General features: G+C 50.8%; 2 protein-coding genes across 2 annotated transcripts; both read right to left on the bottom strand.

Moving 5' to 3' along the window:
• Positions 1 to 14138: 14138 nt before the first annotated feature.
• On the bottom strand, positions 14139 to 19634 carry Srxn1 (sulfiredoxin 1). The gene is made up of 2 exons (XM_052183893.1): positions 19191 to 19634; positions 14139 to 16491 (listed from the first exon to the last, which is right to left on the bottom strand). Exons 1-2 carry the CDS (start codon positions 19452 to 19454, stop codon positions 16288 to 16290), a joined length of 468 nt encoding a protein of 155 aa, XP_052039853.1. The 5' UTR covers positions 19455 to 19634; the 3' UTR covers positions 14139 to 16287.
• Positions 19635 to 31582: 11948 nt separating this feature from the next.
• Scrt2 (scratch family transcriptional repressor 2) lies at positions 31583 to 43147 on the bottom strand. Its single transcript, XM_052181521.1, has 2 exons — positions 43015 to 43147; positions 31583 to 32367 (listed from the first exon to the last, which is right to left on the bottom strand). The coding sequence occupies exons 1-2, from the start codon at positions 43145 to 43147 to the stop codon at positions 31583 to 31585; spliced, it is 918 nt and encodes a 305-aa protein (XP_052037481.1).
• Between the last annotated feature and the right edge of the window lie 28152 nt (positions 43148 to 71299).

Genomic DNA, 71299 nt, shown 5'->3' with positions numbered 1-71299 from the left:
AGCTTACTAATTACTAAGGTGGTAAGCTCTCCTGACGTGTTGACAAAGAGGTAAGATAATGAAGAAGAAGAGAAGAAGATGCACAGGAGTCCTCAGAACAAGGGCATACGTTTATGACAGTTGTGTCGTTAAAAGGGTATCCACAAAGCTCTAGAGCAAATGTTCTCTTCCTGAGAGAACATGACTGAATGGTGCCCGGGGAAAGCCACAACTCCCAGAACTATGCTCAAACTGTCAGTGATGGCTGTTTCCTCCGGCAGGCCAGAGGTGAGTTCAGAAAAGGACAATAGTCTGTCTGCAGATCCTCGATGCTGACTCTGCCCTCCCCTACACCATCATCCTTGGTCAACAAAACCTAGACTGGCTTGGGGACTGCCTACCTTCTCCCCTCCAAGCCCCTGCCTTCACTCTGTTCTCTTCACACACACACACACACACACACACACACACACACACACACACACACACACCATTCCTGTAGTGTTTTTAAACACGCTGATACAGAGAATAGTGCAATACAACCTTATATACTCAGCCCTTGGTTTTGGACGTATACTCTGCACGTACTGCTGAGGGGTGGTGGGGTTGTAATGTTCGTGCAAAGTGAATTCTCCCACTTAGCCAGAGGCTGAGCTCAGCTCCTCCCACGTAGAGAAGAGATACTCAAGGGAAGACCCAGAAAGGGTGTGGCAGCTACCTTTGTCTGTTCGTCAGTCAGTTGTTCATCTTGGAAATGCGGCCACAACAGTGTGATAAAAACATGGGACCCAGGGATAGGCTGTTGGGTAGAGGGAATAAGACCTGTCCCGGGGGAGGGACTCTCCACTCTGTCCACAGTCAGGACCAAAAGCACCATGTATATGAACCTCTGGAAAGGGATGTTGTGGGCACAGTCCCATTATCGTGAAGGTGAGAGCCACCTCCTGAGGGCCAGAACCTCTTAGCTGGACCACTGACTCTGGTTCTTGGAAACTTGGGAGCCAGAATGAACAGCTGTTTTTTTCCCAGCCTCCTGCTAAGGGCTGGCGCTATGTAGGAGTGCTGCAGCCAAGGCAGTCCTAGCTTCCTCCAGGAACTGCCCCTCTCTCCCTCTAAGGACCTCTGTCTCCAGGCTTCTGCCCTGAGTTCTTGCCTGGTTTCCCTTGGTGATCAACTGTGCTCAGAAGATGTAAGCCAAATAAACCCTTTCCTCCCTCAACTTGCATTTGGTCATGGTGTTCACCTCAGTAATAGAAACCCTAAGACAGGGGCCACCACGAAAGGGAAGGCCAGACCAATTCCAGAATCTCAGACTTCATCACCACTGCCACCACCATTGTCACCTTTCCTACCCCTGGGTGGATGGTGCACAGGTGGCTTCCCACAATGCCTCAGGACAGAGGAAGAGAGTGGAGACTGACAGAAAGGAAAGGATTGATGGACAATGAAAGCAGGTGTGTGGCGAGATGAGAGGTGACTTGGAACAGAAGGCAGCTCTCTGCTGCTGAAGCAGGGTGAGGTGGAAGCGACACAGGAGAGGGGTGACCATAGCTGGGTTCTCTTGAACCAGCACGATGAAGCTTGTCCCTTAGTCCTTTGCCTCTGTGCTCTCTCCTGCTTCTCAAGTTCCTTAAGATCCAACACAGGGTTTTCACTCTATAGCTCAGTCTGACCTTGAACTTGTGGCTACCCTCGGATCCTCACTCTCCAGAGTTCTGGAGAGATCTCACATCCTGCCCAATCTCCTGTCCTAATGCTGCCCAGAAACCCACTGGCTCTGCCTTTGAGCCTTTGCCGTCCATCAAAGAGCTTTTTCCTCTTCTCATCATTTTAGGGACGCCGACACATTCGTCAAAACGCAGCCTAGAGCCTCCTTCCTCGGTGAGATGTTCTCCAGGCGGCCACTGCTTTGGATTTCCTTTCTGGTTTAGCTCACTCCTGAGGTCTGGAACGGCCGACTGGGTCTAGCTCAGCAGTTTTCAACCTGTGGCTTGCAACCCTTTCACAGGAGTCACTTATCAGATATCCTGCATATCGGATATTTATATTACAATTCATAACATTATACAAATTACAGTTAAAGCAGCAACTGAGTAACTTTATGGTTGGGGTCACCACACCATGCAGAACTGCATTAAAGGGTTGCAGCATTAGGAAGGCTGAGAACCACTGGCCTAGCATGTCTCTTTAATCCCCATGTGAGCGCAGACCTGACATATGGTAGGCACTCCATTAGGGCAAGGATTCTGCTCTTTTTGCTCACCTTTTCTTATGCAGGTAACATTTTGTTTGTCTGTTTGTTATTTTTTTTCCAAGGCATGGTTTCTCTGTATAGCCCTGGATATTCTGGAACTCATTCTATAGACCAGGCTGGCCTCAAACATACAGAGATCCACTTGCCTTCTGCCTCCTGAATGCCAGGACTTAAGGCGTGTGCCACCATGACCCGGTTCTGCAGATAAATTGAATTTTTAGTTAGCATAGAAATGAGAAGGCAGTCACAAAACAGAGAAATAATTCCATTCAAGACCCATTTACTGAAGCAATGAATTGGGGTTGGGGTACAGGGATGGTTACTTTCCACCAAGGTGACTCTGGAAGGTGTGTCACAGAAAGACCCACAATGCATTGGTGATAACTGCCAAAAGCTGCAGCTATCTCCACTGCCACCACCGTCATCGTTATCTGTGGGCGTCACTTCTCCCTGTTGTGTGACTTTCAGCCTCTCTATATCACCACACCTTCAGGGGTGGCTGTGAAGGTGGGGGCAGTCACACGTGCCAAGAGCTCAGTATGTCGCCTGTGCATCCACCAACCAAACACATCCACACTTGATTTTTACTTTGCAATGTCACAAATACAGAAAGACTAGAAAACCGCTCTGAGGATCAATCGCCCGATTCCCTGGCCTCGGACGCCTTACATGGTCCACTTTGCAGTGCTTGGGACATGTTTTTCACGTGCCCACACAGTTCCTCCTATCCCTAAGTTAATTCATGCATCCTTTTTTTTTCTGGAAAGCTAAAGTGCTCTCTTGTAAAATCTCAGAACAGATGCAGACCCCAGGGCACTGATACACTGATGTGACCCTTGACCAGCGTGTCCACCCATGTCTGCACAGCAAACCAGTGAAATGTCATCTCATCCAGTATCCAGCGGCAGTGAGGATTCGTGTAATTTTATTTTTCATTTAGTTTTTGCCATCTCTTTGTCTTCTTTCTCTGGAAGAATCTCTTAACTATTCTTTGACCTTTACAACCTTTACTTCTTCATTTGTTTCTGAAGCAGCCCCCTTGATGTGTTGTCCAGGCTAGCCCTCCAGTCTCTGCCTCCTCAGGGCTGGGGTTTCAGACACACTCCACTAGGTGATTTTCTTTCTTTCTTCTGTGTGTGTGTGTGTGTGTGTGTGTGTGTGTGTGTCTGTGTATGTGGGGGGAAGGGGGCTGAGAGAGAGAGAGTCTTAGAGTCTTACTGTGTAGACCTGACTGGCTCTATATGAACCAGGTTGACTTCGAACTCAGAGATCAACCTGCCTCTGCCTCCCAAGTGCTGGAATTAGGTTCAGATCAGGTACTGAGAGCAGGTAGCCCACAGGGAGGGGCTGACGGGTCGACTTGTCCTGTTCCTGATCTATTCAGTTTGGTCGGTGATGAAGGCAGCTCTCATAATGATATCAGATGTCGTTGTGATCTGAGCAGAGAGAGCGTATGAGCAGGGAGTAAGATTTTAGTGCAGAGCTGGGCAGGCCTCCCTCCCCTGCCCGGCAGGCCCCTTCTGACACCTTCTACCCGTCATGTCATTTCCCACCCTGTCTCTGCTTGCTGTGCTTTAGATATATAGATGATCTAAAATATCAATAGGTCTGTGTGTAGGGATCAGCCGAATGCAGCATAGTTCTGTACCTTGCTTTATTTTGCTCACATTTTGGAGACTTTTTTTGGATCTAAAAAGAGACCTCTTGTTGGCATATGCCTTCAGGATCCTCTGCAATACCATACCAACTAGTGCAACCTCTGCTCTGGCCCTTCTTACTGAGGATGAATGAAGTCCTCACACATCAAACCAATACTCTTCGCTAAGTTAGAGCCACAGCCCTTTATCCAGCTAGGCACAAGAGAACAGCGAGGCTAGGGCTGAGCCCTCTTGTGCCTAGCTATGCCCGCCAGGTCCCCTTTTTGGCTTTCATTAGGGACTCCCCTCCAGCGCCCTGCTGTGCTGGCCTTGGGAGTCCTATTGATCCTCTGACAGTCCAAGACAGATTGGCCCGCCTGTGTACTCAGGTGCAGCAAGAACACATGGAAGCCAGATGAGGAGGCACTGCGGGGGCCGGGGGCCACTGGGGTCGGAGATGGAGCACCGAGGAGGGTACCAGAGCACCCCGGACACCTGCCTGCTCTCCCCACAAGCCCTATTCTCCCTGAGGCTCCTGGTTCTCCCTCTCACCAGGCCCGGACAGTGCAGGACCCGAAGTGGACTCACTCTATACTGCCCTGGAAGGCCTGAGTCTATGGCTGAAAGTTGAGATGTGGGGTAAACCTGGGTTCAAAACCAGTGTAGATTTTCTGCAAGACTCTGGTAGTTGAAAGTTCCTCCTAAGCCTCAGTTTCCCCAGGGCAATAAGGAGGAAAATAGCCTCTACAGGGCCCATCAGGCAGAGGGGTGTGGCCAACAAATGTCCCCTTCCCCCTTCTGTGGCCTCTTAAGACTCCTCTTGCAGTTTCCTGTGCAGCTGTGGAAGTCCCCCGGCCACAGGGAACCCATCTGAAGTTCTCCCCCATTTCGCAGACGTTTGCTTCCATGGCTTCAATAGGGCAGCGTGGACCCCAGAATGAGGGTCTGCCCAGATGTCCCATTGACTCTCCAAGAAGACTTTTGAGGGCACCATGGGACCTGTGAATCCAGAGGGGACACTGAGGTGGGGGGTGCCTGAAGATAGGGACCTCGGTGAGGGAGGAAGGCTCAAGCAGACCATGCAAGCAGGAGAGGGGGCACAGGCTTCAATGAAACAGGCAGGACTCCTGCAGGCTCCAATAAGGACCGTGTAACAGGCCAGGACAGCAGGAGTAACTGGTGGAGGCACGCACTCCCAGAAAGCGCAGTGGGGACAGAGAGGACTAGAGTCACAGTAGGGGAAGACTCAGTCCACGAAAAGACCAAGGGAAGGTCCCTTTGGGTAGGGATTAGCCATATAGTTCAGGAGGAGGAAGGCTGTACCTACGTAGAGAGCTGGAGCGGGTGACCTGGGGCAGCCTGAGCTTTCTTCCCAGATAGACCTTCAGTGCACTGGTGTTAGTGAGCTGCAGGGCCCAGCTTCCTGAAGTTTGCATTTGATGCCACTACGACAGGCAGCAGTGCCAGCCTTCCAAGGTGCCCTCAGGGAACAGAGATGAAACTGCTGTTTCATGTGGCTGTGCCTTCCCTGCAGATGAGAGGTGGATGGGAGGACAGTCTTGGCCTCAGGCAGGGTACCAGCATCACTCACTCACACAAGGCCGGGGCCTGCGGTGAGAGTCCTGGAGAGGGCTCAGGGGCTCTGTCTTGGTGGACCCTCAATGACGTGCAAGCTGCGTCTGCAGAGATGAAAGCGAGCACAGCGCTACAGAACTGGGCAACAGTCTTGTTGACCGTGGTCATACTGGGCTCTGTCCACCATGCTATGCTGGCTCTGCCCTTCTAAGGCCACAGGCTGACCTCCAGCATGAAATAAGGGACAGCAGCTACAGGGCAGGGACACCGGAGCCAGAACATGAGCCGGTCCTGTCTGATCCAGTAGGGTTTGACAGTCCCTGTCCCCTTAGCCCCTCTCTGCAGGGATACTGGTATGTTTGGTGCCCCCAGCAGGGTTGGAGGGTGAGACTTAAGTATAAATAAATAAACAGGGAACAGATGGTGCCGGGGAGCCGCAGGCCAGGGCCTCCTGCTTCTCCCTGGGAAAACACTGATGGCCTGGGAAATGGATTCCAGACTCTGGCTGCGAGTCTCTCCCCAGGCCCCCTCTTGCCTGCTGCTCTAGGACCCACGTGGCCCTTGGAAGAAATGGTGGGTTTGGGTCCTGAGTCCTGGGTTCTGTTCAGCCCCTTGTTTCTCTCTTCCTCCTGTGTGACCTTGAACAAGTTTCATTACCTCTCTGTGCTTCTGTTTCTCTGTCCGTCCAGTAAGTAGAAGAACGCACACCATCAAATCCCTGTTCACCGGCCCCCTCCTCTGGAAGGCCTTCCTTGGTTAATACAAGCAAATTGTTAAAGCAACAGCTCATGATCTTGAGGTTTTTACGTTGTGCATATGTGTGTGTGTGTGTGTGTGTGTGTCAATGTATGTTTGTACGTAAGTGTGTCAGTGGGCATCATCATACGCATGTGTGCATGTTCTTGTGGAAGTCAGAGGTAAATCTAGGGTGTTATTCCTTAGGAACCATCAACCTTGGTTTTTGGAGACGGTTTCTCAGTGCCTTGGGGCTTGCCAGTTTGGCAGCCAGCAAGCTCCAGGAGTCTGTTTGTCCCTTCCTTCTCAGCACTGGGATTACAAGTGTGTGCCACCAGCCTTTTCAAGTGGACTCCAGGGGCTCAAACTCAGGTCCTCATGTGTATACGGTGTGCACGTCACCTGTTTGGCTATCCCTCCACGCTTCTGTTTTCCTTTTGACTCCATTCAGTAGAGCAGTGTTGGGGGCTGCTGTGTCCCTGTCATCAGGACCCTCAGGTCATCAGGCTCCTGCAGCAGATGACCCAGTGGTCATCTCTCTTCCCCCACCCCACCCCGTGTTGTTTGTCTAAGGTTTGTGGTCCTGAGGCTCTTCTGTTTTCTCATCTCATCTCTCATGTGGGTGCATCTTGCTCCCACTTTGTTCCTGTGTTGCTATATTTTGGATGAAAAACGTGATGAAGATTCTGGCTTCCCCTTCCATCGGCAAAGCTTTTCAGCCGACCTCCGACTCTGGAACTTTTTTGCTGTAGTAGTGCTGGGCACTGAACCCTGAACCTCGCACGTGCTAGGCAAATACTCTACCACCGAGCTACATCCTTCCTCACACTCTGTGGAAGGGCTTCAGAGGTCTTCAGTTTAGACTTATGGAGGAACCTCTGTGCTGTGCATCTGACCGCAGGCGCGCTTCTATGGCTGTGTAAATCTGTCAAAATGTTTGGAGCTAGAGAAATAGCTCAGCAGTTAAGAGTACTGGCTGCTTTTTCCAGAGGACACAGATTCAATTCCCAGCATCCACATGGTAACTAACAGTCATCTTTAACTCCAGTTCCAAGGCATCTGTCACCTTCTGACCTCCCTCGGGCACCAGGCATGCATACATGTATGCCAGGCATGCTGTGTGCATGAACTAACTAAATAAATTACTACATAATTTTTTTTCTAATACTTAAAATGGGCAATTTTGTTACATGTAACTTGTACTTCAAAAGTGATTTTAGCTGGGTGGTGGTGGTGCATACCTTTAATTCCAGCACCGGGGAGGCAGAGCCAGGTGGATCTATGCAAGTTCAAGGCCAGCCTGGTCTGCAGAATGGTTCCAGGATAGTTAGGGCTACTCAGCAGTATAGTCTGATGGTATAAGCAAAGTCCCAAAGCATGTGTACTGTACAGGGAAGTTTGGAGTTAATGAGTAAGTAAATAGACAGAAAATAAAGTATTTAAAACAAGATTAAGGCACAGAAAACCTGTTATTTAGATGGATGTAATAACAGAAACACAAATTTGTCCCATGCCTACATAGAGAAGGAAAGCTTCATCTGAACAGTGTGTGGTTGGTTTTTGTTTGATTGATTGGTTGGTTTGGTTGTTGGTTTTTCGAGACAGGATTTCTCTGTGTAGCCCTAGCTGTCTTGGAACTTGCTCTGTAGACTGCAGTAGCCTGGAACTCAGAGATCCGCCTGCGTCTGCCTCCTGAGTGCTGAGAGTTAATGGTGTGTGCCACCACTGCCCTGCCTGTGTGCGGGTGTTCTAAAATGTTTGGTTTTAAAATTGCATTTATCTACTTTGTGTCTGTGTGTGTGTATGTGTATAATAACCGCCAGGAATGACTGCCTGTGACAGCTCGCTCATGGATATGCTTTGGCACATATGTGGAGGTCAGAAAACAGTCTGTGGGAGTCGGTTTTCCCCTCCACCATGCCCGAGATCTAACTTAGGCTTGGTGGCAGGCACCTTCACCTGCCCTTGGGCATTTGCTGTAGCTTGCTTTCTGTTTGTATGTTAAGCACCATGACCAAAAGCAACTTAGGGAAGAAAACGTTTATTTTGCCTTCAGGTTACAATCCTCCAGAGAAGCCAAGCCAAGGCTTGTAGCAGAAACCCTAGAGAGCACCGCCCACATGCTTGGCCTGGCTCATTGCTGCTGCCTTTGTTATATAGGTCAGGCCTGCCTACCTGCCTGCGGATGGAACCGCCCACCATGGGCAGGGCCATTCTACCAACAATCAGAGAACTCCTCACAGATGTGTTCACAGGCTAGTCTCAAGGAGGCAATTCCTAGCCGGGCAGTGGTGGTGCACGCCTGTAATCACAGCACTCGGGAGGCAGAGGCCGGTGGATTTCTGAGTTTGAGGCCAGCCTGGTCTACAGAGTGAGTTCCAGGACAGCCAGGGCTACATAGAGAAACCCTGTCTCAAAAAAACAAAAAACAAAAAACAAACAAAAAAAAAAAAAAGGAAAAAAAGAAGGCAAGTCCTCAACTGAGTTAGTTACCTCTTCTAGGGTGTCATGTCGACACCAAAATTAGAGTACTTAGCTACTCTGCCCACCAGCTCTGACTGAACAGAGCTTACATCCTGGAAGGACAGCAAGAAAGAACAAAGACAGAAGCTTAGGGATAAAATAGCTACCTAAGAATAGGAAGGAAAAGACTGGTGAAGGAAAAGATTGGTGGGGGTAAGAGAAACCTCTCCAGGGAAGAGACACTTCAGCTGAGAACTAAAAGATGCAGGTAAGATGGGCTACTCCAAGGGCATTCTGAGGAGAGGAGAGGGGAGGAGAGGACAGGAGAGGAGAGAGGCGAGGGGGAGAGGAGAGGAGAGGGGAGAAGAGAGGAGAGGGAACTTGCAGAGGCTGTGCGGTCTGGAAGCCTATGGGGCAACCAGCTTGTCTGGAATGGAAGAACCGGAAGGGCTGTCATTTAGAGCCTTGGTTGTGAGGAGCCTGGAATGATTTTCTAAATATGATCTTTAAACACTTTCAGCCTAGAGATCATTCGCAATTATTAAAATTTTAGTAGATACTTCATGCATACTGAATTAAATGGAAGGCCCCTCTACTTTCAAATTGTTGGACATGAGACCTTCAAGAGACACAAGCCTGTGGTTGAATCAGGTCAGCTTCAAGGGGCTTCTTCCAGGATAGACTCTTGTACATTACCTGGATGAGCCTTGAGTTTTCATCTGCAAGGTTGAGGTGGCCATTGCACCTGTCTTATGGTGTCCTTGTGTGGTTGCATTTGGAGAGCAAACTGAGTTGAAGTACAGAAAAACATGAAAAGACACAGTAGCAATATGGGACAAAGGAATCCCTTTGCAACCCTGCTGTCCTGCGAGAAAGATTGCCAGGGGTCGGGAGAGATACTTAGTAGCAAAAGGAGAGCAGTCTATCACAGCTGGATCTGAAGGGAGTGGCCACAGAAATACCCACCCACAGCCCAAGATGGCTCCGAGCCATACATTCCTCTTGCTGGTTTATTTCCTGTACCTTTTATCCAAGAAAATGCAAACTTTCAGGGATTCGAGAGCCGTGATCCACAAAGGCACCAGCAAGCCCTCCAAATAAATCCCTGTGACTTTATCATGAAGGTAGTACTTGATGCTTATTGTTTGTGGGGCTGCTTGCTTGGTTGGTTGGTTCGTTGGCTGGGTTTTTTAGATAGGGTGTTACTATATAGCCTATGCTGGCCTCTTGATCTCAGCCTCCTTAGTGCTGCAATTACAGGCATGGACTACCACACCCATTTCCCCTTGGGTTTTTAGAACTTTATTCTTTCTTTTCCCATTTTTTGGGCTCCTGGGAACTGGGCCCCACTGTGTGTCCCATGCTTAGTGGAGTGTTGCAGGGTACTAGGTTCATGTCGTATCCCCTAGATCTCATCCCAGCCATGGGAAAAACCCTAGATTCGGTCCCAGCCTTGGGAAAAACCCTGCTTCCACCTAGATCCTGATCACACTTCTTCATCTGCTGGCGTCACCTGGGTGGTCACGATGGCCCTTCCTCCTCGGGGTTAAGCCTTGGCCTCTCTTCCTGTTCCTCTCAGGGACCTCAGGCAGGCCACGCCCTTCCACTGCTTAGAGCCACAAAAAGGCTGTACACTCGTGACTTAAGGGAGGCCTTTGGGTCAGAGCAGAACCTCTGGATTTTCTATATGCCCCAACGGCTACTGCATCTTCCACTAAGAGTCCTAAATTATCAGGGTTTCTGGGTAGACCGGGCACCTGCTTCCAGCTGTTTCTCCACAGTGAAGGACTGCTTGTGGACGGGGAGCATCCTCTCCTACAGCCTGCCTTTATCCACCAAGAAACTGAGACTCCGGCAGCTGGAAATTGGGTTTTCATCTGTTAAATGAGGGTAAAGACTACACCCGCGAAGGTGACTCTGACATTTGAAGGTGCCTTAGCACCCCACACGGACACTGACACAGAGTAGGCACTCAGTCGGTGGTTCTTACTGTTCTGAATGGGATGGGGCTCACAAGAGCTGGTGCTTAGTTCGTGGCACAGACATCAGAACCTAGGACTATCGATCTAAAGTAACTAGCCAGAAAGCACACAGCGGCCATAGCGACACCACCAACTATTTCAGTGTTTCCCACCCCAAGGTGGTGCACTGAGCTGTCAGGGGCCACACCTGCCTGGTATCCAGGGCCAGCATTCAGCATAGGCTTAGGGACAGGGAGGCCGCCGGGAGGCGGCCCCGCGGCGGCTGTGTGCAGAGCCAGCGCCTGGAAGACATTACACGGCTGTCGGCCGGGGGGCGTCGCCGGGAGTTCCGGAGGGGGTCCCGGAGGCAGCAGCGCCGGGCTAGGGGACAGCCGGCCACAAAGCCTGCTTTGTTCTTCCCTCCCCCCGGAGCTGGAACCAATGGATTGGCGGCAGCTGAGGTCATCTGTCAGGCAGAGCTGGGGGTCAGGCTCAGGATGGGGCCCCAGGGCGGGAGCCTCCGTGGGCCCCCCCCCCTTATGGGGCGGATCCAGCTGGGAGCACCCAGGCTGCTTATTTTAGGACTCAGTTTCCTGATCTGTACAACAGGGAAGATCATGTCTGTCCTGTTTATATCTAGGGCTGTCGGTCTGGGGATGAAGGCAGTATCCTTTACTCTTCGGAAGGGCCAACCAGGAAGCAGGTGTGGTTGGTTATGCCCACCACGAAGTTTGGAAGTCTTTCAGGCTCCTTCCGGGCCAGGGTAGTCATACCTTCCCCTAGGGTCCCCTCGGACCCAGACTCCAGGCCCAGCCTTCTGTCTCCATCACTGGCACCTGAGTCCAAGGCCCAGTTGAAGCCTGGTGTCCTGGGACCCAGGGTAGCAGTGCAGGGACCACCCAGAGAGGCTAGTCCAACTGCAGGCTGGTCGGGCTCTGAGCATCCTCACCGACTGAGCCGTTGGCAGCCAGAGTCCATTCAGTTCCCCACCCTACGTCTGCGCAGGCCCTCCCTCAGAGACATGCTGTCACGCTGGCTACAGAGTTCTTGGAAGTTGGGTCAAGCTTAGGGAGCCACAGAACGTGGCCAAAATTTGTGTATCTTTCTTTTAAAAAAAAAAGTACTTTATTTTTAGTTTTATGTATGCTTGTATTTGAGTATGTGCACAGGTATGTATAGGTGACCAAGGAGGCCAGAAGAGGACATTACAGGTTGTCGTAAGCTGCCTCGCTAGGGGAAAGGGCTTATAGCTTTCTTTTGTTCTTAACCATGACCGTGGTCCAAAAGAAGGGCTGGGATTTGGAAGAGGAGTCCCCAAGCTCTGTCTGGGCAGCATTGGGAAAAGCCCTTCTGGAGAGGTCACCAACAAGGACAAACTGGGCAGGGCTGCTAGAATGTTCCATTTCTAGGTGGTTAGCCGACAGAACACAATGTGGGATGCGGGGCTCACTCACTGCACGAACAGCAATGGACTCCCAGGTGTCCACTAACGGGGAACGGCTGATACATGGTTAGTCAGACCGGGAACACCAGGCAGCAATAAAGAAGAATGGGCTCCCTCGCATGGGATGGGCTCCCTCGCATGGGATGGATTTGCTCAACAGCTATCTGATGAGCACCTACTATGTGCTGGGCACTCCTTTCAGTGCAGGGCTTACTGTGATAAGCAGGAAAGACCTGCCGGGATTTACATTGTGGTGGGCAAGGCAGACATCAGTAGAGACTGAAGAAAACCATAGAGATGGGTGAAGAACATAAAACAGAAAGGGGACGACAGATGGCAATGGGGGAAGGCTTTAGAGAAAGAGGCCATGGAGTAGACAGCAGCCTGTGCGTGCTGGCAAAGAGCGTAGCTGACACCTCGAAAACAGGGTTTTAAAAACGGGTGAGGTGCTGGAGAGATGGCTCAGTGGTTAAGAGCACGTGCTGTTCTTCCCAGAGGAAGTTCAATCCCCTGCATCCACACCAGGATTACCATCGCCGACACTCCTCGAGCTCTGCAGCACCCGCACTCATGTGCATGTATGGATACACATACTTTTTAAATAATAGTAAACTTTAAAAAAGGCTGGAGAGTGACAGAGGAAGATACTTGATGTAGCAGTGCAGCACACACACACACACACACACACACACACACACACAAAATGTTCTAGACATGCAAGAATGCATACTCACATGATTTCTCAGGCAGACTTCTGGAAGAGCATGTGCCAAAATTCATGGCCTTGAAAAGACCAAAGAGGCAGCCAGGTCTATGACCCCACCATGGACTGCTCCTAGTGTTTTAACTGAAAATATTTATTTAAGACTTTAATATCTTTTAGGGTTTTTTAAGGGGGGTGGATTAGGGGAAGACAGTCTGGCAATGTAGCCCAGGCTTACCTTAAACTTGTAAGCCTCTGAGGTGCTAGGATCATAGGCATGTATCCATTAACTACTGACTAATCTTAATAAACTGAGAAATTAAAATCTAAATCTATCGTGGAGGGGTTGGTTTCCCTCACAGAACCTCTGGGACCCGCTATACACTGCCTTTCTTGAGGACAGAAGGGACACATATGCGAGCCCACAAAACATTTTGGAGGCGCTTCTTGTAGAGAAACCCAGCACTCTAAGGTACTAATATAGGGCAGGCAGGATGAGCAGTACCTAAGGGCCTGGCTCCAGTCTCCTGAGACCTGAACCACAATCCCTCCCTCAACCATGCCCCCTACAGCTCAGAGCCTTCCTCAAGCCGCAGCTCTGCTCTTGGAGCGGGAAAGCAGCGCCACTTGCTGGTGCAAGAAGGAAATGCAGCTCAGTCCAATTTGACAACCACACCACTCCCCTTTCTCTTTGTCCCGCCTTCCTCTTTCTGAGGATTGAACACAATATACCAGCCAAATAATGCTCTACCACCAAACTACATTCCCTGCCTCTTCCTATTTTTATGTGGAGGCAGGATTGTACTAAGTTTTCCAGGACAGCCTGGAACTTGCTACGCTACTCATGAAGATCTTGACCCTGAATGTGTCATCTGGCCTCAGCCTCTCCAGGGCTGGGATTACAGACAGGTACGGGCCATGCTTTGCTCCCAGTGGCCTTTCTTAAAAGACCTCCACTGCGTCTTCTTGAGGACTGCTGGTTGGGTTTTTCCAAGTGGAGTCATCCTTCTGGGTGGGAGGCATGCCTGCGGTTACCTTGGCCCAGCACTTTGTGAGGACATCCTCTGCTCTCCTGACCCTGGTCACAAAGTTAGGGCTGTAAAGCCCATCTGACTGTGTGGAGAAGCGTGATTGACCCCCTCCACTCTCCTGCCAGAGCCGTACAGAGCTCAAGTACCCTGGACAAGTCCAAGGGCCCAGCACACAAAGCAAGCTGTGTTATCTCACTAGAGTCCTGGTTGTTTTCTCCAAGCAGTAATTGCTCTAAAAACCTGTTTCTGAGAACTTTCTAGAAATGCATGTTCCTGGGCCCCAGACATGAAGCTCCAAGGGTCCATCAAACACAACCAAAAATGTTGGGCTAAAGCTATTGCATTGAGCGTGCATCTTCATTACATAAACTTTTATTTTAGAATGACTTTAGATTCACAGAAAAGTTGCAGACTAAAGAGTTTCCATACATTCTTCATCCAGCCCACCACAGAGATGTGATTACCCAAACTGTAATTGAAACCCAGACTGGATGAGTCCTGGTTGACCTGTTAAAGTGTCTTCTCTCCCTAGTCTCTTTTTGGTCCTAAGAATCAATGCAGCACCACAGTGCATTTTATCCCTTTCAAGTTCATGTTCTGGGACACTCAGTGGGTAGGAAAGCTGGTGTCCTCACCACTGAGCTGGGAAAGCACAGGCTTGAAAATGACAAGTGACTAAGGTCTCTGTGTGGCGTAGCAAGCGCCACCTCACTCTGGTGCTTCCAGTGCCTCCTGGACTCCTGGTTTGTAGAAGCCCCTCCGAATGCCCTGTCACCCACCTCATTCTGCTGTGAGTTGTCCTTAAGGGCTGGGGTACCCAGCTCGTGAAGACACCATTCCATGACTTCTAGGTTTTGGGAACATATCCTAAAGGCTGACTTGGGAAGGCTCTTTGTGTGCTTATGTGTGAGAGTGAGGAATTCTGTCTCTTGCCCACCAAGACTCATCTGTGATGAACGATAGCCCCATGTTCTTTCTAGTTCCTCCCGCTGAGAGCTGAGTCTGTTTATACCCCTTGAATCTAAGGAATGAACTGAGCAGCAAAGACACAGTCCTGGCACCAGGGCTGAAGAAACTGTGTCACCTAAAAATGTACCTGGGCTACAGTAGTGTACGCCTTCTTTCATATCAGTACTCAGGAGGCAGATCTCTGTGAGTTCAAGGCTAGCCTGCTACTGCAGAGTGTGTTCCAGGACAGCCAGAGTCACACAGAAAAACCCTGTGTCTCAAAAAAAAAAAAATTGGGTGCTTTGTTCTCGTGTGTTTGTCTGTACCCACAGAGGCTAGAAGAGGGTATCGGGTCATCTGGAACAGGATGACAGTGTTGTGATTCACCATGTAGGTGCTCTTAACAGCTGAGCCACTGCTCTGAGCCACTGCTCCAGGCCAAGCTTCGTCAGGACTACTCTCTCTCTCTCTCTCTCTCTCTCTCTCTCTCTCGGAACCCTGAGGCCACCTTGAGAATAAGCCAGAGCTGACCTGATAGCGGCGCAACGAGGATAACCAAGCCAATGCAGCCAATACTTGCCACAATGACTAAAGTGATCCTGGCCCAACCAGCCCCAACTGAGGTGATAGCTGACTATGGGCTCATGAGCAGGACCAGGCCAGGCCAGAAGAGCTGCTCCAAGGAGCTTAGTTAACCTATAGAATCATGGGTAAATGAATACTTGAGTTTGGGGATAGCCTGTTTCATAGCAAGGCCAATGTCTCCCTCTCCTACTAACGGGGTCCCAATTGTACTGCAGGATACCTAGTGCCAGTGGATGAACAAGGCAGTCACACTCAGCTGTGACAGCGCCTCCTAATGTCTGCTTTCTTTGCAGCAGTGGGTGACAATGGTGGCCAGCTCAGACCAAGGCGACTGTGTGCAACTGTGCAAAGAACAGGTTCCTGAACCTCTGAACAAGGTTTTCCTTTCTGACAGAAGTTGGTCCAGTGGGTTTCTTCCTTGAGCACAGACATGATTCCTAGAAACAGAGCAACCATCTTGTGACTACGAAGTAAGAAGCAATGAGGACAAGGCCAGAGGATTCCTGAGAGGAAGCCCTGCCTTCACTGAGATGTTGACACAATACTGGGTTAGAGACAACACTGTGTTAGCCACCTGTCCCAGGATTCAGGCTATGGGGATAACAAGTATCTCTCACTTAAGTCATGGTGACCTAGGTTTCCTTACTTCCTAGTACATAGTCCATGTAGCGATATCATAAAGATTAAAACAAGAGTCATCGTCTCCAAGTCCATCTCCTTTCTCACTTCCTCCTCTTGGTATTCCTTCAGGGTCAAGGCCATGATATTTTTTCATAGACAGAAGAACTGAACCCCCTCATTCCTGGGAGCTAGTCCCTGGGGGCTAGTGCAGAGGCACCAAAAGGCAGACCTCCCTCCTTAAGTATAACATATATATCCCTTCTACAGCTTCTGCCCGTTGGGGGCTGCATGTATCTTCTGTGCGCTGGGTAGTGGTGCTGATGTGGAGGGGGTGGGGTTGTCAGGAGGTTGCTACTGCAAGTCTGGTGTGGATGCCCCGAGGTACATCCTCAGGTCGGAAAGGGTGGACCTCACGAGCTTGGCAGGAATGGTCTCTCTCTGTAGCTGCTGGTAGGCTGCGTAGCGGTGGCAGCCCCCAAAGGAGTAGTAGTAGTCGCCACCCTGGGCCCCTTTGATCCAGAGGACGTCGATGGGGGGCACTCTGTCAGGGTCCTCCTAGAGAAAAGAGTCACAGGGTGAGAGCCTGGCACTGTACCTAAGACCTGGCAAAATGTTAGAGGGTTCATGCTAGCAGGAGCTAGGCCCTCAGCCCCTAGGCGGTACCCTGGCAGTTTGAAAATGAGCCCCCAAGAGTATTTCTAACAGAAATGGCAGAGAGTGGAAATGGCAGTGAGGGCTTCCCCCAAAGAACACTTGTGGAGCGCTGATCTATAACCATGTGAAAGATATACATCCTGTGCCCACTTGTCCACACCTGGGGGAGCACAGCATAGCTAGGAGGCAAGGACAGTCTCCTCCTGACAAGGTTTCAGTCCCAGGAGCAGACTGAAGGAAGAAACGACAATGCTGTGAAGACAGTCTCACAGGGGACAAGCCACGAAGGAGGCCGTCTGTCTCTCTGCAGTGACGAGGGACACAGAGTCACTTGGGAGGCTACAGATACAGACTAGTTTAGATTAAAAGCCCAAATGCCTGAACTGTGGCTCCTCTGCAGAGCCGTGAGGGAGCTGTGTTGTGCAGATGGCCTCCCGTGTTCATCCTGCAGGTGATGGTGGAAGTCAGGGAGGTGATGCGTGGGAGGCATGGCCCTGGGCAGCTGCACCTGGCAGGCCTTGGGCAGAACGATGGCAGTGGGTGGGTTCAAGGATGGTTTCACAGGATGCCTACTTCCTAGGTGGCCACTTGTGAAGGCCACCTTACATGGTGGAAGTCTGCTGACAGAAGTGAGTTTTAAGGCTCCCCAAATTGCCAGGCAGTGGTGGCGCACGCCTTTAATCCCAGCACTTGGGAGGCAGAGGCAAGTGGATTTCTGAGTTCGAGGCCAGCCTGGTCTACAGAGTGAGTTACAGGACAGCCAGGGCTACACAGAGAAACCCTATCTCAAAAAACCAAAAATAAAAAAAATTAAAAAATTAAAAAAGGAAAAGAGAAGAAAAAAAAGCTCCCCAAGGCAAATTGAATGTAATCACCAGGTGCCCTGAAAGCAGAAGGCTGTGACAAAAGAGGTCACAGTGACCTGAGGTGGGAAGGGTTCCACCAGCTGCTGCTGCTTTGAAGATGAGAGGGAGGCCCTCAGCTAAGGGGCTCAATTGTCAACTTGATGAAATCCAGAATGGCTTTGTAAGTGGGCTTCTCTGGGCACGCCTATGGGGGATTGTCTTGGTCAAATGAGTTGAGCTGGGAAGATCTGCCCACCGTGGGTGGCGTCATTCCTTAGGCTAGAATCCCGACCAGTAGAAAGGGAAGAAAGTGAGCCTTGCCCAAGTGGTCTTTCGTCGTTCTGACTGGGGACACTTTTCCTTTTGTGTGAGATGTTTGGTCACACAAAAGGAAAAGTAACCTAAGACTTGGGAAAGTGCATTTTCCCTTCTAGAGAACATGCCATAAAACAGACTTTGAGCTGGGCCTGGTGGGCCACCTGTAATCCCAGCACTCTTGGGGGACTGAAACAGAAGGATGAGTCTCAAGGCAGCCTCGGCTATATATAGAGAAACACAGCCTGTCTTAAAAACCACAAGACAACATAGCTTTGGACTTGTGTCTTGTTTCAAGCAGCCCTGTTTGTGGCAACATGTTCAGGTGGCCTAGGAAGATGGGTCCTTGTCCCCAGAGCCTGTGGCTGTATAGCAGAGGTGTCTAAAACTGCTCATTAAAACCCATCAGGACCCCTGCTGTGCTAGGAGGCACCCAGGGGCCTGTGAGGTCACAGATGGCCTAACCCAATAGGGTGGGCAGGGGAGGCGCTGACATCAAGACAGAATGATTAAGGAATTAGAAGCAACAAAAGAATAAAAAAGTCAGAGATGCAGTGCAATGGTGGCCTTCCTGCTGAACACGCCAAAGCATGCATGCAGGGCTGTGCAATTCCTAGCATCACGTGCACACAAAAGCTAAAATGATGACCAAAAAGGAGGGGCAGGATGGAGAGTGTCTGCCCCAAGACTCACTGGTGCTGAGAGCACTTTCCGGGCTAAATCCCCCTCCCAGTAAGCCTGAAGGCAACCACCAAGATGTCAAACTCCCACTGTCATGAAGTTCACGCCGGAAGATGGGACAAATTTTAGGACTAACACATCCTGCAGACTTAGGTGTCATCCGGCCCATGAATCTCAAGATTCTGGAAGGGATAGGAAGGAAGCCATGTTGGCCTAACTTGACACAAAGTCAAACCCCTAGTTACGGAGGGGTCCCTCCTTCCACGATAGACTGACCTTGTCCTTTCCTACTTCCTGACTGGACAAGATCCAAGAGACATGACACACCCAGACCATTGCCAAGACTGTCAAGGCCGGAACAGACTTCAGGATATGCAGGTTGCCTGGGTGTAAAGTCTCACAGTACCATCTTGTAAGCACGTGACATTGGGCAAGTTGCTTAAAAAAAATCCAAACTTCCTGTGCCTCAGTTTCTCCTCTATACAGAAGGAACAGTAACTACTTCACAGAGTTGCTCCGAGAGGCAAAAATCAACTCTGGGGTGACCGCAGCACTTTTGAGTACGTGTGTCACGGATCATTGGTTTATGGCCAAGTCTAAGTGAAGAACCCGCCCCCCTTCCCCACCCCCCCCCCGCCGGGGGGGGAGACTCAGCCAGTCCGTCAAGGTCACACAGGCGAAGCTGAGCTCCTCCAGATCAAGGACCCCAACCTGCGCGCCCTCTCTCGTCGCGCGGACCCATAGGCTCCGCGGGCTCACCAGGATCGTGTCCACCAGGCTCTGCACTTTGGCCGGGTCCAACACGGACGGCAGTGGCCGGATGAGCACGGCGATTGGCACGTTGTGCACCGTGGCGATGCAGCCCGAGTGGATGCTGCCTCCCTGGGCGCCACCGGGCCCCTGTCCCTCGGGCGCCCCGGGTCCGACACCCGCCCTCTGGAGCGCTCCACCCGCGCGCAGCCCCATACCTCTTCCTTGATGGCCAGGGCCGCCCGGCCTCTTTACCCGGCCGGGCTGTACCATCGCGCGGCCGCGGGGGGCGACGGCTCTGCGCTTACCCCGACCGAATGGCTCGGCCCACGCTGTGATCCTACCGGCCCCCCGTGCCGCTCGACCGGAGCCCAGTGTCCCACGCTGACCTCGCTGCCCACTGCCCGCTGCGGCGCTCTGCCGCCCCCTCGCGATGCGCTCAATGGACGAGCCCGGCCGCTGACTCAGGGTGAATTTGCAGGTCTCGGAGCAGAGGTGACGCACAGCGTGGTGACTCAGGCCCTCCGAGACGAGGACGCGGGCGGTCAGACCTGCCCAGCGAGGATGAGTAGGCTCTCAGTAGGAGCTGGGAACAGTGGCCTCCACGCAGTAAAGCAAGGGTGGTGACCCACTCACATTTCAGAGCGACCGTGCTAGCTGAGCACGATGACAATTCCATTTTACAGTGAAGGAAACTGAGGCACAGAAAAGTTATGACCCTTCCAAGACACACACACACACACACACACACACACACACACACACACACACACACACACACACGGTATGAGCTGAGGCCCAAATCCGGCCAACACTACTCCATAGATCTCTCTGGATCCCAGCGCGGGCACATCTAGGCTCAGGGGACAGGAATTCACCATAGTAGCTTGAGTTGTGTTGATTCTTTACGGTTCTGCTCCGAAGTTTAATGTGTCGCAAATCCTCAAAATAGATCCAGGAAGTAGAAATAGGTGTGGTTCCTGAAGGTCGTCCCCAAAGTAGGTCCACTCCAGGGAAAGAAAACAAAGCAAAACAATAAAAAAGCCACTGAAAGTCAGATCACCGGACTACACAGCACGTATCCAGCATAAACAGCTGTACAACCCTTCTCCTGTGACTTGCGCTTCCTCCTAGTACGGCTCATGGTTTGTAACAATGAGTGTCCCTAGAGAGGCTGGGCCACTTCGAAGTCCTATACAGCATCGTCTCTGTAACAGTCCATTTGAGAAGCTGAAGTTGAAAGGACAGTATAAACCCCATTTGTCTCCATTTGAAGGACCGGGACTGATTTATTTATGTATTTATTATTCGTTCTTTTTTTTGATTTGTTTATTTATTATATGTAATTACACACTGTGGCTGTCTTCAGACACCCCAGAAGAGGGCATCAGATCGCATTACAAATGACTGTGAGCCACCGTGTGGTTACTGGGATTTGAACTCAGGACCTTCAGAAGAGCAGTCAGTGCTCTTAACTGCTGAGCCATCTCTCCAACGTTCAGGCCTGATTTCAAAAAGAGGCTGTAAGGCTCCAGCTTCAGGGATAGACCATAAGTCTCAGACACTAGGTCATAAGACAGCAGCTCTAGGAACAGACCACAAAATCCAGAACAAAATCTTAAAAGCCCCTCCCTAAGAACAGACTGGAATAACCACAAAAGTGGGGAGACACCTTGTCTCAGAATGGGCCATCTGAGCTGGGCAGCCCTACCTCATCACATTGTTGAATGCTCCTGACATGGGAATGCAGATCACTGACTGCCTATGACTCCCCCCCTCCCCCCTCCCCCGCCCCTTTAGCACCTACTAGTGAAATTTTAGATTACCTAATCCTTCTGGAGACTTCCCTTGGTTCCCTATAAGAAGGCCTGTGTGTCTTTGTCTGGGGTCACCATTTTAGAGAATGGTTGAGCCCCACATACTGGCTGTTTCTTCAGAATAAACGCTTTGTCTTTGCATACCATCTGAGTCTAGGGTCTTCCTTCAGTGAAAAAAATTTTTTTTTTGGACTTCCCAAGCCCAAGGGAAGTGGACAGTAAGGTTCTAAAAGAGCCTGGGGCTTGGGACATATTGTAAACTCAGGAGACAGAGCGGAGGTGACCCCAGCAGGTGCTAGGGAAAGAAGAAGCCCATGAGGAATATCAGGCAAACTCTGGTACCAGAGCATGTTCCTGCTGAGGACTCACAATAGACATCCTGCATCCCTTTGGGCGTAGAGACCCAGGCCCCGCCCTTTCCTGGGCAAGGGTGACTGTAGGTGCTGGACCTAACTTTTCCTGGTTATTCTGCTCTTGAATGGAACAGGCATTTTAAGGGCCCAGAAGCATACACCTGTCTGCCTTGGGTGACTTGAGAGGTGACCAAAGGACCACAAAGCAGGACACCAATACTCTCCTGTCCTGGCTGGCTGGATAGAGTAGGAGGTAGGACATAAAGTTCCCAGAAATAAGCTGGTTTACATCAAGCATTTTAGGCTAGTCCACTGATCAAAACTTATTCATTGTGGAGAGCTGGAATATTGCAGGCCCAGAGCCCAAATCCTACACTATTCTTAATGGCTACCATTACTGCCCCCACCCCTCTGTGTGACCAAACTTCCTGCGACTATGATGTGAAACCTTTTATGATGTATTGTTAGACAATTAGCTTCTACAAACCCACAAGCTCAGGCTGTCACAGACAGCTTCAGAGATCCCTGGCTTTGCTGTTATAACTCACTTACCTGGCATTCCATGGGTGTACATTTTTTAAGCCATTGGCTAGCTTTAAAAAAAAAAAACTTGTGTATTTAGTTTATTTGGATGCCTGTGTGGTTCATGCATGACTGCTGTCTGCGAAGTCCGGAAGAAGGCATCAGCCGGACGTGGTGGCCACGCCTTTAATCCCAGCACTTGGGAGGCAGAGACAAGCAGATTTCTGAGTTTGAGGCCAGCCTGGTCTACAGAGTGAGTTCCAGGACAGCCAGGGCTACACAGAGAAACCCTATCTCGGGGGGGGGGGGGAAGCAAAAACAAAAACAACAACAAAAAAGAGGGTATCAGATCTTTAGGAACTGGAGACTGGAGTTACAGAGAGTTATGAGCCTCTTGTGGGCACCAGGAATTGAACCCCGGACCTCTGGAAGAGCAGCCAGTGCTCTCAACTGCTGAGCCATCTCGCTAGTCCCTTGATGAATGTATTTTAAATGTGTTGATTTATGTACTTTTTTTGTTCTGTTACAGTTAATTCTTCATAAAACTGTTACTGTGTTGGAACATGGAATTTGGGGTGATCTAAGTGCTCCAGAATAAACTCTTATCCCCTTGGGGGTGAGCTGTGGGTTTATTAGGTTGCCAGCCGCTTGCACTAGAGACTGTAGTTCCCTGACTCCTTCTGCTCCCCCCTCAGCTGACAGATGGTGATACGCACAGAGGATGTGATTTGTGAAGCATTTGGATGTGCAGGTGGCTTCCCCTAAGTACTTGGAAGGTCAGCTTGAAGTCCCTCCCGAACTTGCTTGGCTGTTTCTGTTTCCCCAGCTTGGCTGGCAGGGTTCTCTGTGTCTCTTGCCTCCTCTCTGTCCTGCCAGCTTCTTGGTTCCTGTTTTATTATACACAGAAGGGTAACTCATTCTTTGGTGCCTGTAGAGCATTCTGTGGGGCACAGAGGCAATATTACACTCAGTCTGCTTCTCGCAGTCTCAAGATAGCTGCCAGTACGAACTGAGACTCCACCTTTGTTCACATCCAAGAGAGAAAGAGACTCCACCCCAGCAACGGTGACATAAACCGCTCTCTCTAATCAGTCTGATCAGGCTAGCTTGAGTCACACAGGATGACTGGCGTTCTCCAGGGACATGCCGTGTAATGAGCTGTTTGGGGATGGCTGTGGTGAATTTAGAGGGGACAATCAGCCACCTCCTAGGGTACAGCCGCCTCTGAGTCACCTGTATGTGGGTTAAGCAGGTGGGTGGATGCTCCCTGAGTATGAGGCTTGTGGGTGAGGGAATGATATTGACAAGAGGAAGATGCAGCAGGGGACTGGATGTCGGTGCCCTATCCCTCTGATTTTAGCTGCAACTGTGCCAGAATGTGCTGCAGCCGCTGACTCACTGCCAGCTCTGAACCCAGGTGCCCTGAGCTCCCACGTCAGTCTCTGCCCACACAGCAGACACAGCGGTGTCGTGTTTACCGTGGGAACAGAACATGCCAATCTTCCACCAGCACAGGTTGGCGATGCTACAGATCGCTTGGACCTTTCCGGACTGCTCTCAGGGATCAGTGGTAACTGGCCTGTTGCTCTGGCAGGGGCTTCACAGATACACACCCCTGACAGATTCTTCCCTCTGTGTTTGCTCTGCTCCCTGGGCCTGCAAGGAGCCTGGAGCCTCAGCCTTTGCCAGTGCGAAAGCAGAACTTCAGTTAAGAGGACTGTGACACTGCCATAACCTATCATGTATACCCCACCTGGCTTACAGTTACACAATATGAGATACTTAGTCTGGAGGCAGCCACCATCTGTGCCTCAGTTTCCTAATCTGAAAAATGGACATAGTAGCGTCAACCCATGGGATTACCAGGAGTTAGGTAATATTGCTAGACATCCTCCAACATCTTGCAAGTGCTCAGTAAATATTGGCTGTTTGCATTTTAGATTAATAACTTGTCTTGATGGTCTGACAAGTTCTGCATTTCCATACTTGTCTCCTTGTAACCATGCGTCAGCCCAGACTCTCTATTTGGTTCTAAAAACAGGGTCTCACTATTAGGTCTCATTAGTGAGAACCTCCTGCCTCAGCTTCCTGAGTGGAGAGATTACAGGTATGCACTGTCACACAGGTTTAGTCTGAACTCTCATTAGTAACTGACAGAAAGTCATTGTGGATCAGTATTATGAACCACCCAGGGCTATGTGGTCACTCCCTGGACCGTGAGAGAGGCTAAACCTCTCTTCACTTGGTGGAGGGATTAACTCTCTGTGGCAAGAACATGGCTGCCAGCACCGATGATGTTTGGCTTCTTATAAAAGAGACCTAATGGAAGCCAGTGTCTTCTCTAATAGAAGAAGAAGAGAAGGAAGGAGAAAGGATAAGAAAGGAGTTGAGCCCGATGGGGGTGGCACACGCCTTTAATCCCAGCACTTGGGAGGCAGAGGCAGGTGGATTTCTGAGTTCGAGACCAGCCTGGTCTACAGAGTGAGTTCCAGGACAGCCAGGGCTATACAGAGAAACCCTGTCTCGGGAAAAAGAAAAAGAAAAAAGAAAAAAAAAGAAGAAAGGAGGTGTTGTCATCGTCTGGAAGTCGGAAGTCCGGGGCTGGCATGGCTGCTCCTTGGTCACTAAGTGGGCACAGGCCTATCTTTCTGCTCTACTATTTTGTTTTGTTATTTGTTTTTAAAATAAGGTCTAACTATGTGGTCCTAGCTCATCTAGAATGTGCTGGGTGGCCAGGCTGGCCTTGAGCTTGTATGACATCCTGTCTCCACTGGGATTCTAAGCGTGTTTCACTGTATGCATCCCTGCTTCACTGTTTTAAAGCAAAGTTTTTATTTGTCTTTGCTGCCAAAGTGCCAGCCGTCTCCGTGAGTTTGAGCCTGGGAGGAGGTGGGAATTGTTAAAGTAAAGGATGTTAGGCCTCTGATGTGGACACTGTTTCAGAAGTTCCACACAATACCTCCCCTTGGGTGTCCATGACTTGGCCGGTCACCCTGACTGCCAGGGCGGCTGGGATACTAGTTTATTCATCATGGCAAATGGCTGAACTTCAGCCCGAGTTCTCTGTAACTGCTAAGCAAAGAGTGAATAGATAGCAGTAAGTAGCTGGCAGCCTGAGTTACAGCTTCTAAGTTGCAAAGCTCATTGCATAGAGAGGGAGTGAAGGGGCGTTTGCAAGGTTCTACTCAGACGCTTACATCTGGGGGAAACAAAGAGCAGCTACGTTTAGAAGCAGGAGCCATGGCATTAATCGTGAATGCCTTAAACGTGTGGAGTTCATCCAAAAACAACTGCTGGTTGCTATTGTCTAGGCATTGTGCTCGACCCGAAGGGTTTAATGATGTGCAAAAAGATGCTGTGGGTCCTGGTATGGAGCTCTGACTGAGTAGGGAATGACAGTGGGTGACTGAAAGGTGCTGATGGGTAGCTCGACAGTGGCCCTCAGCTCCCGATCTGCTTGGCAGTGAGCCAAGCACACCATCCATCGCGGCTCAGCCGTCAACCTCTGTTTTAGAAGCTTTAGGCCGAGAGCAGGATACCTTTGCATCACCACCCCTCCAGGTGGCTCTGCTGGCCCTCACTGGCTGTGATAAAGTCTTAGCCCTTGATGGGTGCAAGCATCCATCAGGAAGGAAGATTGGGATTTCAAGGCCAACCTTGACTGCCTCTAGAGTTTGAGGCTAGCCTGGGCTACATAAGAAACTCTCTTAAAAACCCAAACCAACCAACCAAGCAAGTAAACAACTCCCCCCAAAACAACCAAACAAAAATCTAAATCCTGGCCCTCCAAACAATGGACTCAGGAGATGAGCCTTGGGGAGGTGAGTGGGCCACGAGGGCTGAGAAACCTGACTAACATACCATAAGAGAGACTTTGGGGTGTTCCTTCACTCCTTCCACTGTGGGAGGAGACAGCAAAAACCTGCTGTCTATAAACAGTCATTTGGCCCCAAGATGGCTCCTCCATTTAGCACTTCCCATCTTCTGAAACTTTGAAAAAGAAAAACCAACAACTTTCAGCCATTTGTAAGCAGTCCACTGTAGTCAGAGGAAAGAGAGGGAATACTAAAATATCTAAAAATATGGAAGTGGCTCTGGACCTAGTAACAGGAGAGGCAAGGACTTGGAGATACCCCTATGGTCAATTTTGATGAGGACTCAGAGAGAGGAGGTTGTTGAGGACTCCTCAGAGGATACTTGGGGAGCCCTGGACATAAATGCTGGTAAGAGCGTAGGCATCAGAAGGCATTCAGATTGGTCCACATGGGAAGGAATGGAAGGCTTTAGCATCCCAGGACAATGCCCTGGGGCGGGGACCACGAGCTCATCTTCAAGACAAGGGAAGAATGACCCAGAAGGCAAGCAAGGCCAAGTTCATCATGGATGCATCTTTGCTAAGAAATAGAGAACACTTCCTTGTCCGTAGAGGACGAGAATGCCTAATGCCCCGGTGGAAACAGGGCTGCCTCCCTGTGTGTTCATAGGGTGGGACTGAAAGGCTGCCCCTCTAGATCTGGAGAGCCCGAAAAAGGAATATTCCTGAGTTTTCTGGCCTTAAAGTTTGCCTTGTCCCTCATATCACAAGGGACTCAACCTTCCCTTATCCCCTAGTCTCCCTTTGGGAATGGAGAGATCCCGCCTGTGTCTTGCCCACATGTGACTTGCTGGCTCTTACAGGCTCACAGCTGGAGGAGCTGTCCGTGGATGAATTGCTTCTGGAGTTTTGCCAGCATCTGGGGACGATGATGCGAAGGAAGGTGAGACTTGGATTGTGAAGGCGCTGCTACTGTTGGGTTAGAAGTCACGTGTGAGGCTGTAGCAGCCTGGTGCTGCAGCACATGCCTGTAATCCCAGCACAGGGGAGGCTGAGGCAGGAGGACCAGGTGCTCCACAGCAGCCTGGGCTCTCCATAGTGAGAAGGATGGCGACTGGGAGGCAGGATGCTGTCCCCAGAGGATCATTGCTTGCCCCTCCCATATTCATTTGCTGGAAGCCTAACCCCAGACACACGGTTTTAGGAGGTGATACTTTTAGGAGAGGATTAGACCATGAGAACAGAGCCCTCATCAGTGGGATTGGTGTCCTGGAAACTCCTGCCTTACCTGCACCACGCAGCAATGGCTGAGCTTGGCCATCTGCGCAGCAGGAAGCAGAGCTGCACTAGGCATGGAATTTTCTGGAACTTCAATCTAGGACTTTTAGATCTCCAAAACTGTATGTGAGCAGTTGGGGCTTCCCCTGAACGCATGCATGGAGGCCGGAGGCCAGCTTTGGTTTTTTGTTTTGTTTTGTTTTGGTTTTGGTTTTGATTTTCTCCAGAACAAGGTTTCCCTGTATAGCCCTGGCTGTCCTGGAACTCATTCTGTAGACCAGGCTGGGGGATTACAGGCATACGCCACCGCCGCCCGGCTTGGAGTATCACCTTTTACTCTTCTCCATCTTTGCTGTGAGACTGAGTGTCACTGAATCTGCAGCCATTTTAGCTAGGTGGGCTGAGAAGTGAGCCCCTGAGACCCACCTGTCTCACCTCCTCCACACACAGCAGCGCTGGGCTTACAGGCATGCCCTGGCATCCCCTTACTCTACAGCTTGACCTGGCCTGGTTCAGGCTGGCCTTGAACTCCAGGCAGTCCTGCCTTAGCCTCCCAACTGTTGGTATTACTAGCAGCAGCTACCATGCCCGTCTTGAGAAACACATAGCTGCCTAGTTCATTTGCCCACACAAAGACAGGCAGATAGAACACCTGTGCCTTGGGAAAGATTTCCATGGTTGCTGAGTTGAGGAAGGGGGCAGTTAAGGAGGCACAGTGGCTCTCAGGAGACCCCCTGAGAGGTTGGTCACAGGGCCCCAGGAGGAGATGATGCTAGTTATGAACTAAAGCAGAGACTGAAAAGATGGAGAGGAAAGAGGCCCAGGAGCTAGTGATGGACAGGGCAGTAGGGTAGGGGGAGCCATGGGTAAATCACCTTCTGAACTTTGTGTCTGCAGCTGGGTGGGTGGGGCAGCTGCTTGTGGAGGCAGCAAACTATGGAGGAGAACTGAGCTCTCCATTCGGGCTCGTCTCTGGTGCTTTGACTATCAGGCAGAGGAATCCTGTTCATATGGACTTGCAGTTCAGAGAGGAGCTGAGTACTAGAACAGTAAGTCGGGGGCCATCTGTGTGCGGATGGAAATGAAGCCATGGCTGAAGGACCAGGGCCTGGACTCCTTCATTGGCTGTTAGGTGTGTCAGCAAAAGTATGGGTAGGCAGCCAGATGATTGAGAAGCATTGACGTCAGCCCTGAAGGCCTCTGGGGGCGTGGCGGCAAGCAGACTATGCCCATATGCTTGCTGGTCAGGGGGCCCTAGCCTGCGGGGAAAGAGACTTATTTAACCAAAGCGCTATACCAACCATGAAATTTCAGAGTGGCCTTTTTTGTCAATTTCCAGGGCCCTCAAGGACAGGGGGTTTGGTATGAGCTTCATGCAAATGCTGGTTCCCTTCATGATCATGCATGATTTTCTGCTCCTGTGGGCTATTTCTCTTAAGATGGGGGAGGCAGTGAAGTATCCTACAAGCTTCCAGTGCCTTCTCATTAAATCTCACCGGGCAAAAACAGTTTGTGTATCCATTTCTTTTTTCTTTTCTTTTCTTTCTTCTTTTTCTTTTTCTTTCTTTCTTTTTTTTTTTTTTTTTTTTTTTTTTTTTTGGTTTTTCTGGATTTGTTTTTTTTCAAGACAGGGTTTCTCTGTATAGCCCTGGATGCCCTGGCTGCCCTGGCACTCACTCTGTAGACCAGGCTGGCCTTGAACTCAGAAATCCGCCTGCCTCTGCCTCCCGAGTGCTGGGATTACTGGCGTGCGCCACCACTGCCCAGCTGTGTATCCATCTCTTAACCTCCCAGGTGATGAGACTACTTTCAACCAAGATATCCCTTAAGCTGCTAATTAAGGAGGAAAGGGCAGGCTACGCATGGGTGGGGCACCGGCATCCAGCCCCACCTCCCTTAGGTGTTTGCTCTAGTGTGGGGCCAAGAAGTCAAAATCACTACTCTCAGACTTCCTGGAAGCAAGAATGCTGACCATAAGTTAAATTCTACCAGTGGGACAAACTTGCCATGGATCTGGATGACTCTTGTTGCTGTCAGGATGACCCGGAGGGGCTGAGCTCTGTAGCAGCATTGCAGTTGCCAGCATAGTAGAGATGGAGCTACCAGTCAAGGTGGTGGCCATGGCCTCCTGCCTCCTAGACATACCTGTGTTGCTGCATTTGTTTTGTTTTTTGACAAAATCTCATTATGTAGCACTAGGTTACCTTGAACTTACTGTGTAGACCAGGCTAGACTGGCTTGAACTCACAAGAGATTTGCCTCCTTGACCTCAGTGTGCATTCCTGACCACCGTTGCCTCTTACTGGAAGAAACAGCCGAGGACTCCCTCCATCTTTTCCCACAGATCGTTCCAGCAGCCAATAACTTGCATTAACTGCCTTCTGCTTCATAGAAATGAAGCAGAGTATAAGCCCCCGATCTAGCTAGCATGGAGGTTGTTCTGATCCGGACACCACAGCAGTCCGGAGTCTGGGAGGCTGCAGGGGGCGGGGGGGGGGGAAGCTAAGGAATGCTGTGGCTGCCTGTGCTCCTCAGACCCCACTGGAGACTGTGCGTTGCAGAAGGCTTGTTTCATAAATGCTGCCATTGTTGGAGGGCTGGCACACGTCCCAGGTGTGTGGAGGGCACACCTATAGGACTAGGGGGCGGGTCTAAACACGGTCCCGTCAAAGGTCTGGAGGCACTGGTGAGTGGCCAAAGTCCCTTTAATATCCCTGAATTGCGTTACAAGTAATACTGCTGAAGGTGGGGGAAGGAATAGGGGTGTGGGGTGAGTTGGGGGTACGGCAAGGGAGGGTCCAAAAGATTTAGCATGCACGGGAAATTATTGCTGTCAGAAGTTCCTATTTACAGGGTCAGCACCCTCCATAATTGCTTCTGGTGACCCCTCTCTCTCCCACCATCTCTGCAGACTCCCTCCGGGAGCCTGGGGCCTAATGAAGCTCCACCCCTCCGAAACCCTAGAGAGCAACCTGGAGCGGTCTGCAGTCTCCACCCTCTTTTGTGGCTAGGGGGACGGAAAGGAGGTCTGTGTGTCCAGGACTCTTGCCCACAAAGGGAATTCAGAGGGTCGTGGGAAGAGGCGTGTGCTTAAAGCAGAGGGGGGCCGGGCCGGTGATCGCGGAGGTGTGTGCTTCGGTCCTCGCCCGGGCATGCAAAAGCGCGGTGGAGGAGGTAGTGGTGGCCAATAGGCGCCTGGCTGGCAGTCCCGGCCCCTCTGCCCGGGAGAGTTGCATAGTCGTGGCCGGGAGAGAGCACTCCTCCCGGGAGCAGGCCAGAGGCCCCAGCGGGGTCCGGGGCTCAGTCGGTCCCTGGAACCTGGGGTCCCTCTGAAAGAGGAATAAATAAGAAACAAAGGGAGAGGCTCCAGAAGGGCTTCCTGGGACAGGAGTGGAAGGCTCAGAAGGCTGGGGACCTGCCCCATATAGAACCTTCTGATGGCCCCTCCCCGCCCAGCTGAGGATAGGCAGGCTCCGCCCCTCCCCATTTCTCCAGGCCTCTTCCTAAGAAGTTCAGGCTCTGAGAAGGGTGGGCTTCTCTCTAGACCCAAAGGGGGAGGAGCAGCGAGTGACGGCCTTGCTGACTCTGCCCTTTGACTCCCCAGTCCAGCTGGGGAAGCCAGACAGTCCCTGGATGAAGCCAAGAGATTAAATAGAATAATAAATAGATAAATAAATAATAAATAAATAAATACACAGATAAATAGCAGAAGGGTCCCTGCCGGAGGTGGGGATATGTCCTTGGGTGAGGCGCTCCAGGCAGCCCTCTAGCAAAGGCAGAGGCGAACCTGTAGTCCTGGGATGAGGGAAAGTGCTCAGATAATCTGGAAAATCACAGCTCTAGGCCTGAGGCCTAGATAGGAACTGCCCTGGGGCAAGAGGGGTCACCTGAGAGGGCAGAACCCTAGGCTGCCTCCCAAGTCTGCTCTCTGCTAGGAAAACTGAGGACTGGGGAGCTACTAGAGGAACTATGGAGCTGGAGAGAGCAGGATGCCTGATGAGATCCAGGAAGACTGGGAATGTCAGGTGGAATTGTATGTGTGAGTGGCTGGACCTAAGGACCCAGCGTGGAGGGCTCAGGGTTGGACAGGCAAAGAATTCCGAGAGGGGTGAAGATTAGATTCCCGGATGGACACACACACACACACACACAGAAATTCAGCAGAGACCCAAGGGATGGACTGTGTGGACAGGGAAACTGAGGCAGATAGAAAATCAAGGGTACATTTGGGTTTAGATTGAGGGTTCCAATAGAGGAATGGCCAATGACTCAACTGAGAAATGAAAAGAAAGATCTAGTTAAGGAGCACAGCCTAGAGTCGGGGCCGGAGAAACTTCCAGCGCCGGGACCTGGAAGAGGTACGGACCTGGTGCCTGAGTTGGGAGCCTTGAAGGCCAGACATGGGGTCAAGGTCCGAGTGGTGGCCAGAATGAACAAAGTGGGTGGGTGCGAAGGGAGATCCGATGCAGGAAATGAGCGTGGTGGGTTTAGTCGGGGCTGAAAAGAAAGTTCTAGGCCAGGATGGGGCTCACCCCCCACCCCACCGAGGGCGCAGGCAGGGGAGACGTGGACTGAGGGATGGGAGAAGCCTCTGCGGGCATCCCGCCTGGCAGAGGCTCAGCTGGCCGGGCCGGCGGGAGGCGGCGGCTCGGCGGCCTTCACGCACGCGGCCTCGCAGTGCTTGTGGAGGTAGGACTTGAGCGCGAAGCTCTTGTCGCACTGGCGGCAGCGGTAGTGCTTGAAGGCCGAGTGCGTCTGCATGTGCGCGCGCAGGTTGGAGCGGTCGGCGAAGGCCTTGCCGCAGTGCGCGCAACCGAAGGGCTTCTCGCCGGTGTGCGAGCGCATGTGGCCCTGGAGCAGCCAGGGCCGGGAGAAGGCCTTGCCACACACGCCGCACTTGTGGCGCAGGTTGTGCGTGAGCACGTGCATGGCGAGCGCGGGCATGGACACGTAGGCCTTGCCGCACGTCGGGCACTTGCGCGCCAGCTGGCTGTCCAGGCTGCGGTGCGTCTGCTTGTGGCGGCTCAGGTTCGACGACGTGGCGTACGTCTTGCCGCACTCTGCGCATGCGTGCCGGTGCCCGCCTCCCGCCGTCGCCCCCGAGCGCCCTGCGCGCTCCCCGCCGCCGCCCGCGTCCCCGGCGCCCGCCGCGTCCCCGCCAGCCCCGGCCCGGCGCCGCCGCGAACGCCCGTCAGAGATGAAGAAGGCGTCCATGGAGTAGCTGTCGGTCACGGCCGCCTCCCCGCGGAAGTAGCGCGCCGACAGGCTGGACTGTGGGCTCTCGGGGTCGCTGTACTCTTCGGACGCCGCGGCCGGGTAGGCGGGCTCGGCGGGCGCCAGCTCCAGCCCAGGCTTCTGCTCGCCATCGTAACCGCTGGGGGGCAGGCAGTGCGCCACATAACCTGCGGGTGACAAAGAGGAGCATGAGACCGGGGGTTGTTTCCCCGCAGGCCGCCCTATGCCAGTGCAAGCCTAGCTAACCTGGCAGGAAACCGGCGCCCATGCAGCCTGCCCACTGGGATCTAGAATCTCCCTGGGTGGACCTCTGTTGGTGCAGAGGTTGGCTCGGTTCTGTCCATTTGCCCTTCACTGTCACTAATATGCACAGCAGCGGGGGGGTGGTAGCTTTACACTCAGTACAAGAGAGACTGAGGTGCAGAGGGACAGGCAAGCAGTCTAAACGTGGTGCAGCCTCTGCGCTCCAAAGATGCCCTCCCACACGCCAAGTACGTTCTGCCTTTCCACCTCTGTAACATGTGCCAATCTCTGCCTTTTTTTTTTTTAATTCTTTTGTTGGGAGAGTGTGTAGCTCTGGCTATCCTGGGACTTGTTGTGTAGTTAATCGAGCTGGTCTGGAATTCACAGAGATCCTCCTGTCTCTGCCTCTCGGATGCTGGAATTAAAGGCATAGATACTACAGCAGCCTTTGACTTTATTGCATTTCTTATCTGTGAAATGGAGCTTGTAGGTGGTGCATGTGTTACCTCAGGCACTCGGGAGCGAGAGGGCTGAGGCAGGAGGATCATTTGAGGTCAAGAATTTGAGACCAGTCTGAGCAATCCAGTGAGACTTTGTCTTTAAAAATGCTTGCTTTGAACGGAGCTTGCAGTTAATCGGACACCCAATAATTGCGATGGGTGATAAACATGTAAGTATTAAGTACTTACTGTATACCAGCCTAGACTTCATGCTTTACAAAGTTTAACTCAATGGTCATAGGAAATAGTGTAATTATAGTTCCTATTTCACAGGTAAAGAAATTGAGAGGGTGCACATTAATGTTATATAAATGTTAGCATAATAATTAGACTTCTTTCTTTTTTGCTTAAAAGTGGCTTCGATGAAGATTATTTGCCTTCCTCTCCCCTACACTTTGAATTCTCTAGGACTGGGTCTGTACACTTGGCCCTGCCTGGCACACAGTAGGTGTGCGATAAGTGGATGTTGCATAAAGGAATCAAGAGTCCAGCTAGACCTACATGCCCGTTCCGGAGGACTTAAGAGTCAAGAGTGTGGCACGACATATTAACTACACCAGGATAGAAGTCTTCCTGAGCTGTGTGTGTGTGTGTGTGTGTGTGTGTGATACAGACAGACACACAGACACAGATGCTCTCTCCACCTGTTCTACTGGAGTTTAGGCCAGAAATCCTGTCATGTATTTGAGTGACTGCTGTATGGGCAGGCTGAGGCTCTCTCAGGGGACTCTGTAGGGGCTTCTGGAGAGCAGGGTCCACCCCATTTGTCTCTGACTCCCACGGCCTCTACTGATCTTAGTCCTTTCCCTGGGGACCCTGGGGGGCTGGGCTCCTCCGAGTGTTCCTGGCAGACACTGAGCAAACCTATCATCCAGCACTTAATTACCAAGTGTTCCCATTGTCCTTTGATTCCGGAGAACAATGGAGGTTAGGCCCTTTCTACAGCTTTCACAGCTGAGGAGGGGCAGTCCCATTTGGCCCTCTGTATCTGACCTCAGGGACCTGTAACGCCCCTCTGCCCATGGCTTCCCCCATGAAGGAGCAGCTGGGTTTGGAAGCGCCATTCCAGTTATGTCTGGCAGGCTGGGCACTTTGGCCAGCTTCTTTCCCTTAAAGGACCTGGCTCACCATCCTTCAGGCCTCTGCCTTTTTTTTTTTGGCATTTGGGATGGACACAAGTTGAAATCTGGACACACCACACTTCAGTACCGCCAGCCTGTGTCCATTTTTCTCGGTCTTATCTGTGGCCTGCACAGGACCCTCTGCACCCAGAACTGACAGGGAATCAGGTGGATGACTCAGCAGGAAGGTCAGAGGCAAGAGGACAGTGGTGGTGAGTGTTTTTTAATTCAAGAGGTAGGGTGACGACTGTCCCAGAAGCACTTATCCCCTCTCCCATCTGGTTGTGGTCTGGAAGGCCCACTCCAGGAGCCAATCTGACACTTGTCACGGGCTGGGTTATTTATTTCGTGGGTTTTCTCAGACCCTCTCCTTCACCCCCTCCAAGTGGAGTTGGGAGCAGTTTACTGAGCACTTGCTGGATGCCAGGCCCTGGACTAAGAGTTCCACTGTCACTTTGAGTCCAGAAATCTCTGACAGAAAAGGAAACTGAGGCATGGGGTGATGGGACTTTGCTCATGGGATGGAATACAGAGTGGAACCCACTGCACCATTGTGTGTTCCTTGTACCTTAGGAGACACCCAAGGACAGGGGAGTGGCTGGGCCCCTCCTGGCTCCAGGACCCCAGCCAGTGACACCTGCATGCAGAGTGAGTGTCAGAGAAATGCCCGGCAGCCTGGCTCACCAGCACAGCAGCCTGGCTGCCCGCCATCCTATCTACCTGCTCTCAGGCCTGGTCCACACCTTGCAGGCCATGGAAAAGGGGGGGGGGGCAGTTTGACTCCAGGACACAAGTGCTACAGCAAGTCATCTGTCTTTCTGTGTCTCGGGTCCCTGTAAATGACTTATGAGATGAGATCTGTTGGGATTGGTCATGTGATTTGGTCTGATTAGTTAGCATTTTCGAGGCAGGGACTTACTGTGTAGCTCTGGTTGTCCTGGAGCTCACTGTGAAGACCAGGCTGGCCTCATAGTCACAGAGATAGCCTCCCGAGTAATGGGCTCAGAGACGTACGTCACCATGCCCGGTAGTGACCACCACTCTGTGTGCTCTCTTGTTAATGGCTGATGACATCCTGGTCAAAAGCAGAGCTTTGGAAGCTGTCTGCCTGCAGTGGGTTCTCACAGTATCAGTCCCAGCTGTGTGACTGTGGTGCTTGGAATGAGTGTTGGGTCCCAGTTAGTGACACTATTTGGGCAGGTTTAAGAGGTGTGGCCTGAAGGAGGAAGTATGTCACCGGGGACAGGCTTTGACATTTCAAAGCCTCACAGGATTCGCAGTCTGCTCTCTCTCTGCTTTGTGCTTGCTATCAAAAATGAACGTTCTCAGCTTCCTGTTCCAGTCACCACACCCCCACTCCGCCGTCATGGACTTGCATGCCTCTGGAGCCATAAGCCTAAAGTCTTTTATAAAATGTTTCCTCACTCAAGGTGTTTTGTCATAGTGACAGAAAAGTAACTACTGCAGTGGCCTCCTCCATCAGATCATCCCCTGCTCTCCCCCTTCCTCCCTTCCTCCCTCCTTTGGACTTGAGCCCAGGGCTTTGTGCATGCTAGCCAAGCACTGTGATACTGAGTTACATTCCCGCCCCATAGCTGTGTGACCTTGGGTAAAATGCTTGACTCTGATGCGCCTCTATGTTATCAGTGGAGGACCCTCGCTGAGATGCCAGGCTCTGTTCAAAGTGTTTTGCATGTATGACTTCTTATTCTCTAATACTGGTTCACTATCCCAACTTTCCCCAGCTGGAGTTTTGTGTCTCCTTAGCATCCATCTGGGTGCTTCTTGCTGCTTCTCTCTGGGCCTCTGGTTTCCTTCCTCTCTGGGTTGTGTCATTTCCCCATCATGTTCTGATGCAAAAGACTAGTGCATAGTAGGAACTCAAGAATTTTTCCTACAGCCCTGGCTCAGATGTGTGCTGCCTGTGGTGCCCTCTGCTGGTCACCTGCAGCACTGCCACGTCTTATCCTGATAACAGAGCTCTGTGGAAATAGGGATTCCTCAACAACAGCTGCTCATTTGCCTACAGCTACTTTTGGGATTGCCTTCAGGACCAGCACCAAGGGCCTAGGCCTGATGTCCTGTGGCTATGAGACTTATCAGTTATGAACGTCATGTGACCACACTTTGCCTGGCTATGTTAGGATTGCGTGGCTCTGACTTTGTGATGTTAGTAGGTTGTTTAACCTCTCTGGGTTCAGCGTGCATGGGAAGAAGGTTGACTAGGATGCACTAAAACTTTTCTGTATCGTGGTAAAGTCAACCCCTATGTGACGTCCTTTGTCCCCTTTACCTCTTACTCCTTGCTTCCCTTTCTGTTCTGGTCCACAGATGTCTCCCTATGTGACCCTGGACAAAGGACTCAGGATCAGTCCACCACACCTGCACAAGGGAGTTCATAATGGACGTTCACCAGGCTCATGGCACGCAGCCTCTCAAGCCATTGTCATCATCAGTCCTGTGTTTCCTGATGATGTCCAGAGACGTGGTGTCTCAGGCTGCTGTGTGACCTTGGACAAGTCATCTTCGGCCTGAACCTTGGAAGAACCTTAACAACACTGTACATCAGGCCTTCAGCCTTAGCATAGAACCCACTCAGGGTTGGGATATAGAAGGTTATCCTCCAGCTGACAAGCAGAGAAAGGTCTCTTTTGATTGGGTCCTGTTGAAGTGGGACACAAAGGGAAGACACTTCACTCACCCCCGACTCCTGTCCACAGCTGTGTAACCTCAGGTAAGTGCTGGGGCCTCTCTAGTCTGAAATCCCCACCCCCAAGGACAAGAACCAGAAGAACCTCTCCCATGCTTATGAGCAGGACTTGGAAGGTATGCATGCCACCTGAGAATGCCCAAGAGTCTACACGCTTTGGATTGTAACATTCATTTTTTTTAAAAAAAAAAATCTGGTGCCACAGAAGTGATAGAGAAATTGTAAGGTTTAACGTGCTGGAGCCTCTCCCCACTGTACCTTTCCTCATGCACCTGCCTGACCCTAGGGTGGGAGAGGACGTCTTACAAATCCTACTGTGTCTGCTGGCCTAGCAGTCAGTGCCAGCCAGCCCTGGGAACAGGTGCTACAGCATGCCAGAAACCTAGGAAGGCAGAGGACTCTCCCAAGGTCACTAGACAGGGAGTCAGGCTTCAGGATCCATAGCCAGCATTTTCTCCGGAACACCAGAGAGAGACTGGAGGTCTGCAGAGAAGGGACGAGAAGCAGCTGGGTGAGGGTGTCTTCCAATAGTGCCACACAGTTGGCCTGTATCTCGTGGGGCGGTAAAGTGATGGAGAGGGGAGAAACTGTCACTCTGGAAAATGGTCCAGCTTTCTGGGGTTGTTTGTAAATGATACCCAACCATAGTGACTCACATTAACTAAGCATTTACTGTATGCTAGGCCCTTGCTGAGGCTTATGACATTAGCGCAAGTCTAAGGTCATACCCTCACATACCTTTCTGTAGAAGCTGGAACCTGGAGAGGGGCCTTGATCCCTGGGGTCATAAAACAAGCTCTCCTCAGCACCTGCCTGTGGCTTCCTTTTCTTAATGTATGGGTCTAATCCAAAGCTCTTCTCCCTAGTGTGCCCCAGGACCCCACCCCCCATCCCCGTCCTGAGATGAAGAGGGGCTGCTGGGTTCCTGGAGAGGACTCATACTGCTGCCGTGGGGACCACAGGGATGCTGCAGTGGGGACCACGGGGATGCTGCGTGGGGGCCACGGGGATGCTGCGTGGGTATATTTAGAGCTATTTCTTGCTGTGCCAGGGCCTCAGGCCTCAAGAATCAGCGCCAGCCAGCTGAGCAGAAAGCCAGGTCTGTCAGCAGCAAAGCAGGATAAAAATAGTTTCTCCTGTCTGCTCACAGAGCTGGGCAAAGGGGCCGGGTACCTCCCCCTCCCCCTATTATAGCATCTTTGTTAGCTGTTCCCTGGGCACTGGACCAGAATGACACCCACCTTCTCCAAAGGCCTGGCAGCTGGTACCTCTGAACATCTGCCCACAGAGGTGCAGAGGGCAGAGTGAGGGGTCTGGCTGAACACAACCAGGGCTGAGAGCCCGGGGCTGATGCCTACTGACCCAGACCTAAGGGGCTTCTAGAGAATTCCAGCTCTCCTCCCCCACCCTGACTCCTGAAATTCCTTGTGTTCTGGGCTTTCCTGACAGTGACCCACTTCCTGTGACTCATAAGGAGGCCCACAGCTCTGTGGGAACCAACAGGAAAGACGTTACAAGGGATTGTAGTGATAGAAATATGTCTCCAGGTCTGGAGGTGTGCTGCCCAGGACCCACGTCCTCCATGTTCCTGATTTCTGCCCCAGAAGGGTACAATCAAAAGAGTCTCTTCCAAAGCCCTTTACCCAGAGTCTGGTGGCAGACGCCCACTCCAGGAAAGCAGACCCAGAGGCCTGGGGCCTCCAGCTCTTTCAGCGGCATCTCAGCTAACCCCAGTGAGGCCTCCGGGCTCTGGGCCCTAGAGCACCCGATATGGATGTAATGCCAGGCCCTGCCGTCTAGGCTCGGTAGAGTCCTCCATGCCTGGTTTGCTCTGTAGATGGTAGCAATTCTTCCAGGCTGCCCTCCCTTAGCACAGAGGGTATGTGTGCACATGCGTGTGGACCCAGAGATGCTGGGCTGTGTTCTGTGACTGACCTAAGGGCCTTAATTACTCCTGCCCTCTCAGGAATTGCTGCCAGCCCCCAACTCTGCATTGGCTCCAGATTATATATTCCACGTGGTTCTCTTCCATATTCTTCCTGCTGAATCCTGATAGTTCATAGGGAAACTAGACTCTTGAGTCCTCAGTCAGAGCTGAACTAGGTCACGTTTTGCTATTCCTTGCATGAGAGAGAAACTGAGGCTAATGAAGATGAGCCAAAGCTATACCCCAAAATCTTATCCCAGCCAGGCTTGAGGTGGATCTGGAATGACCTTGGACTGGGAATTGGACCTAGATCTTAGTCCTGGTCCCAGAATCTTGAGCTGGACCAGTTTCTAGGCACCAAATGTGTTCTGAATACCAGATTTGGCTCTGTAACCTTAGACACTGACCTTGAACGCAGTCTGGGCCTCGTCCTCAACCTGAAGTTGGATATCAACAATAGACCTGGACATGGTAATGTCTTTAATGTAGAGCTCAACTCTAGACCAAGATCAACATGCCAAAGGCCACATGGTTTCAAACACATGGCCCTGCTGTGTGTCCTTAGGCACCTATCCTGCCTTCTCTGGGTTTCCTCTGCTGGGATGGCCCTCTGCATCCCCAGATGGACCTTTTTGAGGTGTGGGAAGGGTATACAGCAACTGAACCTATTTAGCTGGGCTCACAGGCCCAGCTCTGGAGCGACTACTAGGCGCCATCAGAGGCAGCAAAAGGAAGTGGGAGCCAGTATAATGCGGTCAGCTAGATAAGCCCACGGGTAGGATGGGAGCGCTCCTCAGCCTGCTGGGGGAGGCTTAATGTAGCTGCAGAGGGCAGACAACTGTGTTATTGGATCGGCATTGATCCCTGTCTGCCAGGGAGGGTGCACTCTGCAAGGGTGTGGGTAGGACAGGGCTGGGGTGGAGGGGGGCTTGGCTCCCAGCTGGAGGCTAGAGGCAAGTGTGAGGGGAGGTGGACACTCCAGGAGATGTCCTTGGCAGCGGTCCCCAGAGACCACTGACATGCAGGCGGATAGCAGCTGCTTTCTCTGAACTGCAGAGTCCCGGCACAGAGTAGTGGGCTCTGGGGCTGAGAGGGTGGGCTTGGTAGAGTTGGGGGTCTAGGTTTCAGGGGGATGAAGGAGAGTGTGAGATGGCATTTCTGTGCTCAGAGGCACTCTGGAAGCAACTGGCTGTAGAGGGGTCAGTCACAGGAGCCAAGGGTCATCTTGGTGAAAGGCTGGGGAAATTAGATCTTGTCTCTTTTTCTTCTAGGGGTTCTAGAAGACTCTATCCTGAGTTCATCCAGGCTGGAGGGAGTGTCCCTTCCCTGTTTGAGGTTCTGTGGGCTTAGAGTCAGTCTGGAACCAAGTACACATGATGTTTACTTTCAGAGCTTAAGAAGGGAGTGGAAAAGAGTGGGGGAGGGAGGGTGTGTGTGCGTGTGTGTGTGTGTGTGTGTGTGTGTGCGCGTGCGTGCGTGCGTGCGTGCGTGTGTCTGTGTGTGTGTGTGTGTGTGTGTAGGAGTGTTCTCTAGGAACTCTCTAGAGTTCTTAGGTACTCCCAGAGCTGGAGGGGTCTACTTCATTTGGAGTCCTGCACCTTTATAAGGAACCCTGTTTGACTTCTACAGTTCCCCTTCCACGCCTATCACCCCCATCCTAACCCTGCATTCCAAGCTGCAGAAATGGCTTGCAAGAGGATCTTTCTAATAACTGGAACTACTTCCAACCCCAGTGCTCCTTCCTCCTTCTCCCTCTATATATCACTCTTTCTCCTCATCTCCTCCTCCCCCTTTCCCTTCATCTCCTCCTCCCCTCTTTCTCCTCAGCTCCCCTCCCCTCTTTCTCCTTGTTTACCCAGCACACTTACACATGCTGGGAGAGAGAGAAAAACTGTCAGCTCAGCAATTTTTCACACTTCCCTCAAATGCTCAGCAAGGTTATTTCCGGCAGAGCAGAGAGACAACGGCCACCAGGAGCCGGCAGGCTCTCAGAGGACCCTCAGAACACTTACTTACACATGCCGGGAGCCCTCATTGCACAGTCTGGACCACACCCCATCCAGGGAAGAGGCCCTTGAAAAACAAGGCAGAACAGACCCTATGTTTTCTAGTTGAAAGGTTAGCAGGGCCATCCTTCCTGATTCCCACAGTTCATAGCTAACAAGACAAGGTGGCCCCGGCTGGATGACCTGTTCTGCCATGAGAGAGCTGGCAGAGACTGAAATCCGGGACAACTTCCCCTCTCAGACATGGGGGGGGGTGAAGAGAGTCCCCCCCCCCCAGGAAACCCTGACAGTGGATCTCAGCATTGTCTTAGACCCTCACACTAGTTAACCTTCCACAGAAACTGAGCTTGTCAGACGCGGAAGGACGCTTACTTAGTTCATGACACCTAAACTCTTCTGGGGAGACTGGAACTACCTCCAACCCCAGTAGTCCTTCCTCCTTCCTCCTTCTCCCTCTATATATCACTCTTTCTCCTCATCTCCTCCTCCCCCTTTCCCTTCATCTCCTCTGGGGAGAGGAGGACTTCTGGGGAGACTGAGGACCAGAGAAGAGAAGTCATTTGTCCAAGGTCATGGTACAAGTCACAGACCCAGAGCTACCCTATTGAGTCCCAAGCCAGGCGAGTGGTTAGAGCAGCTCCTGGGCTTCCCCAGAGGCTAGGGAGTTGATCTCGTTAGGAAAGGGACAAAGATGGTGGTTTTAGGCTGCTGAACCTGGTGGGACCCTACATAAAGACAACTCCATCTCCATCTGTACTTCCCATCGTTCACTAAGGGGCTTTTTCCAAAGCCTGTTTGGACTGAATTCAAGGCAAGGCATTCTCCTGCCTCCTTTCTGAGGAACAGCCTGCAGTTTTGGCTGTGCATGAGAAATTCTCTGGGTTTCCTCAGCTGGCCCGGGGACAGGATCAAGCGGCCTGCAGGAGTTTTATGTTAGTCTCCTAAGGGATCCTATGGATTCAGACCTGTGGAGACTTCACTTCCTCCCAGCACCCAGCACAGGGTCCCCAGCCTTGACACAACCCAGGGTCCACTCTCTGTCCTGCCAGCCATCTGGGCCTTCTACCCCAAGGTCTTGGAGGTCAAAAACACAGGATGGCAGAGTGGGAGAGGGGGGCAGAGCAATGGGGGGGGGGGTTCTGTGGGTAGCTAAGTGGTGCAGGGAGCTGAGGGGCTCTAAGAAGCATCCGTGACCACTGTCTAACCTCTTTGACCTTGATGAGGTCACAGAGCCATTTGCTCAGCATCTTCTCTTCACCTGGCTCGGCAGAATGCTGGCATGTGGCTTGAGTGCTTGAAAGTCCCCTAGGAGATGCCCCCGACCGCCTGGGTTCCCGTCTGCCACTTCAGCGGCAGTGCGGCAGGGTGCCCAGTTCAGACTCACTCTAAGTGCCTTGCTCCCTCCTCGGCTTCCCCCACCCCTGTGATGTCAGATGTTTCACTCCCAACGTGACCCCTCCTTCCCAGACACCTGTCTTGGAGGGGCTGCTGAGCGCTGTTATGCTCGCCCCTTGTGAGGAATAGGTTCACAGAAGCACCCTTCTCTTGCTCTCTGAAGGTCACCCCCTTTGGGGCTTGCATGACCTCTTGTCCCCCAAATCCTTCTGACAAGAACTTGCTCTAAGAAGAGATGGGGTGTGGGGGTGGGGCAGGATATGGAGGCTTTCAGAGGAGCTGCAGTTTTGGTTGTTGGGGTAGGGTGGGAAACTGGAGAGAGGGGAGTACCGTCTAGGGGACCAGGAGGCACGCTGGGGAAACCCCTTCCAATAATCTCATCCTTTGAGTCCCTAAGACAGGCCCAGCCTTTGGCAGGCATGTGGCTGAGGGTAACAAAGAGTTGGAGAGAGGAGGGCTGGAGAGCACTTGTCTGCTGCCACTGCCAGGGGGAGTATGGTTGAAAGCGGGGCGGGTGCTCCCACTTTCCCCAGAGAGCCAATCTCCTCTCCCCAGGGATTGGCAGTCCTGGTCCCTTCCTTCCCACCAGGGAGCACGCAGGCCGCCAGTCTCTCCCTCAACAGTGAGAGGGTACTACAAGCCACCCCCACTAGGCTTTTAGGGGCGTCCTCTCTCTGTCACCCCTCACTCCAGCCGGATTCTAGGGCCACAACTTTCAAAGTCCCGGCTGGCGCGGGGCTGCGTGATGAGCCGACCCTGCCACTTTCCTTTGTACGACCTAGACCCAGCCCCGCCCGGCCGGTCCTCTGGAAGTCCCGGGGGGGTGCACTCGGCCAGAGACGCCTCCTCCGCGGTTCCCTGCTGTAGCCCAAGTTGGGGACCCACCGCTTCCCTCCCCCAGGGCCCACTCACCGTTGTCCCCCGGAGGCCCGCGGGTTCCGGGCAGCACGTAGGCAGTCTCCAGGGGGTGGTAGGTGGGGGCTGGCACCCCGCTGCACTGGAAGCCATCCGCTTTGATCTTCTTCACCAGGAAGGAACGCGGCATGGTGCAGCCGGGCGGGGGGCTCGCAGGGCACTGGAGGCCCGGTGGGGGAGGCGGCCGGCCGGCGCGATTGGCTGTCGGCGCGGGCTTCAGCACTGGACAGCTCCCAGCGGGCGGGCGGGCGGCCTCGGAGCCGGCGGGGTGGCGACGGTCGCGGCTCGGGCTCGGGTGCCGCTCGGGCGCGGCGGCGGCGGTGACGGCGGCGGCGGCGGCGCGCACACAGGCGGTCGCGGAGCTGTGCTCAGCACTCCGGCTGCCGGCTTTATATGGGACGCAGGCTGGAGGAGATCAGGTGGTCCCCCAGCAATGGAACAGTTCAGCGTTCTAATCCATCAAATGTCCCCCAGGACAATCGCTCCGCACACGTTCCCCTGAACCGGCGGTGGGGGCAGGCCAGGCGCAGAGAGGAATGAGCCAGCGAGCAGGCAGGAGGGGAGAGAGCGAGAGGGACACAGGCGCAGAGAGAGAGAGAGAGAGAGAGAGAGAGAGAGAGAGAGAGAGAATCAGAATGTGTGTGTGTGTGTGAGAGAGAGAGAGAGAGAGGGAGAGAGAGAGAGGAAGAGAAGAGAAACAGACAAGAAAGGCACAGGGGGAAAGTGGTTAAACACACTCAGGCACCCGCAAGAGAAAAAAGAGAGATGAGGACAAAAAGGATGCTCTCCACACACACCCTGAGGGGGATGCGAAGAAAGGGAAAGAAAGGTGCTAGAGGGAAGACAGGACGATTGAAGGGTGAGCAGCCCGAGCAGGTGGGATTCAGGCACATGAGGACTGGGGGGGGGTGTAAGAGTGAGACGGTCAGCCCCCACCCCTCCCCGTAGCCGGCTCCCTCTGCCCCAGTTCTGAAGTGGCAACGTGGATGCCCAGATCTAACTAGTCTCCCTGCCCCCAGCCTGGGCTCCTACTAGAGCCCCCTGTTGGGTTTGGGATTCAACTTTCTTCTTCTGAACTGGTGGAAGGAGCGGGTCCCCCATGCCCATGACGGCCTCACTCAGCCGGTCCTGTTCCGGTGCCTAGCTCAGCCGAGCGCTGCGAGAGGAAGTGAAAATCGCCCAGTAATTAATTTCCCTGCTGCCGGGGGGTGGTGGTTTTGACACATCCGAGGCTGTCTTTCCCTGAAGCGGGGGAGCAGACAATAGAGACACGTGGACTGCGAAGGGAGAAGGGGGAAGGGAGGGGGAGCGGGGCTCCTGCTGGAACTCTTTGCAGGTCAGCTCCTTTGTCTCTGGATGGATCTAAGTAGACCCCCCCGCCCCAATCCAGTCCAAATCTGGGAGAGCAGCCGTGCCTCGGAACTAAGGAACTGGAAAGCTCTGCCTCCTGCTCAGAGGCAGCCAGGCAAACCCCGGGGTGGTGGATCAGCCAGAGCAAATGTGGGGTAAGGTCAGTGTGCCGGAGTCCCGATACTGGACTCTGGGGATGCAGGGCTCTTCCTGGACCATATCATCTATTATGGATGTAAAGCTGATGGAGTGGGGATGTCCTTGGGGACTGGGTCCTCCAGTGCCAATTGGGAGTGGAAGACCAAGTCACACAGCGAGTCGGCAGCAGTTTCCAAACCTTTAAGTGTCCTCTGGCACCATGAAGTCAAGGGCTATGATAGTCTTGGAAGTGTGGCTGAGAAAGCTCCCAGTAACATTTGGGTACCTGGTCTTGCCAAGCTTGTACAATCTGGGAGTCTCTGTTTACCTTTCTAGTTACAATGCTTCCTGTCCTGTCCCTTGGGACATTTATTATTATTATTATTAGCATTATTATCATCATCATCATTATTACTACTATATTGTTGTTATTATTATTATTACTATTATTATTGCTTAGATGACCTTGGCCTTAACTGATGGTCCTCCTCATCACCTTGTACTCCAGCCTCAAGGAGCCTGCTTCCAGCTCCTTAACCTGGCTACCCTCTAGGACTCTGTAAAAGATGACAGGGTGTCCTTTACTCCAGCTAACCCCATTGTCCTCAAGACTTAGCCCTCCTATAGAGGGTGGCCTTGACTTCTACCATTGTAGACAACAGCTTGCCTGCCAGTCTCTGAGCTTGTAAGGTAACACAGCATACTCTCAACAGTGTGCGCTGGGTCTCCCAGCACTCTTGCCCAGCTAATGTGTGCCTCAGTTTCTGCATTTATAAATGGAGACAATGCTGGCTCAGGTGCCGCTGACAGCATTATAGGAGTTTTCACCTATAAAGGGATTAGGACGTTAATTGGCATAGAAAGTGCCTCTCTTCTAGCCTCCACTGTCTCGGAGCTCATATCCAAGGACAGTGAATAAACACTGAGCAGGGAATGTGTAAGTCAACTCTGTCCTTTCAAAGGGGTGCTGAGGTGGTGGAGGGGGACCTAAACACAAATGATGGCGGGTGCTGGGGACTTTAGAGGAGGAGCCAGCAAAGATCCCCTAGGGGAGGTGACACTTAGCCAAGATACAAGCCAGACACATGAAACAACAACAACAACAAAAACCCAAGCAAAGACAGTGCCAGAAGACATCCCAGGTTCAAAGGTTCTGGGACAGCAATGAGCTTGAACTTGCTGAAGAATGAGAAGAAATGGGGGGTGGGGGGGTGTGATGCAGCAGGGAAGTTGGCTTTGCCAGATCGCAGGAGTGCTCATGAAGCCTGGAGTGAGTGACAATGAGCACAGAGCGGTGACACTGAGCCCACTGAGCCCAGGACTAGATGGCCCGGTTGGATGCAGGGAAACATTGGCTTCCGTCAGGAAGGAGCTGCCTGTGTGCTGGGGCTCTTATTTGTGGTAGTGCTGTATTCCTTGTTCTCTGCAGGGTCTTGGACTTTGTTTCCTCTATGAGTGCCCAGGACTTTGAGGGCAAATAAAAACAAGTGGGTACCAAAAGGCTTACTTACATATGCCTGTTCGAAAATTCCACCACTCTAACCCCCTGTCTCAGAGATGGCAGAACGGAGCCCAAATTGCTTACCAGGACCCCAAGGGTTCACAATGTCTAGGAAGGAGCTGGAGCTGGACTCTGCCTTCATCGGGGCTTCCCATTGGACAGACCACAGACTGACTTGTCCATTCACTGAGAGTAACGTCCCCACAGAGGTGATGTATCTTGCTCACCAGTATCCAGCCGAGGGTGAGGCCCCAGGCCTTTGACCTCACTGAGGAGGTGACTCGGACATCTTTAGCTGCTGTGATGTTAGTTTTAATTGTCAACTTGACACAGTGGAGAACCACCTGGAGAGGCTCAGTAAAGAATTGTTTAGATCAGCTTGGCCTCTGATAGTGCCTACAAAGGCTTTCCTTAATTGCACTAATTGATGTGGGAAAAAACAGCTCACTGAAGGTTTAGGTCCTGGACCATATATGAGAGAAAAAAAGGTAAGCGGAATCTGGGCGGTGGTGGTGCACGCCTTTACTCCCAGCCCTTGGGCGGCAGAGCCAGGTGGATTTCTGAGCTCGAGGCCAGCCTGGTCTACAGAGTGAGTTCCAGGACAGCCAGGGCTACACAGAGAAACCCTGACTCGGGGAAAAAAAATCAAAAGTAAGCTGAAGACAAGCACTTATGAATGAATCCGTTTCTCTCTCTGCTCTTGACTCGCAGTGTAACTAGCTGTTTCAAATCCCTGCCGTGGCTTCCTTGCAATTGTAAACTGTAGCCTGGAATTTTGGGTGGAAATAAGCCTGTCTCTCCCGACTTTCTTTTGCTGTTGCCTTTGACTCCATGTGTGAGTTTTGCATGCACTGTGTACACCATGTGTGTGCCCGGTGCCTGCAGAGGTCAGAAGAGGGCATTTGATCCTCTGGAACTGAACCCAGGGCTCCTGCAAGAGCAAAAGTACTCTTAACTGCTGAGCCAGCCCTCTCTACATCCTGTAACGGTTTTTGTCATCCTCAGAAATGAAGCTAAGATAGCAGTTAAGAAGAAACATGAGGACTTGAGGTTCGAAGTACCTCTGTAGGATAAAGCTATGGCTTATAGCTTTGGCACTAGGACACCAAGAAGAGCCTTCTGTCCTGTCTTTCCCAACATGAGCTTACTGCTTGTCCTCAAGTCACATAAAGTGAAAAAGCACTCTATTCCCACGGGCACTGGCTACAGTATTGAGGTCAGTGTGAGAATCCCAATCGGCCAGAGTAGAGACAAGTTTTCAAGAGGACCTCTACGAATGTGGATGCCCACATGGGGAGAGCACATGGCTTTATGAAAAGCGGAGGATGCAGAATCCAGAAATCTTTCACAGTGTAAGCCCACATCTGAACAAATAGGTACAGAAAGAAAGGCGGTGGCTGGGACTCACACGGCGTCCTCATGTTTCTGTTTCTCTTTTCCCCATAGACCACAAACACAGTTCAGTCCAACAAACACTCCTCTGGAATGTGTCTATTTACCTCCAAATTAAAGAAATTAAGTTCATCAAAGCATGTCAGGATACCCATATTGTCCTTCTGACTTGGAGGCGATGGCACTGCTGCAAGGTTGCGGTGGCAACCAAATGCCAGCACGCTGGCGCAGTCAGTGCTCAGAGCAGAGCCTGGCTCACAGTGACAGGATCTCTGCTTGCCTGAGCCTCGGCACAGCCCCCTGAGGGAAGGCCCCGTTACTGGCCTGCTGGGCAGACTGGGGTGAATGACTCTCAAGACTTCCTGGTCCGAATGCTGAGAAGCCAAGGAGCACCCCATGTCTATATGACCCCCTTCCTGTTTCCTTCCCAGACTTGGTTTAAGTCTACCTTCAAGCTGCCTGCCAAGCCTGCTCTGTCCTCCCAGAATTTCCCTCTGTCCTGCCTTGCATCTGGACAGGAGTCTCAGCTGTGTGACCTTAGATAGCTGGCAGTATGCTCTGAGGTCACCTAGCATAGCTGTGACAATGGGATGGGCCTCAGGGATTTGCACGTGTCACTCTAGGGGCCAGAAGGAACACAATCACACGGGAGTTGGGAGCTAGGCCCTGGCCATACTCTTCTCCATCCCCTCTCCCTCCTGGGCCCCAGCTTTCTTCCCATTCAGTTGAATGGTAAAGGGACAAGATGGTCCATGCACTGCTGTCCGGAGCTGATAATGGAATTCTGTATGAATTCCAAGGAGCAGAGTGGCCACAAAAGCATCCGCCCTGCACTGATGGGCTCTTTCTCCAGGAAGCTGCGTGCACTCTGCCCTGTGTCTCAAGTGCATTTTATCCAGACCCTCCTCCTTAGAGGAGGGGGAGGGATAAACCGGAAGCATCTCAAAGTCAGATCCCGGTCTTCAGAGGCTTGATAGACACCATTCCTGCTTGTGTCTCTCTGGTCTTCCCAGAAGCAGATGTGAGGTTGGAGGTGAAGCCAAGGAAGAAGAGGGAAGCCGGAAGAGGAGGAAAGAAAAACCAAGGCTGAGCAACTCTGGCTGTGGCGGCTCAGAAGTCCGGGCAAATCCGACTTCCGGTGGAGGAAATTCCACCTCGCAAGCCTGACTTCCGGTGGATGGCGAAGGGGTTATGAACGGAGGATGTCAGAGACCTCAGACCAGAGAAAAGTCCATGGACATCGTCATGCGGCTACCCCTTGCTTTCCTTTATTCATATTGTAAACACGGAGTTCCAGGCTGCATGCCAGGGACAGATCTTTGTACTTTGCAAAAGGTACTTAATTCTTACATTTACCCTGGAAGGCAGACAGGGTATCGCTGGGCCCATTTTACAGCAAGGAAAACTAAGTTCGGAGAGAGTAGGTAATTTGCCCTAGGTTTCACAGCCTGTTACATGGTGAATCACAATTCTCCTCAAGCAGCCTACTCTAGATGTGCCCTCGCACACCACCACACTGCCTCCTTTCCAGCTGCAAAGGCCTGGGCAGAGATTTCTGGGAACTTTTGAATTTTCACTGTTACTGGCTCAGACCTTCAGAGCCCTTGCAGGCTTCAGGAAAAAGCTGACCAGGATGGCTCAGGGTATGATAGGGTCCTAACCCTCCTGAAGCTCCTAATTCCCCTAAGGTCTCCCACCTCAAGGCTCTGTGTGCATTCTTTCCCCACTGCCTAGAGCCATCTTTGCCTTTCTCTTTGCAGTGTAACACAAAGAGGGAAGGGAGGGGAAAACAATTTCAAAGCCACGAAGGGGAATAAGGCAAACAGAAGTTTCCTGAGCACCTACTGTGTTCCAGGAGCCCAAGCCAGCCCTCCGTGCTGATTACACTATCATTCTATCATCTTCCCCATTTCGCAGATGAAGGAACCAAGGCTCAGAGAGGTGCTTCGACTCACCCATGGAGACCCAGTTGAGAACCTGCCTTAGGTCTGATCAGACAGCCTGCTGCAAAGCCTTCATCATAAATCACCAGAGCCTCTCTCTAAGAGACCCAATATGCCAGCGCTGGGTGAGTGGGTGGACTCCTGCAAGGAATGCCCCTCCCCTCCCACGTCTGCTGTGTTCATCATATCCGCATCAACCTCTTGGTGGGCAAGAGGCAGAAGCTCAGCAATCAATCAAATGAAAGACTATGCTGCCGTGACCACGCCCCTCTGTGCACCTTTGGCCAAGGCCAGGTGGTACTTTGAGTGCTTCTGCTTTCCCCAAGCGTTGGGAGATCACTGGATCCCTGCCCTGTCTCCGACACCCTGCCAAGTATCTTTCCTTCAAAATTGGAGGTATTTCTGCCCCTGAAATGCTCATATTTCAGCACCTTGCTGAGGTCTTTTGGAGGAGACTGGCTGGTGGGAGGCTGATCACCAGGCTCTGCAGGGCCAGGGGACTTGGGACAGGGCTCCGCACTAGCTGGGCTGAGTGTGTACGTGGCTCAGACTCCTGTAGGAGAGCTTCACATGTGAGCAAGTGAGCCGGACCAGAGGCTCAAAACAAGGGCCTGGGGCATTGCAAGCCATTTTTATGGTTGTTTTGTTTTTCAAGACAGGGTTTTTCAGTGCAACCCTGGCTGTCCTGGAATTCTGTTTGTAAACCATGAGACTGGTCTCCAACTCACAGACATCTGCCTGACTCTGCCTCCCAAATGCTGGGATTAAAAGCTTGCACCAGAATGAGTGCTGTGGACCAAGCCAAATTTTTAACCCCAGTACTGCATTTTCCAGTATGTGACTGAGTTGGTCGCTTTTGCACCTTGGTAGACTGAAGCCCATGGCAGCAGTTGCTTTGTCAGGCTTAGAGAAATGTCAGGCTTCAGTAAAAATGTATTTACCTGAGCATCCTCAGAGATCTTGACACCATCTCTTCTCATCCCCATTTGACAGCTGGAAAAACTGAGGCAGGAGGCAGTAGAATGCCTTCCCTGGATTATGTGGGCTCCCTGCCAGGCCAAGGTTGGCTCTCACAACCAGTGATGGTCTCTTCTGCCTTCCTCTCTCTTTTCCACACTAGCTGAGCTCAAAACCATCTGTGGCAGATGTGAAGACGGCTGTCAGAGCTGCAGAGTTGGCATTTCTGGGGCTCCCAGGGTTTCTGGCACAGAGGAATCAACCCCACTCAGCACCTCTGGCTCTGCCTCCTGCTTTCTACTTCGCTTACAAACCAGCTGGACTCCATCAGCTTCTGGAGAAATCTGGAGACTCTCAATATTCACCTGTACTTGACCCCAAACTTGGTAGGGTAGATGACTCCTAAGCATCAGTCCCCTCGAATGTCCACAATGTCCAGCCTTCCCTTTATCTCATACCAGATGCAGAGGGATGGGCACACAGGAGTTAAAGGCATGGGTGATCTCAGTTCAAATCTGTTCTGATGCTACTAAGGAGCCAGATACCCTGGCCAGAGACCTTCCTCTTTGTACTTCTGCCCCTAGACAAGAACAGTTACATCACCCAGACACAGTAAGAAATTAGAGATGTCCTAGCCACTCTTTTACAGTTCCACTCTTGTGCTTTTGGGCCCAAGGAGTTTTTCCCTCCATGCTTCTGGCCCTGTGGTAACCAGTTTCTCATGTTCAGACTCTATGCTTCCAGCTCAGATGACATCTCTGGGGTATGCTAATCTCCAGTTGCTCTGTCCTCATAACCAGGGAAGATCCTGGGCACGCTCATATTAGTGTCCAGTTCCTCATATGATATCTCAGGGGACAGTCTCAGTGTGTGTCCATGGTGTAATCCCATCAGAACCACAAGACAGGAGTCTGTGCGTCCTGGTTACTTCCGAAAGCCCTGTTCTAGTTGGCTGGTGTTCTCAAAAGAAAGGACTCAGAACTGAGTGCAGGATTCCAGAAACAGATGAGAAGGCACAAGGAGAGAGAAAATGCCTGTCTTTACTCCCAGCCACATTTTTCTTTTGTTTTTTAAAATTTATTATTATTGTGTGTGTATGGGTGTTTTGTCTACAGGTATGTCTGTGTATTGTATGTGTGGCTAGTGCCCACAGAGTCCAGAAAGACATCTGATCCCCTAGAACTGGAGTTACTGACAGTTATGAACCACTATATGGGTCCTAGGAATCACACTGGGACAGAAGCCATCTAGGAAAGGCTATGGTAAACAAGTGAGTTTCCTGGAGATGGCCCACCATTCTGCATGGCTGCAACAGGTGCTTTGGAAAAGCATGTGCAAAGCATAAACTTTGACAAGGATTGCTTCTCGATGCCGATATGTTTTTCCTGCCACTATTACGTAGTCTAACGATTCCTGGTTGTCAGCCCACCCTATTGGGCAAATTTTCTGCACATCGACTTGAAGATGAACTTTCATGAATCAGTGCTGTTTCAATGACTTAATGACTTTATAGCATTCCTGATCTGATTCAAGTAATCTTAGGAAGAAAGTTCAAGGAGATGATTTTAGTTGTATTGCCAGAAAGATGTAATAAAGTTAGAATCAAGAATAGAATGTGCTCTCTCCTCATAGAGTAGAAAGTAAAGGCTGTATGATTGGGACTATAATGAGCTTTCATAAATTACATTAAGAGACATAGGCTTGGGACAGATTTGTGATCAAGGAAGAACATTCATACTAGGTCAGGTCCAAGGATGAAGCCACAGGTGTGCTCTATGATAAAGCAAGGTCATATGAAACTGTTGCTTTGAACTTATAATGAGCTTACAGAATGAAACACTGCTTTGAACTTAGTATAACATCCTTCTGTAACTCCCCCTTTGTGTAACATTTTATCTATGAGGTCATTTTAGAAAGAATGTTTGTCTAAGAAGGTACAAAAATACCAAAAGAAAAAGTAAAGTGTAGCTGTTAGGGCTCTGCTCCATCCATCAAATATCTGTCTGTCTGTCTGTCTATACATATGTACACTTAAGAGTTAAAAGAGTTCAGGGTTTCTAGAGTTTCTCTGGGCTTTCTTGCCAGCCCCAGATAATTAAGTTTTGTTAAGTCAGTAGTGCTGACCCTGCAAATCTACTGCTACTGTCAACAGGAGGTGGGGGCTGTCGGCTGCTATCAGCACCACAGAAGTCACCAATACCCTTCCCCTTTTGTTGCCTTCATCCAGAAACTGGATATCAAAGCTGGTCATCAGTAAAACTGGGGTCCTTTGGAAGAACAGCCACTGCTTTTAATTTATCCTCTAAGACATTTTCTAGTGCCCCCAACCACACTTCTCAAGCTTGTTTTGTTTCCTCTGTTTTCAACCTCTGTATTGTTATTAATTTTTTTCTTTTCAAGACAGTGTTTCTCCGTGTAGCCCTGGCTGTCCTGGAACTCAGTCTGTAGACCAGGCTGGCCTCAAACTCAGAAATCTGTCTGCCTCTGCCTCCCAAGTGCTGGGATTACAGGTGTGCGCCACCACTGCCCAGCTTGTATTGTTACTAACTTAACACCTACCTTCCAGGAATGGCAAATCAATTCCAGCTTAAGAGCAGAACTTTGGGGGCTGGGTAGCAGTTGCCTGGCACTTGGTATTGAGATCTCCCTGAGCTGAGTTTGAGTTTAGTAGGAAGAGTGTGGTGACTGACTAGTGATGTCTGCAAAGAAACAGGAAGGGAAGTGCTGCCATGTTTCTATTTCCCTAAATCTGGAGTTCATACAAAGAACTCAGGAAGGTTGCCATTATCTCAGATAGGAAGGCATTATAAATTTGAGTTGCTTCTTTTTTTTAAGATTTAATAATTTTCAGCCGGGTGGTGGTGGTGCACGCCTGTAATCCCAGCACTTGGGAGGCAGAGGCAGGCGGATTTCTGAGTTTGAAACCAGCCTGGTCTACAGAGTGAGTTCCAGGGCAACCAGGACTATATAGAGAAACCCTGTCTCGAAAAAAACAAAAACAAAAAAATAAAATAAAAAATAAAAATAAAAAATAAAAAAAAGATTTAATGATTTTCTATGTTGTGTGTGTGAGTGTTTACGTGTGTGTAAGTGCACTGCTTGCATGCTTGGTACCTGAGGAGACCCGAACAGGGCACTGGATTCCCCTGAAATGGAAATGGAATTCCCTGAAATGGAGTTATAGTCCATTGTAAACTTCCAGTCTGAGAATCAAACCATAACTCTTTTTGGTTTTGTTTTTAATGGGACAGTGTCAGAATTGTTAGCCTGGATCTTCCAGTAATTCTGCTTCTTGAGAGTTAGAATTACAGCTGTGTACCACCATGCCTGGCAAGTATTCCATCTTTAACTAAACCAGTCTCCATCTGAAGCTCACTCTCCCCACCCTTGTGATTACAGGCATAAACTCGGTGATAGTAGCAGGATCTGTGACTTTGTCAGGGATAGAAATCGGGGACGTGTTCCTATCCTATGATAGAAGTTTTAGGTATGTGTGGTGTGTGCATTTGTGTGTCTATGTATGTGTGTTTTGTGTGTATATGTGTGTATTTGTGTTCTGGTTGTATGTGTATGGTGTGTACGTGTGTCTATGTATGTGTGTATTGTGTGTGTTTGTGTTCTGGTTGTATGTTATGTGTGTGTGTGTGTGTGTGTGTGTGTGTAGCCTAGGGAGTTATGTCTCAGTCGCAGACTATTTTGGTTTTTGTTTGTTTGTTTGTTTTGTTTTTTTAGAAACAGTTTCTCACTGGATTGGGGCTTAATAAGTAGGTTAGCTGGGTAACTAGCCCCAGAGATTAGCCTGCTTCTGCCTTGCCAGCAGTAGAGTTTCAAACATGCCGAATCACACCCAGATTTTTTTTTAAACTGTGGGTCTGGGGATTGAACTTAGATCCTCGTGCTTGCAAGGCAAGTGCTTTGCTGATGGAGCTGCCTGCCCAGTCTGGTTTCTTATGTTTATCACAACTTCAAGACAACAATGGTTATTTGCAAAATCACATGTTACAAAATGGCATAAAGAGGCACATATACTCCTCCAGTGCAATTGTGTTTTTAATATTTTGATAACTGTTCCTACATAATTGGTTTCCTTCGTAACATGATGTACCTTATTAATTTAAAGCCATTATTCTGAGAGAGGACCCACAGGCTTTGCTGACTATCAAATGGATCCTCCTACCACCTGCTACCTTCTAAATTCTTTCCTGTGGTTCTGGGAAGGAGATGGGGGTTGAGCTGTGCAGCCCGAGAGGAGGCAGAGCCCGCATCTGATGGAGGAGAGGATGAACAGCTGCTTCTTTGCCCCAGCTGCACCATCTTACAGGGGGCGGGGGTGACAGTGGTGACCCATGGTGACATGGGAGTGACATTAGTGACTCAGAGTGATGGAGGACTCCCTAACCTGGGTCAGTGAGGGCAAAGAAGCAGCTTTGACCTGAGATGTCCCAGGTCATCCAGGCTCCTGAGCACCAAAGCCTGGACTCCAGGAGCCTATAGCATGGGGTAGGATGGCTTAGGGGGCTGATCCAAGGATCCACTCTGCCAGAGCAGACCTTCCCGGCAGGTCTATTCCTTCACCATGGGCTCTTCACCCCCATTTACTAGATTCCAGTAATGGCTTCCGAGTAGGACCTGGGCTCAACACTAGCAAAGGAAGATGCATTCAGGCTCCCTCCCTCCCTCCCTCCCTCCCTCCCTCCCTCCCTCCCTCCTTCCCTCCCTCTTTAGTCTTCCTTCCTTTTTTTTTTTTTTTTTTTTTTTGACAGACAGACAGGGGCTATCATGTCTAGCAGCTAGAGAATAAGAAAAGGCTCCCTGGGCCCAGTGACCCTTCCAGCACACCAAAGATCAGAGCCCAGAGGAAAGAGGACAAAAGATCGCAAGGCATTTGGTGCAGGATGAGGGGGCTTCACTCCTGGAAGCCATGTTTGCACAGTGTGATGCAGACTGCTCTGGGGATGGATGGAGTCCAGCCTGAAGTGTGTGTGTGTGTGTGTGTGCACATGTCTTCTGCAGCCTGGGAAGTTCCAGCTCACAATCTGGGGCCAGGGAAGTGGAGAGCCTGACACCAGGACTGGTAAAGGCCATCGGGGAATCTGGGGTCAGCGCCTGCCCCTTGTGACAGCAGCCCTTGGCTGGGAGGCCTATACAGCCTGTTCCTTTCTTTCCAGGCCACAGGGCGATTCCCTCCTTGCAGACAGGCTGGGTGTGGGGGGCGGGATTACTCACGCCCCAGTTGTGGTCCCTCTGAAGGCTGCTGGTGACGAGTGAGGTAATTAAGTGTAAAAGGCTGCGGCAGGGGAGGGAGGGGCAGTCAAGGCTCTTTTCAGGGGCAGGGGAGTGAGATAATGTAGGATAATAGCCTCCCCAGGCCCCGCCCAGGCAGCCCCCAAAATGCCAAGACAATTCAGCCTTTTCAATGAAGATGGGGGGGGGGCTCCCCAGGCTCAGATCCCAGGGACAGCTGTATGGAAATGATGGCTTCCATCCTTGGTCCTGGCCTGCGCTGGCTGAGGGTTGGGGCAGATGCCTTTGGCTTGGGAAGAAGCTACAAGGAGACTGATGGGACCAGGAGAGTGAGGAGGTCTGGCTGAGGTGGTCCCTGTGGGGTTGGAGGCTGAGTAACAGTGGTCAGTAGGGATACTCCACAGAGTCTGATGCTGTACAGGCAGAAGTGGTGGCTTGGTCTAGGCTAACTGTGTGACCTCAGCATAGTCATGGACTTAGTAGCCCAAAGCAGTCCTGACCTCCCAGGAATGTCTGGAAAGTCAGCAAAGGGGACATAGCACTGAGTATACAGCCAGTGCTCATAAATGCTTGATCATCCAGTTCAGACTCAGCACAGCCCATTCATTCATTCATTCATTCATTCATTGAATACATGTGTATTGAATGTTTTCTATGTCCTGATGGTTTTGGTGCTGAAAACACAGTAGTGAACAGCAGAGTCCTTCTCCACACTTACTTTCTTTTTCTTTTTTCTTTTTTTTTTTTAGGTTTATTTATTTATTATATGTAAGTACACTGTAGCTGGTTTCAGACACCAGAAGAGGGCGTCAGATCTCTTTAGGGATGGTTGTGAGCCACCATGTGGGTGCTGGGATCTGAACTTATGACCTTTGGAAGAGCAGTCGGTGCTCTTACCTGCTGAGCCATCTCTCCAGCCCCCACACTTACTTTCTAAGAGGAAAGACAAACTATTAAGCTACTGATCTCTGAATATATAACAGAAAAGACCAAAAATCCCATTTCTGACTGTGTCCGTACATTCATAAACTGAATATACTAAAATCTTTTTATTGCAAGTTTGTCTGGCCTAGCAAAATCTGAGGAGCAATCTAAATATCTATTATATAGGAAATCACTAACTGAAGTTGGAATATGCAGGCAGAATATTATACAGTCACTGGAAAAATAAAATAATGCTTAATGTATTGCTATAAAAAGTTCTCCATGATGTATTGACAAACAAGGAAAGAATGTAAAGGCAGGTTTGTATATACAAGAGAACAAAATGAAAACCTATTCATGCCAGACATGAGGCACAAGCCTCCAATCCCAGCGCTCGGGAGGTAGAAACACATGGGTCTCTGTGAGTTCATGGCCAGCCTGGTGTACTTAGTGAGTTCTAGGCTATCCAGAGCTACCATAGTGAGACCCTGCTACCACGGTGGGACCCTGTCTCAGACAAAACAAAACATATAACTGAACAAAAATTCATATTAGCTGGTAAATAATAAATTAATGATGGTTCGAAGGAGGCTTCATGGTGGGATGGAAACTTGATGTGCTTTTCTATGGCTTTTTATACAAAATATGTTACTTTAAAAATGTATATGGGAGTGTGGGGGGGGGTGGAAGTGGGGTGTGTGTGTCAGTGCAGATGCCCACAGACACCAGAGGCATAGGAAATCCTGGAGTTAGTCATAGGTGGCTGTAAGCTGCCCAGCCATGGGTGCTGAGAAATATCTTTCTAGCCCTCTGACTATACTGTTACTTCAAAAATAAATTGTTCAGCTTCCTTCTTCCTGTTTGCCTTCATCACTTTGTTGGAGGTGGTGGCAGCATTTGGGAGCAAAGAGAAAGGTCAGCTGTTCGGGCTGGGTGCCAGTTGTTGGTTGAATAGGCAGACACATGTACCAAAAGTAAGGGAAGTTGGGCTACTTATCAACAGAGAAGGGAATTGCAAACCGAGGACGCAGAAGGGCTGGCGAGGCCCTTGCTGCAGACCAGAGCTGGAGCCAGTGAGCTTGGCACCTGAGGATTGATATACAGATCTGTGATGATTTCATCACTGGAAGAGTGTGGTAGACAGACATGGAATCTTGGTACTCAGGAGAATGAGGCAGAAGGATTGCTTTGAGTTGGGGATCAGACTGGGCTACATAAATGAGACCTTGTATGAAAGATGAAAGCAGGTCCTGAGTGATAGCTAAGTCAGGAAAGTGTTGCCTTGCTAGTGTGAGGACCCAAGGTAGATTCCCTAGGAGCCATGTGTGGCGGTCTGTGCCAGATCTGTCAGGCTGGCCGGCCTATGGAGCAAACCCCAGGTCAATGAGAGGTTCTGCCTCAAAGAACAAGGGGGGGGGTGCTGGAGAAATGACTCAGACATTAAGAGCATGTCTGACTGTTCCTCCAGAGGACCTGGGTACAGTTCCCAGCATCCACATGGCAGCTCACAAACTAGAGTCTGTAACTCTAGTTCCAGGAGACCTGATGCCCTCTTCTGTCCTTCTCAGGCACTGCATATATGTAGGTATGCAGATACATACACAGGGACGCACGCACACACACACACATATATATAATAAAAATGAATAAATACTAAAAACTAGCAACAACAGAATACAAGGTAGACAGTTCCTGAGGAATGACTCCCAAGATTGACCTTTGGCTACCACATGCACATGTGCATTCATATGCATGTGCTTTGGAACACACACATGTGTATGCACATGAACACAATCCTCCCACCAAAGTAAAAACAACACAGACTGAAACTCTGGATACATGCTACTTCTGAAGAACAGGTTATTTGGCTTACGGTTTTGGAGGTTCAAAATGTCTATCAGATGGCCCTGCTGGTGTGGGCTCTGGTGTCAGTCAGTCAATCAGACAGTGTCACCAGTCAGGAGCAAGTACAGAATGAGGCAGCCCCATCTTATACCAGAAGCCAGGGGAGAGTGTAGAGGCTGTGTCTGCTCCCTCCATGAAAGAGTGCTTCAGGCAAATGAACTGCTTGGTAAGATTACACCCCAAGTCACCTTGAGACCTTGTTCTAGATCTGTCTCTCGAAAGTTCCCTAGCACTGTCCAATACCATGGCCCTGAGTACCAAGCCTCCAGCAGAGTGGACACTTTGGGGGACATTCCTCAAACCATTTTCCTAAGCATTTTTGCAAATATGTCACATCCTGGCCATGGGAAGTCCTGAGAGCAGTGGTGAGCTAACTTGTAGCAGAGAGAGCCCATGCCCACATCATGGAAATGAACCAGGGCTTGGGAAAGTTACTTAGTCCCAGCAACAAACATGGATGGGACAACACACTCAAGAGTATCAGTAAGTGAAAACTATTCAGGCATCTCATGAATGACAGAAGCATCTGTCATCATCTCAACAACAAAACAAAGATCATTCTTGGATTCCAAAACTAATCCCACTGGGTGAAGATTTGTTGTGGTGACTTCCATATTCTCTCTCTCTCTCTCTCTCTCTCTCTCTCTCTCTCTCTCTCTCTCTCTCTCTCTCTCTCTCTGTGTGTGTGTGTGTGTGTGTGTGTGTTTGTGTGTGTGTTGTGTGTGATTATGTGTGTGTGTGTGTCTGTCTGTCTGTCTCTGTGTGTGTGTGTGTGTGTGTGTGTGTGTATGTGTGTGTGTGTGTGTGTGTGTGTGTGTGTATGTGTGTATGCAGGTGCCTGCTGAGGCCAGAGATGGATTTCCCTGGAGCTGGAGTTGCATGTGCTTGTGGACCACCTTTCCTGGGTGCTGGGAACTGAACTCAGGTTCCCAGCAAGAGCAGTACTCACCCTTGCCTGCTGAGCCAGGCGTCCAGTCCCAAATTATGCATTTTAAAGCGCACCCTGCGCCACTTCCATGCAACTATTGTGTGCTGGGAGGAGGCTGACTTTACTGCGGGAGAGCAGGGCTGTGACCAGTGTGACCTCGTGATCCAAGGTTCTATCCCTAGTGGCTGGAGAGACAGCTTCACAGTCAAGAGTTTTTGCTTTTTTCATTTTCTTTTGTTTTGTTGTTTTTGAGACAGGGTTTCTCTGTATAGCCCTATACAGAGAACTCACTCTGTGCTGGAACTCACTCTGTAGACCAGACTGGCTTCGAACTCAGAAGTCTGCCTGCCTCTGCCTCCCAAGTGCTGGGATTAAAGGCATGTGCCACCACTGCCCAGCTGAGGTTTTGCTTTTGCTGAGGACCTGTATGCAGTTCCCAGCACCCACATAGTGCCTCATAACAATATGTAACTCTAGCTCCAGGGGACAATGCCTTGTCCACAGGATACATGGCCTTGAATATCACAACCATGAAAGACAAAGCAAAATTGAGAGATGCATCCAGAGTCAGGACAACCCAAGAGAAGTCAGCCCCACCCAAGAGAAGTCAGCCCCACCCAAGAGAAGTCAGCACCACCCAAGAGAAGTCAGCACCACCCAAGAGAAGTCAGCACCAAGGGCCCAGCTCACTCCAGGGGCATCTTTTATGTTAAAAGGCTTCATTACTGGAAGAATTTGTCTGGGCTCTTGAAGATCATGCGGAGATTTATCAGTGTCAATTTCCTGGTTTTGGCAGCTTTAGTGATTATACAAGAGAATGCCTTGCTTGGAGAAAACACACAGTATAGAGTCCTGGGTCATAGGGAACCAGATTGACAGCTGGTTCCAAGTGCCAGGAAGGATCCTTGTGCCTGGGTGATGAAGCCAGTGTGTTCAAATGCCCACGCTGAGAGGTTCTGGGTGCGGATACCATATGTGAGGATTCCTTGTCCAGTGCTGGCAACTCCATGCTTAACAACTGTCTCAGAATCAAAGTTACCCTAGCAAAGCTGAAACCACAATACTGAGGAGAAGCAGTGAAAAAGAACCAGCCCATGGACGGGGACAGGAAACAAAGGGATGATGGGATTTTAGAGGACATGGTCAGGGTGCGACTCTGAGAACCAGTATTCCAGCAGAGACTCTGGTGAGAGGAGAGGTAGCCATGGGAGCCACGCCTTCCAGGTCTCCCACCTGAGGCCGAAGAGAGCAGCCAGGATTTGGCTACTCCTAGCTTTCTCATTGGCTCTGAAGAGCATGGGACCCTGTGTGGCTTGTCAGCAGCCCCTCCACTGTCCGGGCAGCAAAGACATGGGGCACGCTTTCTTGAACCCCATCTGCTTTGATGGCACCAGCACACTCACGTGACTTCCATTGCTTAAGGTCACCTATGTCAGAGAACTTAACCATGGGGGCAAACCACATCACCTTTACAGTGCAGAGGGCTTGACAGGACTCACAGATGGATGGGGGCTAGAGATCTTGGGTGCGACCTCAGAGTCTGCCTGCCATGGGGGCCGACAAGTAGGGAAGCCAGGCTGGCGGGAGCAAAGGACCATCGCTGAGAGAATCCATATGGTCTAGGGGATGACAGGCTTGGAAAGTCACCTAGTTCTGTTTTGTTTTGGCTCCCAAGGAAAGGAAAAACATGGTCATTCTTCCATGGATTCTCTGTCCATGATGTAGTGTGTGTGTGTGTGTGTGTGTGTGTGTATGTGTGTGTATGTGTGGTTGGGATCAGTGGCAGTGACTCCAGAAAGACCACACCAGGCCAAACAGTTCCACATGAGGTTTATTGAGAGGGGAAAGGGCAAGATGGTGGTGGAAAGAGAAAAGGGGAGAGAGAGAGAGAGAAAGAGAGAGAGAGAGAGAGAGAGAGAGAGAGAGATTCTTATATATGAATGGTGACATGGTTACAGGTAAAGGTGGGAGCTGAGCCCAATGGATTTTGGGAATATGGTGGCCATTGCCTTGACAACAGGTATGTAGGTCACACTGTGGCCTATGTGATGATGTCATAGGTTTTGGAGGTCCTGGTACCAATGTGTGTGTGTGTGTGTGTGTGTGTGTGTGTGTGTGTGTTTCATGCTCTCCACCTTGCTTTGTCAGACATGGTTCCTGAGCCTGGCGCTCACCATGTGGGCTAGAATGACCAACCATGGAGACCCCAGGATCTGTTTGTTACTCCCTTCCCTCACACTGAGGTGCCTGGATTTTATGTGGATATGGGGAAACTGAGCTCAGGTCCCCGTGCTCATACTTTATCTACTGAGTCATCTTCCTAGTACTTCCTAGTACTTCCTAGTACTCAGTATTGTGAGCTGTGGTGTAGCTTGGACAGAGCAGGGGCCACTGAGCATGAGAGATGGATGGGTTTGTCTGGTAACACAATGCTAAGAAACCAGAGGGTCCTCATGAGTAATGAAACTGTGTAACCCTTGTTCCAAAGCAAAAGGTAGCCAGAAAAACATGTGAGAGCCCTTCAAAGCTGGTCTTCTAGTTGCATGTGCCTTATCATGGGAAAGGGCAGTCTGTGTGCTTTATGCTTATTATAGCACATCTCTTCCGTAGATTTGGGGGTTGTGGAATTTTGTTTGTTTGGCTGTTGGCATTTGTTGGTTTTGTTGAGACAAGGTCTTACTGTGTAGACCTGACTGGCCTGAAACTTACTATTGTCAATTAGGTTGGCCTCAAACATCGGCCTGCCTCTGCCTCCCAAGTGCTGGGATTAAAAGGGTGCATCACTATTCCTGGCCTCTTTTGTGATTTGATTGGTGTGTCTCTATATTTTCCAGAGTACAGTGGACAGTATGGGAAGGTTCCAGTTCCCTATTTCCCGCTAGGCCCCCATCCCCAAGGTCAGTAGCCAGTGCTTAAACGATTCAGAAACATGTACAGTGAGGACAGGCACATGCACACACATGCAGTGAGTACAGACACATGCACACACACAGTGAGCACAGACACATGCACACACACAGTGAGCACAGGCACATGTACACACAGTGAGGACAGGCACATGCACACACATGCAGTGAGCACGGACACATGCGCACACATGCAGTGAGCAAAGACACATGCACACACAGTGAGGACAGACACACACACACAGTGAACACAGGCAGATACACACACAGTGAGCACAGGCAGATGCACACACAGTGAGCACAGACACATGCACACAGTGAGCACAGACACATGCACACAGTGAGCACAGGCAGATGCACACACAGTGAGCACAAACACATGCACACATGCAGTGAACACATGCACATGCACACATGCAGTGAGCACAGACACATGCACACACACAGTGAGCACAGATACATGCACACATGCAGTGAGCACAGGAACATGCACACACAGTGAGCACAGACACATGCACACACACAGTGAGCACAGACACATGCACACACACAGTGAGCACAGACACATGCACACTCACAGTGAGCACAGGCACATGCACACACACAGTGAGCACAGACACATGCACACACACAGTGAGCACAGGCACATGCACACACACAGTGAGCACAGGCACATGCACACACACAGTGAGCACAGACACATGCACACACACAGTGAGCACAGGCACATGCACACACACAGTGAGCACAGGCACATGCACACACACAGTGAGCACAGACACATGCACACACAGTGAGCACAGGCACATGCACACACACAGTGAGCACAGACACATGCACACACACAGTGAGCACAGGCACATGCACACACACAGTGAGCACAGGCACATGCAAACACACAGTGAGCACAGGCACATGCAAACACACAGTGAGCACAGGCACATGCACACACACAGTGAGCACAGACACATGCACACACACAGTGAGCACAGGTACATGCACACACACAGTGAGCACAGACACATGCACACACACAGAGAACACAGGCACATGCACACACACAGTGAGCACAGGCACATGCACACACACAGTGAGCACAGGCACATGCACATACACAGTGAGCACAGGCACATGCACACACACACACACAGTGAGCACAGACACATGCACAGACAGTGAGCACAGGCAGATGCACACACACAGTGAGCACAGAAACATGCACACACACAGTGAGCACAGGCACATGCACACACAGTGAGCACAGAAACATGCACACACACAGTGAGCACAGGCACATGCGCAAACACAGTGAGCACAGACATATGCACACACAGTGAGCACAGACACATGCACACACAGTGAGCACAGAAACATGCGCACACACACAATGAGCACAGACACATGCACACACACAGTGAGCACAGACACATGCACACACAGTGAGCACAGGCACATGCAAACACAGTGAGCACAGACACAAGCACACACACAGTGAGCACAGACATATGCACACACACAGTGAACACAGGCACATGCACACACAGTGAGCACAGACACATGCACACACACAGTGAGCACGGGCAGACGCACACACACAGTGAGCACAGGCACATGCATACACAGTGAGCACAGATACATGCACACACACAGTGAGCACGGGCAGATGCACACACACAGTGAGCACAGACACATGCACACACACAGTGAGCACAGGCACATGCACACACAGTGAGCACAGAAACATGCACACACACAGTGAGCATGGGCAGACGCACACACACAGTGAGCACGGGCAGACGCACACACACAGTGAGCACAGGCACATGCACACACAGTGAGCACAGACACATGCACACACACAGTGAGCACAGACACATGCACACATACAGTGAGCACAGGCACATGCACACACACTGTGAGCACAGACACATGCACACACACAGTGAGCACAGGCACATGCACACACAGTGAGCACAGAAACATGCACACACACAGTGAGCACAGACACATGCATACACACTGTGAGCACAGACACATGCACACACACAGTGAGCACAGGCACATGCACACACAGTGAGCACAGACAGATGCACACACAGTGAGCACAGACACATGCACACACACAGTGAGCACAGACACATGCCCACACAGTGAGCACAGACACATGCACACACACAGTGAGCACAGATACATGCACACACAGTGAGCACAGGAACATGCACACACAGTGAGCACAGGCACATGCACACACAGTGAGCACAGGAACATGCACACACAGTGAGCACAGACACATGCACACACACAGTGAGCACAGGCACATGCACACACAATGAACACAGGCACATGCACACACACAGTGAGCACAGGCACATGCACACACACAGTGAGCACAGACACATGCACACACAGTGAGCACAGACACATGCACACACAGTGAGCACAGACATGCACACACCCAGTGAGCACAGACACATGCACACACACTGTGAGCACAAGCACATGCACACACAGTGAGCACAGACACATGCACACACACAGTGAGCACAGACACATGCACATACACAGTCAGCACATGCACATGCACACACAGTGAGCACAGGAACATGCACACACAGTGAGCACAGACAGATGCACACACAGTGAGCACAGGCACATGCACACACAGTGAGCACAGGCACATGCACACACACAGTGAGCACAGGCACATGCACACACACAGTGAGCACAGGCACATGCACACACAGTGAGCACAGACACATGCACACACACAGTGAGCACAGACACATGCACACACACAGTCAGCACAGGCACATGCACACACAGTGAGCACAGGCACATGTACACACAGTGAGCACAGACAGATGCACACACAGTGAGCACAGGCACATGCACACACAGTGAGCACAGACAGATGCACACACAGTGAGCACAGACACATGCACACACACAGTGAGCACAGACACATGCCCACACAGTGAGCACAGACACATGCACACACACAGTGAGCACAGACACATGCACACACACAGTGAGCACAGACACATGCATAGACACATGCACACACAGTGAGCACAGGCACATGCACACACAGTGAGCACAGGCACATGCACACACAGTGAGCACAGATACATGCACACACACAGTGAGCACAGGCACATGCACACACATGCAGTGAGCACAGACACATGCACACACAGTGAGCACAGACACATGCACACACACAGTGAGCACAGGCACATGCACACACAAAGTGAGCGCGGGAAGATGCACACACAGTGAGCACAGGCACATGCACACACAGTGAGCACAGACACATGCACACACACAGTGAGCACAGACACATGCACACACACAGTCAGCACAGGCACATGCACACACAGTGAGCACAGGCACATGTACACACAGTGAGCACAGACAGATGCACACACAGTGAGCACAGGCACATGCACACACAGTGAGCACAGACAGATGCACACACAGTGAGCACAGACACATGCACACACACAGTGAGCACAGACACATGCCCACACAGTGAGCACAGACACATGCACACACACAGTGAGCACAGACACATGCACACACACAGTGAGCACAGACACATGCATAGACACATGCACACACACAGTGAGCACAGGCACATGCACACACACAGTGAGCACAGACACATGCATAGACACATGCACACACAGTGAGCACAGGCACATGCACACACAGTGAGCACAGGCACATGCACACACAGTGAGCACAGGCACATGCACACACAGTGAGCACAGATACATGCACACACACAGTGAGCACAGGCACATGCACACACATGCAGTGAGCACAGACACATGCACACACAGTGAGCACAGACACATGCACACACACAGTGAGCACAGGCACATGCACACACAAAGTGAGCGCGGGCAGATGCACACACAGTGAGGGTGCACAGATGTACTTTGCTCCTCCGGAAGTGCACTGCTAGCTGCCTCCTGGCTTTGCCATTTGGTAGTGTGTTTTAGAGACACTTTCTATTGCCGGCTGGAGGTGTCTGATCCTTTCTACAGGAGAACAGTTTGTTCTGTGGATGAGCCCTGCCTGCAGCCCCATCTCTCCTAACACCTTGAGTAGGTTTGGTCTCTCCCTGATTCCCATTCTCCTCACAGATGACCCCCCAGATGACCCCCCAGATGCCAGCCTCTGGGCTCAGACTTCTGCTTGTCCAGTAGTCACCCAACAGGACCAGATTATGCTGCCTAGAGGTGGAGGAGACTTAAAGTCCTGCTGGTGGACATTGCCTGAGGAAAGCAGATGATGCTGAGGAATGGAGGCAGGGGCCAGGCTCCTTAAACACACACACACACACACACACACCACACACCACACACACACACACACCACACACCACACACACACACACACACCACACCACACACACACACACACACCACACACCACACACACATACCACACACACCACACCACACACACACACACACACCACACACCACACCACACACACACACACACCATACCATACACACCATACCACACACACACACCACCACCACACACCACACACACACAGACACACACACACACACCACACACACACACACACACACACCACACACACACCACACCACACACACCACACACATACAGACACACACACACACACACACACCACACACCACACCACACACACCACATACATACATACACACACACACACACACACCACACACACCACACCACACACACACACCACACCACACACCACACCACACACACCACACATATACAGACACACACACACATACACCACACCACACACACACACACACACACACTGTGTATATGGCTGTGCTTTCCCCTGTAGTATCTCCAGAAGTGGGCTGTTTGATTTGCTTGGTTACAGAATGAATGAAGAACAATGCCTGATTGTTCTCCAAGGTGCCAGTACAACCCCCTACCTCCATCATCAAGGATTCTTCCTGTTCTAGCATGAAGATTCATCTAGAGTAGATTCATCCCGCAGACTAAGGGCTGCCAGTGTGAGGAGCAGAGATGGGCTTTAAGCTTGGATTTTTCCTAATTAGTCAGAGGCGGGCCCTTTTCAGTTGTCTGCTTTAGATATTTTGGGTGATGGTTTTTGTTGGTCAAGCATCTCTCAGCTTGTGGCTTGCTTCCCCCTCCCTTCCCCTCATCTCCTTCTTCCCACCCTTGCCTCCTCCTCCTCCTCCTCCTCCTCACCTTCATTCTCCCCCCAGCACACACACATTTATTTTTTGAAGCGGGGTCTCATTGTGTAGCCCATTCCATAAACCATATTTTTTTATTTTATTTTATTTTTTATTAGGTATATTCTTTATTTACATTTCAAATGTTGTCTCCTTTTCTGGTTTCCCCCATAAACCATCTCCCCTTCCCCAATCAACCCTCCCCCGCTTCCCTGTCCTGGTATTCCCCTACACTACGGCATCAAGTCTTTCCAGGACCAAGGGCCTCTCCTCCCTTTGGTGTCTAACAAGACCGTCCTCTGCTGCCGATGTGTCTGGAGCCATGGGTAACTCCATGTGTACTCTTTGGTTGATGGTTTTGTCCCTATAAACCATATTTTTAAAAAGGGGATCACAGAGCTGGGGAGATGGCTCAGTGAGGACCTGAGCTCAGATCTCCAGATACAGCAGAGTAGTATGTATGCATTTCCTATGGTGAGGGCGAAGGAGAATCCCCAGATGGTCATAGCTCAGCTATTCTCACGTAGTCATCAATGGACAAGAGACCCTGTCTCAAATAAGACCTAAAGTGAGGGCCAACACTAGAGGTTGTCCTCTGCCCTCCACACAGGAGCCTGCACACACAAACATGGATATATATATGTGTATATGTATATGTGTGTGTGTTTGTGTGTGTGTAGGTTTTTGAATTATGTATATATACATTGTAGAATGTGATGTGGTATATGTGCATGAGTGTGAGGCAAGGTGTGGTATGTGTATGTGAGTGTGGGAGGGGTGTGGTGTATACACATGAATGCAGATGCTTAAGAAGACCAGAGGTATTGGACTCGCTTGGAGGTGGAGTTACAGAGAGTTGTAAACTAGGAACCAAATTCAAGACCCGTGGAAGAGCAGGCCTTGTATGTGTTCTTAACCACTGAGGCATCTCTACAGTTTCTATTATAAAACATTTATTGGTTTTTATGTGTGCACATGTGTGTGTGTATGTGTGCATGTGTGTATGTATGTATGTGTGTGTATGCCATAGTATTCGTAAAGATCAGAAGACAGATTCAGGGGATTGGTTCTCCCCTTTTTTCTGCATTCTGTATGGGATTTTTTCAGGCTTGTGCCCTGAGACAGATTTGCTGCTGAACTGTCTCCTGGACCAGTCTGTCTGGTTTCCTGGTGACTTTTCCCTTCATCAATCTAGCATGGATTTTTCCATGTAACGTTCATAGCACTGCCAGTTCATGGCTGCACAGTGCCCTCTGTGTGGAACAAGGCGACTGCATCCCCCCAGTGCCCTGCGGATGAACACGTGGCCATTTTCACCTTCTCACTGCTCCACAGTCCGTGGGCAACGGCGCTGCTAAGAGCGTCTTCAGTGCCTGTGGCCCACAAAGCCCTAGGGGTGAAACCAAATTTTGGTGCTGTTTGTATTTGAGACGGGGTCTTGCTCTGTGGCACAGCCTGGCCTGGATACACAAGCTCTCTTCTCTCAGTCTCTCAGTCACTGGGGTTACAGGCCTGCCCCGCCACACCTAGCACTGAGCTTTCCTATACAATGTATCACATTTGCGGGGGTTCCCCTTTTGATTTCCTCCCAGGAAGCTACATGCCACTGCATTCAAGTGCTTTCCCTCAAGAGTCTGGAGCCAGCAGTGGAGAGTCCTAGCAGGCTGGCTGCTATGCAAATGGAGACAGCCACCTTTAGTCACCCTGGTCACTTGAGAAACAAAGATATTTCTACCACAGCACCCTTCTCCCCCTCCCCAGAGAAGACCCTTTATTAGATAGTATTGAGGAAAAAAAGAGCTGAGGGTACCAGTCAGGCCTACTTGTCTGGGAAATCTCCATTAATTAATTAGATTCTGGCCATAAGTGGATCTTTTGAGGAGTGTAGAAATAGCGTCTCTTAAAGCCTTGCCTCTGTGATGCTATGAGTGTTACACAGGGGGAGAAAAAAAAATCCATGCTAGATTGGTGAATGGAAAAGTCACCAGGAAACGGGACAGACTGGACCAGGAGACAGTCAACAGATAAAGTGTCTCAGGGCACAAGCCTGACAACGTAAATCACACACACACACACACACACACACACACAGACTCTCTCTCTCTATCTCTCTCTCTCTCTCTCTCACATACACACACTGGATACATACACTCTAGTGTTTTAATTTTTTTATTTTTCATTATTTTAAGTATGTGCGTGCACATGCACATGTGTGTGCCGGTGCCTGCACACCTATGTGCATCTGAATGTGGGTATTCTAGAAGAACAGAAACATTGAAATACCTGGAGCTGCAACTCTAGTCAGTAGTGAGCTGCCTGGTGTGGAGGCGGGAGTACAACTCAGGTCCTCTGCAAGAGCAACAGCCACTCTCTACTTCTGAGCCATCTCTGAGCCCCAATTCTCTTCTTAGAACCCTAACCTTTAGCCCAGGATTCCCTCTTGCTGAGGGCACTGAGTTTCTGATACTTAAGCATTTCTTTCAGCAAATATCAACATAACCCTCCTTCTTAAATAGAGTAATTTTTATTTAAGGTAATAGTATACAACTTTCTGACAGCAGGAATTATTCTTACTTTTCCAAGATTGCAGGCAATTTGAAAAACATAAAGTAAATGTTTCGAAAGAAACACAGAATTCACCAAATTCACCAATGGAGTCCAAATTCACCAGTTCTGTGGGAACCCCACCTTCGAAGACATGAACTGTGCACTGGCTGGCGTCGGGGAGAGCATCCTTAGGCCTCTAGTCCTAGGATGGGGAGGCTGGGAAGGAAAGGTCCCAGAGGGAAGAATCCAAAGGAGCACATAAAGCTTAAACTCCGTGTGCCTGAGAATGACTTTGAACTTCTGATCTGTTTGCACTTGACAGTATTACAAGGCGTGTGCTACCCCATACTTTTTAAGAATTGCTGGGGAGGAGTAAACCAGGCCCCTTTCCATGGTAGGCAAGCATTCTACCAAGAGTTACATCTCTAGCCCCTCAGTATTGAGGCTGAGTTTAGGGACTAATGTTTCTGTCACTGTACCCCCTTGACACAGCAACTCTGTAATGTGACAGGTGATAAGTGATCACCCCATCAGTTTACAGAAGAGTCAGGCATGGAGAGACATATCAAGCTGCCCAGTGATAGATAGGGAAAACCCCAGCCCTTCCATAATGACAGTAGCAACAACATTAGCATTTAATGAGCACTTACTTCGCTCTGGCTCTGTGCTGGGCAACGCTGGCTATTGCATGCACTAAGCACTTTGCATACATTCCCTTAACCCCATGGGACAGGGTATGCCAGGATCTCAGAAAGGATCAGGGCCAGGACATCTTGATTCACAGAATCTGCTCTTACAAGTTGTTCTAAAGGGATGAGAGCCAGGAAAAGAACTACAGGAAGATATAAACGAATGAGCCACTTTCACAAAGGATACAGCAAGCAGAGGAAGAGGGAGATCCACAGGGCAATGTGAGAGTTTCTGGAGGTCGGGAGAGACCACTTGCTAAAGCCATCTTGGAGGTAATACCTTTATGGAACACAAGGGGTGTGGCCTACAAGAATGATGCTCTTGACCCAAAACTACTCCCTGTGGATTATACAGTGCTGCTGCAGTATGGTGGAGCAGGCCCCGGGAATGGAAGGAGAGACAGAAAAATCTGAGCCAGCAGAGGTCTAACTTGTGGTGCTGCTGCCTTGCCTGGTTCCAAGGTCCTGACTTGGTCTACTATAGAGGTGTGTGACATCAGGGTCTCTACATGGCTTCTCTGTCCCAAGGCAAATGACACCCCAAAGACAATAGGCCCTGCTAAGGTGTGGGACAAGTGGGGGGACTGTGTGCCAGGGATCTCGGAGAGCTGAGGTAGGCAGGAGTGGATC

The sequence above is a fragment of the Apodemus sylvaticus genome, chromosome 5, assembly GCF_947179515.1.
Source record: "Apodemus sylvaticus chromosome 5, mApoSyl1.1, whole genome shotgun sequence".
Lineage (NCBI taxonomy): Eukaryota > Metazoa > Chordata > Mammalia > Rodentia > Muridae > Apodemus > Apodemus sylvaticus.
The sequence above is the reverse complement of the archived record's forward strand: the minus strand, read 5'-3'. Positions and strand labels throughout refer to the sequence as shown.

What these genes read in the sequence shown, in the direction of transcription:
- Srxn1 (XM_052183893.1), bottom strand. Translation starts at nt 19,454, where the DNA reads ATGGTACAGCCCGGCCGGGTAAAGAGGCCGGGCGGCCCTGGCCATCAA. An exon ending in GCCTGGTGGACACGATCCTG is followed by an intron (nt 16,492 to 19,190) that starts GTGAGCCCGCGG and finishes TCTTTTCTCTAG; the next exon opens with GAGGACCCTGACAGAGTGCC.
- Scrt2 (XM_052181521.1), bottom strand. Translation starts at nt 43,147, where the DNA reads ATGCCGCGTTCCTTCCTGGTGAAGAAGATCAAAGCGGATGGCTTCCAG. An exon ending in CGGGCCTCCGGGGGACAACG is followed by an intron (nt 32,368 to 43,014) that starts GTGAGTGGGCCC and finishes TGTCACCCGCAG; the next exon opens with GTTATGTGGCGCACTGCCTG.